The sequence below is a fragment of the Haplochromis burtoni genome, unplaced genomic scaffold, assembly GCF_018398535.1.
Source record: "Haplochromis burtoni strain Fernald_Lab_line unplaced genomic scaffold, NCSU_Asbu1 Contig_43, whole genome shotgun sequence".
In the NCBI taxonomy this organism is placed as follows: Eukaryota; Metazoa; Chordata; class Actinopteri; order Cichliformes; family Cichlidae; genus Haplochromis; species Haplochromis burtoni.
The window spans coordinates 23,477-94,092 of record NW_024582404.1 but is presented as its reverse complement, the minus strand read 5'-3'; the positions used below and the strand labels follow the sequence as shown (position 1 = coordinate 94,092).

General features: G+C 41.0%; 4 protein-coding genes and 3 non-coding genes across 13 annotated transcripts in view; 5 read left to right on the top strand and 2 right to left on the bottom strand.

Annotated features, from left to right (window-relative positions):
* The window catches only part of LOC102295753 (ral guanine nucleotide dissociation stimulator), a 59,045-nt gene extending 47,405 nt beyond the window's left edge, over positions 1-11,640 (top strand). For all 6 annotated transcript variants that reach the window (XM_014329809.2, XM_014329807.2, XM_014329808.2 and 3 more), the window contains exons 9-18: positions 2,671-2,748; positions 3,122-3,208; positions 3,317-3,349; positions 3,453-3,574; positions 4,164-4,259; positions 4,344-4,548; positions 5,440-5,514; positions 5,888-6,154; positions 6,274-6,388; positions 6,725-11,640. In XM_014329809.2, coding sequence (XP_014185295.1) covers positions 2,671-2,748; positions 3,122-3,208; positions 3,317-3,349; positions 3,453-3,574; positions 4,164-4,259; positions 4,344-4,548; positions 5,440-5,514; positions 5,888-6,154; positions 6,274-6,388; positions 6,725-6,900 — 1,254 coding nt within the window. In that variant the 3' untranslated portion in view covers positions 6,901-11,640. The remainder of the gene's footprint in view (positions 1-2,670; positions 2,749-3,121; positions 3,209-3,316; positions 3,350-3,452; positions 3,575-4,163; positions 4,260-4,343; positions 4,549-5,439; positions 5,515-5,887; positions 6,155-6,273; positions 6,389-6,724) is intronic.
* A 2,163-nt stretch (positions 11,641-13,803) lies between these two features.
* Positions 13,804-21,358, top strand: smarcb1a (SWI/SNF related, matrix associated, actin dependent regulator of chromatin, subfamily b, member 1a). The gene is made up of 9 exons (XM_005948947.3): positions 13,804-13,957; positions 15,779-15,890; positions 16,374-16,503; positions 17,242-17,379; positions 18,027-18,154; positions 18,240-18,406; positions 18,490-18,680; positions 20,258-20,389; positions 20,963-21,358. The coding sequence occupies exons 1-9, from the start codon at positions 13,874-13,876 to the stop codon at positions 21,000-21,002; spliced, it is 1,122 nt and encodes a 373-aa protein (XP_005949009.1). The 5' UTR covers positions 13,804-13,873; the 3' UTR covers positions 21,003-21,358.
* A 1,516-nt stretch (positions 21,359-22,874) lies between these two features.
* LOC102297895 (derlin-3) lies at positions 22,875-29,389 on the bottom strand. The gene is made up of 7 exons (XM_005948948.3): positions 29,007-29,389; positions 26,999-27,064; positions 26,837-26,910; positions 26,644-26,737; positions 25,638-25,833; positions 25,374-25,464; positions 22,875-23,907 (listed from the first exon to the last, which is right to left on the bottom strand). Exons 1-7 carry the CDS (start codon positions 29,133-29,135, stop codon positions 23,805-23,807), a joined length of 753 nt encoding a protein of 250 aa, XP_005949010.1. The 5' UTR covers positions 29,136-29,389; the 3' UTR covers positions 22,875-23,804.
* A 767-nt stretch (positions 29,390-30,156) lies between these two features.
* LOC102298207 (stromelysin-3) lies at positions 30,157-65,313 on the bottom strand. 2 transcript variants are annotated; one of them, XR_006054308.1, is made up of 9 exons: positions 65,035-65,313; positions 50,263-50,483; positions 41,395-41,538; positions 39,014-39,147; positions 37,019-37,314; positions 34,527-34,731; positions 33,569-33,826; positions 32,761-32,967; positions 30,157-32,724 (listed from the first exon to the last, which is right to left on the bottom strand). XR_006054308.1 is itself a non-coding variant. In XM_005948949.3 (8 exons), the coding sequence occupies exons 1-8, from the start codon at positions 65,149-65,151 to the stop codon at positions 32,843-32,845; spliced, it is 1,500 nt and encodes a 499-aa protein (XP_005949011.1). In that variant the 5' UTR covers positions 65,152-65,313; the 3' UTR covers positions 30,157-32,842. The 2 variants fall into 2 exon arrangements, 1 of the variants encoding a protein (XP_005949011.1); XM_005948949.3 differs by having other exon boundaries at positions 30,157-32,967.
* Positions 40,894-40,965, top strand: trnac-gca. Its single transcript has one exon. It is a non-coding gene; the product is annotated as a tRNA-Cys (tRNA).
* Positions 47,111-47,182, top strand: trnac-gca. The gene has a single exon. It is a non-coding gene; the product is annotated as a tRNA-Cys (tRNA).
* Positions 48,822-48,893, top strand: trnac-gca. The gene has a single exon. It is a non-coding gene; the product is annotated as a tRNA-Cys (tRNA).
* Positions 65,314-70,616: the final 5,303 nt, after the last annotated feature.

Genomic DNA, 70,616 nt, shown 5'->3' with positions numbered 1-70,616 from the left:
CTGCAGCCAAGCTTCCTGCACATCAGAGCACCTTGTTCTGTTACTTTTGGACAACAGGATCCATATACGATGTCCAGGGTGGGCTCTGTGCAGCTGACAGGTTGCTGTCATCATTAGTGCGATATAGTGGGTTTAATGCAGAGACCTGTTGACACCGTCAGGGTGTTTTGCTCGTATTGACGCATTCAGTGGAAGGTCAGCAGGAGCTGATTCATTAATTCAAGATATTTGAGTGAGCAGGAAATGAGATGACAGATCAACAGGCTGCACATGCTTTCCGCTGCTCGTCTTTACTCTTTGACTTTACTACACAAGCTTTGCATGATTCACAGGTCAAAATAATGATTATTTTTCTTGCACTGGGGCTTTGCATTCGTCCTCTGTCTGAAACAAGCTGTTTTAATTCCTCCGCCTTTTACACCAACTCGCTTTTGAGTGGCTGCTGCTTGTAAACAGGTCTGAAGAGCAGTAGGGATGTTTGGCTTTTATCACACAAGAAACTTAGACTGAAACAGGATTTAGTTGCACTTATGCTGCAGCGCTGTCCTTACAATCAACAAGTTTTTAAGTTGTCACATTCTGACATTTGCACGCTCATAAAGACTGCTCAATTTTTAGGAAAAAGCTCGTAATCATTGTAAATAATTGCAGAACTCTTGCCTAATGCACGATATTGAGATTTACTGGATTGAAAAACAACCATGTACTACGATGCAGGACAGTCGGTGTATGTGGGAGATCGTGGTGATGAGGAATATGGTTTGATTTATTTATTTATATTTCAATAGGTGTTGATGAAAATACATCTCTAAGGCGCAGGGGGATATAAAAATATACCTGTCTCAACACATTCACTGATGTTTCTGTGGATTTTGATGACAGTGTTCTTATAATTGAACAAACTAGGTCCTCTTGACCCTTGTGTAAGGTGATCTTTCTTAGTGGTCAGTCTGCTGTGCTTAGTCAGAGTAAAGGTCGAGAGTGAATTATCACCTATTTTTAACCTGAGAAGCTTTCTGATGTAATGCTGAGTTAGTTAACACCCGCGGCGTCCGCTGAGGGAATCCCTGCTGACGTCACAGGGAGGAACCCTTTGGCAGGTGTAGATAACGGCTCCAATATGTGAAAGCAGACCTCAGGGCGTCGCCTCTGTCTATCTGCTCGGGACAGGCCGCGTTGACTCTGAGGAATGCGCAAGGAACGCCAAGGAGGTGGATTTTCTCCCAGTTTTTACTTTGAGGTCGTGCAGATGTTTTATTTTTTATTTCAGAACAGGTTTTAAAGATCTAATCTGCTGTAACACATAAACGAAGTATATGAAGTTTAAAAAGCTTTTGGAGAAAAACATCCTTGAAGGGAGGTTCCTGGTTAAAAATTGCCCAGCCGGCCCGTCTCTGACCTCCAGGCCAGCTGGATGCATTAGACATGCTTTAAATCACCAAACGGCACATGTGTTTTCTGTGAACCGTAACGTCATCATATTTTGAGCCAATGGAAACAGTTGTGTGACACATTCTGTGGTTCGATTCGATTTGACCACAAAATATCGTGTTGGAAAGCCAAAGACAAAAATGTCTAAAACTTTATTAGCTGTATATAAACTACAGGTATCTTCAGTCATATAAAGATCATTATATGTTCTGCTACAGCTTCATGCCATGGTATCTGTATATTAACATTTTATCATGAATGTTGCTTGATATTTTTGAAGAAGAGATAAAGAAATTAATCAGAGGTATTTAATTACACAGGAATCAACAGGAAAATGCTTAATTTAAAACACCCAGAAGGACGACAGGCTGTGTGAATTATGTGGATTAGAAGAAGTTGGGAATGAAATACACTTTCTTTTATAGCATCCTTATTATGATGAGTGAAGAGCATGTACATTTATTGAGAAAAATCCAGAAATGTTTGAGTGCTAATGACAGGAATGAAATAGTTATAGTGTTTCTAAAGCTTGGAGAATGTGTCAGGTTGGAGTTGAGTTGAGTTAGCTTGTAAGATGTGCGTCATTTCTCATTCCTGGATTGCACGTCCTCGACTCCTCTCCCTGGTCTCAGTTCCTCCCACGAGAGATACGAGCGGAGGAGGCGAAGACGAGGCATGAGGAAGAAGGAGTCGAGGCGGAATGAGACGTCCTCGCTTCAGAGCCTCATTTTAAAGCGATGTCACTGAAGACCACATTTGAAACACCTGCATCTTAAATGTTATAGCTCGACTACAGCTTTGTTCAAAGTTGCCTAACATTATATTTTAGAAAAGACCAAAACTGAGCATTTTGATCTGGGTCAGTCAGAATGATTATTTTTCTTTCAGTTTATATATGTTTTATTGTTTAGTGTGTTATCTGTCATTTTGTGGTTTTGGGAAACGCACAACAAAAATTAATCTAACTGTATTACAGGAGAAATGTGTGTATTCAGAAGTCGTTTAAAGGAAGACAATATGGGATAAACTGTGTCTGATGTTGAATTATGTAGCACAGGGATGTTTGTTGTGGGGATGTGACGTTTGTGAGTGAGCAAAACTCACTTATTGCGCCTTGGTGAAAGGAGGGTTGGGTATTTTTAGTGTTTGGCCTGTATTTTGCACATTTGTGATTTTTTTTTTTTTTTCTTTTTTTTTTTAGCATCAAGAAAAACTTATCATGTGTTGTTTATTCTGCAGGAGGGCACCTCCAAGTTTGCAACTTTAGAAATCAACCCTAAACGCGCTCAGAGGAGACACCAGCAGCAGAGAGACCTGGTGAGACCACATGCTATCTGCTTGATGCTTTTCCACCAAAGCACTGCTTCAGGCGCTGAGTCAGCCTCCATTTACTTATTTTTCTTATGCTAACAGGCACATCTGCTGCAACCAGTACTCTATATCAAATCCACTTAAGGAGTACAATCCCATTTTGAATGGGGGATTGCCAGCTGCTCTTCAAATTTAGCTTTCTGGAAGTTTTCTTACAAATTTCAACAAGCAGTGATTAGCCTAAACTCCTGCAGATTGCAGGACCACTTACTGATGAAAATCAAATTTTTCCTGCAGCACTGGTTTAAATAACATTGTTCTAGGGAAATGGTTACTTGCACTCTAAATGCATGTTCATCTCCACGTGTTCTGTAAACAGGGAGTGATGCAGGGGACGATCCCTTACCTGGGGACTTTCTTGACGGACCTGGTGATGATGGACACTGCCATGAAGGATTACACTGAGGTCAGATGGGAGTCGTTACTGTGATGATTTTTGGATTTTAAACCCTCTTCCTGGGTTTGTATTTTTTATTTTCTATCACTGCTAATAATTTCTTTTCTTCTTTTTCAGGGTGGTCTGATTAACTTCGAGAAGAGAAGAAAGGTGAATTATTTCTTTTTGTTTGTTTGAAATCATCATCAAAAATAATCTGCCGGTCCAAATCCCAAAGTCAAACCCTTTTTTCGGCTCTGCCCTCTTGTTGCAGGAGTTTGAGGTGATCGCTCAGATCAAACTGCTCCAGCTGGCCTCCAACAACTACAATTTCACTCAGGACAGCCACTTCAGGGAGTGGTTCGCCGGCGTGGACAAATACAGCGAGGCAGAGAGGTCAGTCATGAGAGAGGCTCCTCCCTCTGTCTCTGACCTCGGAGGAAAGCAGGAAATCTGGCTGTTGTTTTGATGGTGGTTGGATATCTGCAGTCATCCTTTAATTCTGACATTGAAAAGGGGAATTTAACAAAACTTGGTGCCGTGCTTTAAAAACAACTAATATATATATTTATATATATATAAAAACCCTCAAGTTTTGGCAGGAACACATGAAATGTTCACATGTTCCAAGATTTTTAGGAGTTTATGAAATGATTCACAGCACTGGCTGCCAGCATGAAGCGTGGGTTATTCAGTTTGTCCTCAGTTTTGCCGTCAGGATTAAAATATCTGCGTTTTGATGAAAATGGTGAAAATATCATTTCAGAGGAGGCGGTGAGGGGTTTAAAATAATACAAAACCATTAAAAATGACAGAATTATTCATGGAAGTAGTGGTGAAACCCACCAAATTTACACATCTGCAGGTGTAATGACCCAGCTCAGTGTTATCGGTGCTAACCGTGTTATCCTATCTCATCCTTGAGTTTATGTCTTTGAATTCCTATTTTCTCTCTTGCCGTCCTGACTCCCTCCTGTTCCCGCAGCTACAATCTGTCCTGTGAGATCGAGCCTCTGTCAGAGTCGGCGAGCAACACGCTCCGAGGCAAGAAGAACGGAGGAATCATGAAGCGCTGGAGCGAGTAAGTCGCAGCGTTAATACCATTGTTTTAAACTTGACCACCAGTCTTATTTTCATAACCCTCCTGTTACGGTGTCATCTGCAGCCGACAGTTGACGGAGGCCGGTTGCAGCAGTGCCGCAGGCTCTCACTCCAAGTCCTTCGACCACTCGCACTACAGGCCGTACCAAGGAGGAGGGGGGGACAGCGGCGACGCTCTCAGCGTCACCTCTGTCAGCTCGAGCGGATCAGACCTGGAGGATGTGAACGCCAGCTTCCTGTCAGACTCACCGGAGGGACACGAGAGAAAGGTAGAAAAAGCTGCACATAGTATTTTCTGCCACAATGTAAAACATGTGACAGCCACTTTTAAGCAGCTGTTTGTGAGGAGGGAAAAAACAACAGTGGATCTGCTGGAAACGTTTCCTCATGTTTGAAGTCTTTACTTTGAGGATAAAACTCGAAAGAAGGACTCAAATGGAGGACAGGGAACCAGGCTGAATACAAAAGGGCGAGCCTTTATTGGACAATGTTAACTGCTACAAACTACAAGAAAACTTCAGCGGGGAAAACAAAACCGAAATTCAAAACAGGGCAGAAGGAGCGTCAGATAATGAAGGGCAAACACACACAAAACAAAAGTAAATAAAGACAAGGAAACACTTTAGACAATGGAAAAATGTAAACACAAGAAAGAAAATCTGTAAAATCAAAAAAGGGACCCAAACACACCGAAACTGAACAGAAAACCAGGCCTGGGTGGGACCTGTAGTCATTTGTACTGAAATCGTGTGACATTGTGACTACACCAAGGTTTAGCCTTCAAAATCAAGACGATATGAACTCTAGGAATTATAAACATGTAGTTTAACGCTGGGTTTGACTTCGCTGCTGAAATTCTACAAACATGAGTAAGAGTAGCCCACGCTGCCCCCTGGTGATCACTCACAGTTACAACAAACAGACGTGAGTTCCACAGTGTTATACTTAGAAAAACTCCCAGCGCACAGCCACACTGGGAGCTTAAGTCCTTAAGTCACAGGGATTATTCACAGAGCACATTTGTTCCCACCTAAAGTTCAGTTTATTTGAGCGTGATCTAGGTGTCCTGTGTGGAGAAAAATAATGGCTGTCATCGTGTCAGAGTGGTCTGGGGCCGCGCGATGACTGGTTCTGTTTTGTTTTCCTTTGTCCTCCTCCAGACGTCGACTCCTTCGGTGAAACTAACTGTCTCAGCACTGGGAAGAGAAGCTCCAGCTGCAGATACAACCTCAACGGTAACGGCTGCTATGTTTTTCTGTTCATTTCACACTGAAAACCTGAAATGGCTTGGATGACTGTCTGCAAACCAGACAGGGTGGGGTGGGGTACTCGATTTAGAAAGCTGCAAACCTGCTCAGTAATAATTGTCCAATAATAATTCCCCTTATTATTAAGAAGAAAATTAGCTACAGATACCAGAATCGCTTACTGTAGCTGTAAACATGTTCATGTAAAGTTGGAAACTTTAACATGAAGCATTGATGGGGACTGACTTGCTTTTGGAGCCTCAAGTGGTCTTTAGAGGAACTGCATGAGGTTTTTATTTCTTCAGTATTGGCTTCATTTTTCAGCCTCTCCCACCAACCTCTCCCTCTGATAACCTTTCAGTTCTGGGAATGTACGTCTCTGTCGTCTCTGGACACGTCCGGGATGGGCTCGAGCTCTGGTTCAGCCTCCGGCTCCAGCAGCGCCTCCTCCTCCTCCGTCTCCTCCTCCACCCCGTTGTCGGCCTCGCGCTCACACAAACGCTCGGTGTCGGCTGTGTCGAACTACTCGACTCTGTCGCTGCCGTTGTACAACCAGCAGGTGGACGACTGCTGCATCATCAGGGTCAGCCTGGACGTGGAGAACGGGAACATGTATAAGAGCATCCTGGTGAGGGCAGAAAAACAGCTTTCAGGCTTTTTAAGAGGCAGTGAAGTCAGAGTTTTCTCTGTGTGTAAAGTGATGGTTAATAGTTAGGAACAGATGTTGATGTTCTGTCTGCGATTCAGGTGACGAGTCAGGACAAGACTCCGGCGGTGATCAGGAAGGCCATGATCAAACACAATCTGGAGCGAGAGAAGACCGAGGACTACGAACTGATGCAGAAAATCTCTGAGGACAAAGGTGATCATTTCTTTGTTTCATGTATTCATTATTGGTTTTTAACAATGAATTTAATATTACGCTGCTTTTATGATACAAGTTCCTGATGCACAGTGAAAACTTCCATAAAAATCTGAGCGAGTAATTAATAGTACACATGTAACTGTATGTGTTTTGTCTTAATTGTTGTTATTTTAAAATGAATTTAATGGCCGATGTGTTGACTTGCATATATTTACAGTTTCTCATGTGGTGAAAGATAAAGAATTGATTTTCTTTCATGTCCCCCGAGAATAACACTGCTTGAACTCGTTAATCACCACTTGTTGCTTCTCTCTTTCTGACCTCGTCCTGCAGAGCTCCGGATCCCGGACAACGCCAACGTCTTCTACGCCATGAACTCCACTGCCAACTATGACTTTGTGCTGAAAAAGCGCGGCTTGGCACGGCCCATGCGGGCCAAGAACGTGACCAGTTCGACGCTGCCTCGCATGAAACAGAAGGGACTGAAAATCGCCAAAGGGATTTTCTGAGGAGACTTCCTCTCTCCTCCTCCTCCTCCTCCTCCACTCACCCTCTTCCTCCTCCTCGATCACCTTCTCTGGCCTCCACTCGTCAGCTTCTGCTCAGGTGCTTGAGTTTTTGTTCAGACAAAAACTGGACACGCAAGAGGAGGAACGACCAAGCGCACTTTGGGAAGCAGAGGAGCACCTTAACACTTAACTGTCGCGTCGTCGGGACCCTGAGAGGACGTTAAAAGGCTGAAGGACACGCTTGTGGGGGGAACAAACGAGGCGTGTTGGCTGCTTCAGCCGGCTCATGGAAAAGCATCAGATCTCCCGGTCCTTTTACGTTTCGTTTACAGCTGTTTACATCTTAACATCAGTTGGTCAGATCAGTCGTTTCTGCACCTTCGACAAAAACACTTTTTTTTCCTGCTTTTTTTAAAACCATGTTGCAGAGCCTCGTCCCTGTGTGATCACTCTGTGGTCTTCATGCTCGCACCCTCCTGCGTGGAGCAAACACTAACGGACAGAAAGGTGTCTGAATGTGATTCTACTTTTTCAGGGAGCTTTTGTTTCAAGCGCACCGCCGCCACCGCTTTTGCCCCGGTGGTCCCTGATGTCGACAGTGCCTGCAGGACTGCAGCACTTGAAGGTTTCGCTCTCTGCCGCCTCAGCATTTTAACACCAGCGACGCTGACGCGAGCGTGGAGAGATCTGGACTCTATAAACTCCTGAACGCTGCCATGTTACACATACACAAAAATAAAAGGTCACGTGGCCTGAAACAGAGACGTGGTGTCAAAACCAGTGGGCGCAGCCATGAATCACATGCCACTGTTTTCTTTTTATTATTATTATTATTATTATTAATTAATGAATCGTAACCACTACATGGAGAAGGATGCCACAGAGTGGGACAGAAACATGAGCTGAGAACAAGACACAAAAAAACTGAGTGTATATATCGATTAACACCATCTGTGCAGTATATTCTTTTCAAACGGACCACGAGATTTTGTTAACAGACTCGACGCTTTGTTCTTTTCTCTTTGTACATTTGTTTGCATCTCTCTCTTTGATATGGTGCTGCTACTTATCTTTCTGAAGACGTCATAATGAGCTGCACCTCACGTTTTTGTTTTTTCTCTTCCTCCTGACCGCCAGCCGCCATGTAGGAACACAGAAACGTCTGAGGGACACGAGGCATTACAGTAATAATAATTAAAAAGGGCCGCTCTGCCCGGAACAGTCGATACTCTCTGTTTTAGCTGTGCTTCCAACATGGCGGCTTGGCTTTCATAACCATCAGTTTCCAAATGTGCCATGACGGGCCAGGTGAGCGCTGCGGTATCATCTATGGTTTTTACGTGTCTGTGATGGCAGCAGAGTCTTTCCTCTCTGGGCTCTAACTAACAGCACCTGTGGGGGGGGAAAGTAGCTTTGGGTGATTTTTAGGTTCTCTGTTCCTGTTAGCGTACAGAAGAGCTCCTGAATGTTTCGTGCGTAGGCGCCCAGGCGAAGGACGGTGACGCTGCCAGACTGAACACAGGGGAACAAACTCTTCTCTTTATGCTCTCTGTTTCTTTAAAGGTAAAAATTCAACCTTAAACACACTCAGCGCTGGTTATTTAACAAGCAATTTTTGGTGACTTGCTTCAAATATTTGTGGTTGGTATTTCCTTCATTTCCGCAGGTGCTAAATGACAAAACTGAGTTGTTTCTTACAGCAGAAACACATCTGATCACAGCTAAACCGATGCCAGACTAATGTGGCTTAACCAAGAACATTTGCCAGATCTAATAAAAAGCGGTGCAGAGGTGATAAACATAAACTGTATACTAAAGATGGACATACCCACTGTAACGAGCCATCAGTAGCAGGGGGTGAATCAGCTGAGCGACTAAGAGACACCGTCATAGGCTAGGGAATGACAACCACCTCTAATGGGGACCATGGTTTCCAAAGACTTACACAATATTATATTCACTAATACTTGAATCTAACAATTGAGACCATAAACTTAAGAGGAAACTGTTTCCTGAGGTCATAGGTCATGTGAGTAGTGTGGTCATTTTCTGTAATAGAAGTCTATTTGCAGCTGCAGGCGTCGCCCACTGCTGGCCATTAGATGCAATAAATGACACCAGAGTATGTCTGTCTTCTTTCACACTGGTGAAAAGAAAACATCAAAATCTGTTGCAAAGCATTCTGGGAATTGGAGGAAATGGGAAATTAAAAAAAAAAGATAAGTCATCGGAAACGCACTAAAATCTGAGGTTGGACTTTTTCCTGATGTGTTATTAATATCGCCACAACAACAAATCATCTGGCCTGTGCTGCGACCATGTTTTGCCTTTTTTGTTTGTTTTTTCATCTGCATGAAGGTCACGTACAAACGATCAAATGAATGAAACGCCTGTTAAAAAAGAAAAGAGTGATAGCAGTATGGTGATGATGAGCTGGAGGCACGGCGTCCGGCTGTCGTGGGTGTTGTTTGTTACCGCTGTGGCGTGAAATCCTTCGCTGTTGAACACTGTGACCTTCGACCCTTTCACTCTGCCCTCTCTGCCTGTTGATCGGCGCGTCCTGTCGAGCACTGTGAACCCAAACGTCTCATTCCCTTCTAATGATGTCGTAGTGAACATCCGCCCTTTGCTCATCGCTCAGGCGAGCAGCAAAGGCGGCAGGCTTGACCCTACATGTGCCAAAAAAAACAAAACAAAACATGTAAAGACAGAAAAAGGTTGAACAGACGGGTCCTCTGCCTTTTCACAGTTTGTTTGTTTACTGTTGTTTTCTAGAAGGAAAAAAAGGGGAGAACACTATGGAAAAAAAAAATGTGTTGACCCATTTCCCTGTGGAGACTGTTGTCCGAGAAACTTGAAGCAGACGTGTTTGTCAGGCGCTGACGTAAAAACTGCACTTTCATGAAAATGTTTTTCATGTTTTAAAATCTTTGTTTGGCGTGTCTGAATCTTTTATTCCAACCAAACATCACAGGCTGGATTACACGACGTGTCACACCAGACTTTGAGATCTTATGACCAATTTCTAGTAATGAAAACAGCTACAAAACTGGCATTTCTATGCGGGTGAAATTGGGTCAGCCCCAAGTGGCCAATAAAGGAACTGCAGTTTTGCCACTTTTGGAATAAGTTTAACTTTTTCTTTAATCTAAGCAGTTTGTAACTTGCAGAGGACCCGCTTACACTTTATTAGTGAGCTGACCTGACCTCAAGTTTGAAGTCTTACCCTCTTTAGCCTCAACTTCCTAGAGGAAAATAGTACACACAGCTTCTTCTAAAACCAAAACTAGCAACATATATTTGAATATTTCACTCGTAGACTGCGTCTGATGGCATTTTCATGTGTTCCATGGCCTCAACTCAGCATAGTCACAGCAGCATCTGTTCTTTTTTACCTCATGCTGTTGGGATTTTTATCCATTCTTTTCTGGTTATCTATCAGGGTCGCTGGAGCCTATCGCAGCTAACATAGAGGGGGAGACGGGGTACACCCTGGGCTGGTCGCCAGTTTGTCGGCTAACAGATGGATAATCATTGACGCTCACAGTTGCACCTGCAGCCAATTTAGAGACACCAATTAACTGAACATGCAAACAGTGGGAGGAAGCCAGAGTACCCGTAGAGAGCCCACGAAGGCACAGGGTCTGGCCGGTCAGTGGATTCAAACCCAGGACCTTGTTGCTGTGAGGCAATGGTGCTAACCAACATATTGTTGTGATATCATCCAAGCCAATCAGTGCAGCATGCAGCCTTTTCTCTTCCTCTTTACACAACAGGACCTTGAAAATTTCACGCTATTTCTGTGAAAAATAGTTTTATTGTCTCCTACATGTCAGTAATTGATTACATAAATATAAATGAGAGAACAAATCTGACAAAAACAATCATTTTTATAAACCATAAGGCTGTGTTATAATCACTATTTGTCTTACTGTCAACATCTATCACTGAAAAGATCAAAACCTCCAAGCATTAGTCTGCTTCTGAACCATTTCCCCCTTCACATAAATCCACATTCGGCTGACAATAAGCAAAACAGAACATCCCCAGCCTTAGAGTTTCACTTTTCCAAACGTGACCTGAATGCAGCATCAGTTCCTTCTCTGTACTGTTTGGTTGGAACGAAACTTTCACACTTTGAGTCCTGTTTTTTCTGGATGTTTGGAGTAATCGGAAAGCAGGTTTTCTGCAGCAGCTCCATCTCTTTGTGTAAGTGCGCGGACCTTTGTGTCAAATTTCCTGACCCTGCGAGCATTTCTGTGCTGGTGAGGTTGACGTGATGGACCAGTCTGTGTTTCGTTGTAGCTCGTGCTGACAGTGACATACCTTTTTGTGATTTGACCTGATTCTGTGCGAGTTTGAACAAAAAAAAGAAAAAAGGCTGCGTTTACAAGGAGAAAAAATACAACAAACTGGAAACCAGCTGGTGTGTGTGTGCGTGTGTGTGCGTGTGCGTGTGTGTGTATTTTAATTTTTTTATTCTGTTCCCTGAACTGTGCTCGGGTGCCATTTCCCATTTTAACAAAAAGATTTCAGAACTTTTTCTAACTGCTTCTTTGTTTTACTTTCCCCAAGAACACAAAACCTGTGTAGAAAACAGAAACTGTCCTTGATTGTCTTTGTTTATTTATTAATTTGTATATAAAGATTTTGTTTTGCATTGTACATTCTCTCCTTTCTTGGTTATAGATTAATATATTCATGTATATATGAATAAACATTAAGTTTATAAAAGTAAAAGGACTTTCTGTGTCTCTTTTGTGCTTATTTTTAAGGAGAACCTCTATAAACTTTCATGATTTCTTTGGTTTGTTTTTTTAAAACAGTACATCCTTGGTCGATTTTTAGGTATCGGAACATAAAACTGATCTGGCCCTTACTGGGTATTAAACTTGAGGTAAACAGAGCTTTTGATGACCAACATATTACATCATGTCAAATTCTATTTAACAATAATGAAGCCAAAATCTAGAAGCACTGTGTGGAAAAACTTCAGTAACTTGTAGAACCACCTGTAGCAGCGATAACTTTAAGAGCTTATCTCCTAAATGACTATCCATCTCTCACATTGTGAAGGAATTTTGGCCCGCTCTTTTTTTATAACTTTCTTAAGTTCCCACCACAGCATTTCAGTCAGGTTGAGGTGTGGCCTGAGCCATTGCCACCCCTTGATTCTTTCCTTTTTCAGCCATTGTGTTGTAGATTTGCTGCTGTGCAAAGATGGCATTTCATACAGAGGAGTTAATGGTTGACTCAAAGACTGTAAGGGGCCCTGGGCCCGTGGTAGCAAAACTAGCCTAAGTCATTAGCCCTCCACCACCATGCTGACAGCTAGTATGAGGTGTTTGTGTCCTCTTTGATGAGACGCACCTGAGTGCTTTCTACATGTGTCACCTCAAACTGGAAATCATGGACTGATGTCATCATTCAATTCAATTCAATTCAATTTCTTTATTGTCCCACAAGGGGAAATTAGTTTAGCAGCAGGAGGATAAAAACAAACAGAACAATACTATAAAACAATAATAACAATAATAATGATAGAAAATTCAAGGACAATTATTTGCCATTAAGGAGACAAGACGCAGTAGGGATAAAAGAGACCTGGAGTCTTTTAGTCCTCCTCGGAGGTACTCTAAAACGGCGGCCGGAAGGCAACAACTCAAACTCACTGTGAAGTGGATGGTTCACACAATTAATAATAGAATGAGCCTTTCTAAGCACATTTCTATTGTAAATGGCCAAAAGTCCATCTTGCCAGCGCCCTGAAATTTTGCTAGCAGTTTTTACCAGAAGTCCCAACCGATTCTTATTCTTCACCGTCAGGTTACCAAACCAGGCAGCGATACAAAAAGACATCACAGATTCGATAAAACTTCTATAAAACAAGGACAACATCTCAGATGAGACGTTAAAAGATCTCATTTTCCTTAAAAAGAACAGTCTTTGTTGAACTTTTTTAGTAGTGGCATCAGCATGAGATTCAAAACACAGTTTATGGTCAAGTACCACACCTAGATATTTATAACTCTCAACGATCCCAATATCGGCAGTTTTAATGATAGTGGGTGATGAGCTATAAGAGGACTTCCTAAAATCAATAATCATGTCTTTAGTTTTTGACACATTAAGTGAGAGGAAGGACTCATCACACCAATTCACAAAATCATCTACAACCTGTCCATGGCCTGACTCGTCCCCCACTAGAAGACTGACGATCACTGTGTCGTCAGCAAACTTCAGGATGTGTCTGTTTGTGAAATTGCTGCGACACTCATTTGTGTACAGAATGAACAGAAGGGGAGAGAGGCAACAACCCTGGGGTGATCCAGTAGAGGAGGAGAGCACATCAGAAAAGACATGATTACCCTCACACATTGTGACCTATTAGTCAGAAAGTCTGTCACCCAGCCGACCAGACTAGTGTCAAGCTTGAAATGATTGTAGAGCCTGTCAGCAAGTAAGAGGGGTTGAATTATATTAAATGCAGATGAAAAGTCAGCAAATAATAATCTTGCATGGGTGTGGGGGGCCTCAAGATGCTTATACAAGAGATGCAGGAGTGTGACAGCAGCATCCTCCACACCTCTCCCTGCTCTATAGGCAAACTGGAAGGGGTCAAGATGGTGTTCATCATAAAGCTGTTTAACACACTCAAAAATGCTAAACATGAACTCCTGTGTAAGATACAGGAGGTATGATTATTACCATGGTCATATTTAGGGTCTTCTTTTGTAAAATGTAGCATTTTCATAGCATGTCAATGGAAAATTATTATTTCATTTATTTTTGTGTTTTTGGGATGATTTGCGATGCGGTGACACCTAAACAGAGCTGTTTAAATTGTCTCACTAAACATAAAAAAAATTCAAATAGGCTGCTCGACGCGTATGTTCTACGTCATCTAACTGGGACAGAACGAGCTCGTCGTCACGTACGCCTGCGCAGTGGCACAGAGCTTTGTTATTTCAGTATGGCGCTGAGCAAAACGTTTGGACAAAAACCGGTAAAATTTCAGCTCGAGGAGGATGGAGACTATTACATGATCGGATCGGAGGTCAGTATTTAACGTATTCGACAGTCTGTTGTTGTAAATTTTTATGTGTTTGAACGGATAATGCCTCGTTTAATCTGGTGACCAATCCGTTAGCTTAGCTTAGCCTAGCATAGTTTAGCTAACGACGCCAGTAGCGCTGAAGCTCATTCATTGATTTCAGATCTGTTGCTAAATAATTTTAGAACCTTACCACCGGGGAAGAAAGTCCACCTATGTTCTGGTGTTTCAGATTGACATTTAACTTGAAAACTTGCACCCGGATGTTTGCTCGGTTTCTGCTCCCGAACTGCTAGTAATCAGCTGGGTAGTTAGCGGTGTTTAATATAACAAAAGAGATAATTTTACTCGATTTGTGTCGTTTCTGGGTCTGTAATTCAAGATGGTGTATCACCTGACACTTCAGTGTTCTTACGGGTTTGTTGGTCTGTTCGGAGTTACGTAGCTTAAATGAACGTTGCACCGTTGTAAAATTGTAGGGCTCATTGTTGGCAGGGCAGGTGTTTTCCAGTACTTTTCCTACATCCTACCTTTCCAGCTTTTAGCTAGAAACATCTTCATGAACAGTTGCAAGTTTGTTCTGGAAGCTTAAGATTTTTCTGCATTCATGAAACAAGGCCTTTAAAAACGTGTCTTTAACATGCACATTGTAGGCTGAAAAAAAGCAGCTGTTGATAATGCATATTTGTTTTCCTGGCACAAATGGAGGGCAGAAATGACAAAAAAATATCCAGAGAAATGGTGTAACTACTAATTGTCAGTCAATCAATAGTCCTGATTGAATTTAATATTTACATATTTAGGGATCATGACAGTTTGGTGACTAAAATGACAGAATGGGGCTGTCATTTCATTTAATGATTGCATTTCACAATGAGAATCAGAGACTTTATTGATCCCAGAGGGAAATTGAGTTGTCCATATGTCTGTTAGAAGCAGGAAGGAATGACCTCCTGTAGTGTTCCCTCAGACAGCGAGGTTGAAGGAATCTGTTGCTGAGAAAAAATTGTGTTTATCAAACGAATACGGTCTCTGTTATGTCTCAAAAGGTTGATTCTGTTCATCTGGACGTAGTGTTTTTAGTTGGAGAAATGTTTTGTCACTCATCCAAGTGACTTCTTCAGTCTCAACTGACTGCAGGTTTCCCCAAACGTATAAACAGCACATTTGCACACTAACTAAAATCAGCCCACTGAATGACCGTGCTGTGAGGTGAGTGACGAAATGTTTCTCCCACTGAAAACGCTACGTCCAGTTGAACAGAATCAACCTTTTGGGATTTACTGGATGATTTAGCATGCATCAAGACAGTCTCTGTTATCTATTCCTTTGTTAGCCATTAACCAACATATTGTTGGTTAATTTAACAATGGTTTTAAATTATTTGAATGCAAAACGTGTATTAGTTGTCAATATCTTATATCACCATATTGCTGTTGTAGTAGGAAGCATGCCATTACAAATCCCAATAACATACATATACACCCCAGTGTTATGCAGAGTGAGAGAGCATCATTATTTCTACCTGTGGTTTCTGGTTGGAGAATAAATCGAAACAGGCCATTTCCTGCTGCTATATTTACTTTTGCACTGTTCAGCAATAATGAGACCTGAATCTCTTTTGGTTTGGCTTTACTCTGGCATATGAACAACCCGATATAAGGGCAGGGCATAATATATACCCCATAAAAAGTATAAAATATACAAAATACACTACAATACAAAAAAACTTCTTTTTTTTTATAGTAAGAAATTACCTAAATGTGAAAACTTGTTATTGAGATTCTCTTCATGATCGCCTTGTCCATGTCTTTGTTTGTCCAGGTGGGAAACTACCTTCGCATGTTTAGAGGCTCCTTGTATAAAAGGTACCCGTCATTATGGAGAAAACTGGCGTCGGTAGAAGAACGAAAGAAAATCGTGGAGTCATCACACGGTCAGTAGAGAAAAGCTCGGTTTCCTCTGAGGGTCTCTCCAGATTTATGCAGAAATTGCTTGCAGTCCAGCAGGGGGCACTGAAGAGGTAGAACACAAAGAGTCTGAGTCAACCAAGCTGAACTTCTGCTTACATTTTATTTTTTTCTCACAGCACTCATAATTTGTCTAAACTGAAATAAAGTGACACTTATGTCATTTAATCTTTCTTGCATTGAATGTGATTTTGCCCACAAAAGGATTTATGACAGGACCAGTACCTTGATGGTGACAGTTTTCCAACAATAACTCATTTAAATGTCAGAAGTGTTCATGTTCATCTGTTTGCTTTTGCAGAATTACAGATTTTAATCTTTTTTTTATTTACAGATGTGGTGACGGTTATGTAATCTGACACTGTTTTATTTGTTCCGCTCAATCTCACCTTCAGTTCATTGGCTGCTGCTTCTTTGTTGATTTGAACAACCTCTTTCTTCTCATTCAGACCATGGCTACACTCAGCTGGCCACCAGCGTGACCCTGCTGAAGGCTTCTGAGGTCGAGGAGATTCTTGAAGGAAATGACGAAAAGTACAAAGCAGTTTCTATCAGCACCGAGCCCCCCGCCTACCTCAGGTACCCCCATTACTTATAAAATTTACAAAACAGGACAACATCCCCTACTGTGTGTCATTATAATTTTAATTATTTGTTAGAGATGAGAGATCTGTTTTCAGTCACGTAGATGATAACACAAAAATATAGATTATGTTTTGGGTGAATCGTGTGGACATAAATACATAAATGTGTAAATAACACCTTAATATCTATTAAGGAAACAACAAACAATTGCATTAAAAGAGGAGAGGAGAGCGGTCCAGTTCAGAGACTACCCTTACAAACAGGAGGAGAAACTATCCGGAGAGACCGAGAACACTGGCTGTAAACATGCTAGCTTATTCTTTTAACATGATAATCCTTTGACTGACTCACTTTTGAAGCCATCCTAAAGTGGCTGTTAGAGGAAGTGCTGGCACTTCTGTCATATTAGCTTTTTCACTGGTTTTTGCTTTTTATAAAGACGTGCTGCACCAGGTATGCTGATCCACTTGTGAAGCTGTGCTCTTACAGAGTTTCATACACCTCCTCCTGCCTCAACCCTGCAGATAAGAAAATGTAGTCAACAAGGAGCTAGAGCTGTCATTTGTTTTGTCTGCTAAAAGGCCTCAAGGACAGTCGAGTCCTAAAGCTCCATTTAGGCTAACCCTTTCCAGGCCTCCCGGATAGGAGTCAATTCCAGAGACTCCATTAAATACATAACATCGCACTTTATTTACTTTAGATCCTAATCTCTCTGTGTTTGTCTCCCGCCAGGGAACAGAAGGCAAAGAGGAACAGTCAGTGGGTTCCCACGCTGCCCAACAGTTCCCATCATCTGGACGCCGTGCCCTGCTCCACCACCATCAACCGCAGCCGACTAGGCCGGGACAAGAAGAGGACCTTCCCCCTGTGGTGAGCATCGAGCTGTTGGAGAGACTGAAGAGCATTTAGTATTGGAGTGCACGAAAGTCAACACACATTCTCTCCAGTAGAAGATGTTATACTGTGGATCTCTGGCTAAAGTTTTTACGTTTTAATAATAATAATAATGGGATTCCTTCTTTGATTGTATCTGTCAAATACAGGTCATTTAAAAAGGAACATAAATAAACACAAATAATTGTGAGACAGATTAAAACAGATTTTAAATAATATTTCCAATAATGTGAAAACACGCATTTCTTTTTATTTTTGGTACATTTGACTTGTGCCGATTGATGAAAAGAGCAACACATCTTCTCTTTTAGCAAGGATAAGAAGAGTGATTTTTCTGTTTAAAGTTTTGTTATATTTAATGAAAAAGTTTTATTTTAATATCTGTTATGAATAATTTCTAATAATATTGAATTTGCATCTTCAGTGCTTGATGTCGTTGCACACAGAAGCAGATCTAACGAACTAAATTTTAGAGCAAAGACTAACTTACAGATAAAAGTTTTATGTTTAAAAATAAAATAAATTCTATCATTTATATCTTTCAGACCATCCGGATATTTAACTGTTGATTTTTATTTTTTTTTGGTTATAATTTCTTATTTCTTGGGGTGGTTCTTTCCCAGCTTTGATGACCACGATCCAGCAGTGATCCATGAAAATGCCACTCAGTCCGAAGTCCTCGTTCCAATCCGCCTGGACATGGAGATTGAGGGGCAGAAGCTCAGGGATGCGTTCACCTGGAATATGAACGGTAACGTCACCACATCCTCTCAGCTTGGAAATTTAGTAAGTCAGCACGAGACTATAAACTTGTTCTCCTTTCCTGGAATTTACAGAGAAGCTCATTTCACCCGAGATGTTCGCTGAGATCCTGTGTGACGACTTGGACCTCAACCCGCTGGCTTTCGTCCCCGCCATCGCCTCCGCCATCCGACAGCAGATCGAGTCTTATCCGACAGACAGCCTCCTAGAGGACCAGACGGACCAGAGGGTGATCATCAAGGTGATGCTCACTCCACGTAAACGGACATGTTCATACCTGTAGCACAGAAAAGTTTACCCAGTCTTCTTCTCTTCTTGTTCCAGCTTAACATCCACGTTGGGAACATCTCTCTGGTGGACCAGTTTGAGTGGGACATGTCTGAGAGGGAGAACTCTCCAGAGAAGTTTGCCCTGAAGCTTTGCTCTGAGCTCGGCCTCGGCGGGGAGTTTGTCACTACCATCGCCTACAGCATCCGCGGTCAGCTGAGCTGGCACCAGAGGACGTACGCCTTCAGGTACGGGATCACAGAGGCAGTCTAAGCAAGGCGAGAAAGCAACAGAAGATTTGTTGGAGAAATAATTAGTTTTGGTATTTAATAAATATCTGTCTAATAGTTTGATAAAATGATTTTATTCTGCTGAACATTACGCATCCATGAGCTAAGGATGTGCGGCGTTTCATCACAGAGCCTTCATTGAAAGCTAAATGTTGTAAACGCCAATTCACCCGACTTGGATTTAAAGATGATTTCAATCCAGTTCAGGAGATAAGGATATGCCTTTCTTTACTTATTAATTACTTACAGAACCCTGAGGTATGTATAAGTATCCCCTGTGAGGCTTCAGACTGAGTCAGTATGTTACTCATGCAAAGCTGCTGTAGTTAAGTCAAAGGATAAAAAATATAGAGGTGGAAATGTGCAGAAAACACAATATAAAGCTGAAAAGACTATAGTGAGCTGATAAAACGGCACCTTTCCTTCAAAATGTAATTGGTATGTTATTTAATACAATTTATGGGAAAAACAATAACATGATGTTATAGGCTGTAGTGTCATTTTATGACCTCCTGACAGTTTCCTTAAATCCAGAGGAGCAGTGAACAAAATTCCCCAAACACTGACACGTGAAATTGAGGACTTCCTTAATGTGGTATCCAGGCTGCCTGCAGCTCGTGGTCAAAATGTATGCGTACCCTTTCAACAGTGTTATTTCGTGCAGTTGAATGCTAGGAACCCTGCACAGCAACGATGTGCACTTACTGGATGAGTTTGGGTGATTTCATGAGTTGTCATCTTTACAAGTATTACATTTATTTTCTGATATTTGAAAGTCTTTCGTTAAACTCTGAGCTTGCAGAAACCCAGAGCAGCAGATAGTGTTGACATTTTTGGGTGTGTGTTTGCTGTTGGTGCAGTGGCCATCTGGCTGCGACCTTTGACCGGTCAGAAGTGGAAGGGTTTTGGATTCGGGTCTCTTTGGGTGGGTGCGTTTTATCTGCCCTCGGTTGAAATGTCGCCGACTGTCTGCTGCCGTCAGACGAGAAGTGATGAAATGTTTGAAACCCAGACGGCAGCGCTGATCTCTGTCACAGCTGGACTTCAGCTTTAGGACCGTTTGTTTTGCTGCTTCTTTCATGGCAACGAAGAGTGATTGATGAAGTGTTTTCACTGCAAACAGTGCAAAGAAGAGTCACACTGAACAGAGTTCAGCATCGGGGAGTGTGGTAACGAGCTGCTTCTGCCAGCGTTTGCTCACGACGGCGGTCAACAGTTACAAAAACATGAGTTCAGGCCGTTTCGGTGCCTCATCTTCTGCTTGTTTCTACATCAGTTTTCGACTTCTTGTGATGTTTTTAAAATATCTGCAAAGTCAGGAATGTTATTTGTTTCATGATCAAAAACATGACGAACATCGTAGCTGCAGAAAACTGTATTTAGTTGGTGTAACGGAAACTGTGTCCGGTACTCGTCTTTGAACCTCATGACTGGAAAACATTTAAACTCAATGACATCACAGTGTGAGCTGCAGTAGGAAGCGGTCGTTGTAGTAACGGAAACTGAATTAAAGTCTGTTGGTTTTTCTTTTGCAGTGAAAACCCTCTGCCCACAGTGGAGATAGCAATCAGAAACACAGGTGATGCTGACCAGTGGTGCCCCCTGCTGGAGACGCTGACAGACGCAGAGATGGAGAAGAAGATCAGAGACCAGGACAGAAACACAAGGTGGGTGTGGCCTGTTATTTTAAATCATTATTTGATTAGCTGGAGAGAGGAAAAAAACGAGTCGGCTGATGAACTGAATCAAATAAACTCCAGAACGTGGATGAATGATCCAACCTCATCAACTGAAAACGAGACATCACTACATCCGATAGTTTGGATTCTGTCCCTGTTATCATGCAGGCTGACGTTGGCCAGCATCAGCCTGAAAAAAACACCAAATGATCCAGAGAGGAATCAGAAGTCCTGATGTTGAGCGTAGTTTTTCCATTAAAACTTAGCAAAGGTTAAATGCTAGTATTTATTTTTTACATTTTAACTTGTTAAGAATATCTTGCAGCCGTTAACGGTCCCAGCTTTTAATGGTGGTTTCTTACATGAATACAAGGTCGCTTTAACCCTCAGGTTTGTCTTTGAGTGTCTTGCTTGAAAAACTTTTCACCGATGGTTAAATTTCAGCCAAATTATTCTAAATGTGAATATTTTATTTCTCTGTTTTGAGAAAAAGAAGTGTGGATTAAACAAAAAACCTTTTTGGATGCCTCTACTGATGCTCTGTTCTTCTTTGCTGCACAGGCGAATGAGGCGACTCGCGAACACGGCTCCTGCGTGGTAAACAAAGCAGCACTGGTGCCCCCTACTGGAACAGCGCTCATACCATCGCAGTATGACATCATCTCGGTTTGCAACATCGGCCGTGAAGAAGCTCCTCCGTCACAGGATGGAGGGTTTTCCTGCTCTGCCCGGACCTCCGTCAGCTGTTCCCCATGTTGTTGTTATTTTTTTATGATTAATATTGATATTCTGTTCAGTTTGGCAAAGACCCTGGTAGGAAATTCGCCTCCTTTGTGTTTCCCTTTGACACTCAGCGTGGAGAAGCTGCTCTCTCACTTTGATCACTGACTGTCTTTACCTGACCACAGAGGGAGGGAAACACACACACCAGTCTCAGATAATATATTATGTTGTGTTTGTCGTCTTTTTTTGTACATTTTAATAATTCTTAAAAAATAGTAATAAAAAAGACAAAAAACAATAAAGCACTTGGTATTCTGTTTAGTTTATCAGTGAGTTTGCTGCTGTTATTGCTATTAAATCTCTTAAATTGCTATTAAAGTTATTTTGTTGTAGGTTTATATAGCTGAAATTACCCAGGCATCAGCTTTAATTGAGTCTCCTTAAAAAGATGGAGCGAGCGATCATTTAAAGGATCATTACAGCTTGTTTAAAAAGTCAACATGCTTCTCATTTATGTCTTTATTGTGGCTCTGTGGGTCCTGCATGCTCTCTGATGGAGTTTCAGGGGTAAAAGGAGCCAAATGGTGCCAGTCTCTCCCCCCCAAAAAAAGAATTCCTAAAAAATTCCCTATCAATCAGTTCAAATTGACTGTAGCTTAAATGTTTTCCAGTCATGGTTTTAAGGCCTCTCCTGGAGGCCTCCTAGATGGTCGTGGTCTTGTCCAGCCAGGACGGCTGCATAACATAGATTATCTATGTAACACTTAATGTTTGGAGTTTCTATCCATAAATCCCCCATAAAATTCAATTAAAAAAAAATAATTTGGAGATTTCTGAATTATTCCCCAAATGTCCTTTCATGTGGAAACAAACCAAAAAACAGTCTGACCCCTGACTTGATGCTTACGAGCAGCACTGTTGCACAAGATGATGAAGTGCTTGTTTTGTTGTCGGGGTCCCACTGAGGCTGGTTGCTGTGTTGTTGTGCTAAGCAGTTTCCATTTTGTTCCCAGTGTTTGAGTCACAAAGGCGGTGGGTGAAAGTGCAGCGTGTGCAGGCGGCTTTCAGGCTGTCGGCAGTTCAGTCAGGCAGCAGCAGAAAAGCAGAGAGCAGAGTTACGGGTCAGTCCTGCTCCTTTCACTTCGTCCTCACCTGAGATTACACATCTGCTTAATAAAACGAAAGCAGGAGGTCAAAATCAAGATGCTTCACAGTTCAAATTACAGATTTGACAGGGGCCAGAACCAGCCTGCTAAAGGGGTGTCAAACATAAGGACTGGGGAACAGAATCTAACTGTCAAAGACGCCAATCCGGCCCACTGAGCGGCTTTGGAAAATATGAAAGAGTGCATAGATTTTTAACTTCTGGCTTTATTTAAAGTTTTACAGCTTTTCCTCGTATGCATTTGTTTTACCTGGCCTTAAAAAGGAATGAGGCTGTATGTGGCCTAAATGCGTGCGACACCCCTGATCTAGATCGTTTTTCTCTTGATCAACAGTGTTTTCATTTTTGTTTAGCTCAAAAGATTATTTAACAATTCTCGACCATCCATTTTCTCCTCCTAGAAATCAGCTCAGGTAATGTTTAGAACATTAAGCTTGCATGTAGGCACCAATGCAAGTTTTGTTTTGGAGCCTTTTTGTCAATACAGACTGGACATCGGTAAGAGATGTTGTCATTAAACGTGTTTGCGGAGTACGCTGGACTCAAAATCAGCTTTCCCAACTATAAAAAGAATAAAACCAAGATCAGAAATTCACTGAATTGGTATTTATTGGTAAAATAACAAAAACAAACTTTAAAAAGAATTATTGCCATTCTCCTAATTTATTTGCAGTATTGTAACAGAGTTTTTCCTGCTTTTTTAAATTTTATTTATATAATCGGTTCCATGTGTTTGTCTGTTAGCAGTCTCGTGTTCATCATATAATTTTCAAATTTTGTGTGATGGTAGATACCAATAACAATGCGAGCTGAGAAGAAACCATATCGAGTAATACATCATATATCATATCGTATGAAAGGGCACGGAGAGAGCTGTGCAACAGGCTTTTTATTTTTTCAACATGACGCTTGCAACGTCACAACGATGCTACAACAGGCTGATGCCATGATACTGTAAGAAAAACAGGCTGACATCAGCATGTTGGAATAAAAACTTCATGAAACAATGTTTCAGTATATCCCTCGCCCTTCAGGGGGAGCTGCACTCTGGGTGCTCTTGTTTTATATTTGTGCTCATTTCTCCTTTTCCTGCATCACGTGTAGAGCAGACTGAGGTGAAATATTAACTGATGACAACGCGGTATGTTGCCATCAGTGTAAGAAAAATCCCAAACAATCGTGGCATCAAACCAATGTCTCCTTACTGTTGACCTTATTACAGCGTCCCTCTGACTGAGCTCGTCATCCACATCATCTCACTCAACCAGTTTGCTGTGAAGTATAAAACCTGCACATGTACAGAGTAAAGCTGTTGGTGTAGCAAACTGTGGACCCTCCATGTCCATCCATAGTGAAAAGTTTTCAGCTTGTTCTTCCATTTCTGGTCCTTTTTTCTTGTTAAGGCAAATGAAAGCTCTGTGGTTACAATACGCTGAACAAAGCTAAATATTCAGTCTATACAGCTTTACAGTCCTGTGGCGGTCTGTGTCTGACTTTTCACAGCTCTCTGGGCTCTCAGTTGTGTTGCTCCCCATTCGGCTGCAGGGCTCCACCCTGCTGCTGCTCCTCCAGGAGGGGACGGTAGTCTGGGTCCTCTGGCCGATCAAACATGGCCCGTCTGTTAGGAGAGAACAAAACGACGCTTGTGTTCATTTTCACCTCATACCGTACCGTGCAAAACTCTTGAGTCACCTCACATTTCTTCATATTTGGATTCCAAGGAGTCAGACTTTTTTTTATTGTGCCTTATCTTAAAGTGCTGTTGTCTAGTCCTTGTACCTGACCATTTTAAGGTTTCTCTTTGGTTTGCTAAGTAACTTAACAAAGACGTGCTGAATTGTTTAAGCATAAAAAAAGCACAAAACTTAAGACACCAATGTTGTGTGTACATATAACCCACAACTTAGCAAAGAACCAATTGTAAATGTTATCTTTAGGTATTTTGTTACTAGCAGTCTGTTACAAAAACACATAATTTGTTCACATCTCTTTGACTGAAAATGTTGCAGTTTTGGAGGCATAAAACAGAGTTCACTAACAAGATGATTCCCAAAGAGCTGAAAACACATCTCAGCATGGTGTGCAGTATGTCCATAAAAAAAGAAAAGAAAATCTGAGGACACTGAACAAGTGAACAGTACCTAAAAGTCATGTATTTAAGGAATTGGAAAAAATACAGCAAAGACCTGACACGGGACGTGAGAGATCTGATCCTTCAGTTGATCATTTACTGTTCACCGAAGCCTCATCGGAAAAGCAATTCTTAAGAATAGGAAACAGGAAGGAAAGTCTGAGGTATGCCGAACTACACAAGAACTCTGTGTGTGTGTGTGTGTGTGTGTGTGTGTGTGTGTGTGTGTGTGTGTGTGTGTGTACATCCATCTGTAAAACATGGTGGAGGCTCTGTCAGGGCTTGGGCTGCATTTCAGCCAGTGGTGTTGGGAATTTTGTCAATAGTTATGGAATTATGAATTCAGAAGTAAGATGTTGATCCACCATGCAATACCATCTGAAAATGCATGTGATTGGCAGCCTCATTTTTCAGTATGGCAATGAACCCAAACACACAGCCAGTGCAGTATAAGCATCCCTGGACATAAAAAACAAAAAAAACAAACACATAATGGAGCACTGCTAGTCTTGGTTTGGCCTCCCGAGAACCCAAACCTCAACACTGAAGCAGTGTGGGATCATTTTGACAGAGAACAACAGAAGGGAGAGATTTGGATGTCCTTCAACAAGCCTGGGAAACTATTCCTGAAGACTACTGAAAGAAATTAAGAGAGAGCTGCCCCACAGAGTTCAGACTGTCATAGAATAAATGCGGTCATTCCAAATACTGCCTTTCAAGCTTGTTATAATTGTACAAACACTTTTGGCTTATATGCTGTATTTCCATGTATATTTGCACGTTTCAATAAATTGCTGCACCAGTTTCCCATTTTCCTAGCAAAATATAAAAAGGTGTATAGGTGGTATAACCAGTATTGAGACAGAGTTTTCAGACTGTGCCTCGACTGGTCATCTCTCTAAGAAAAGAGTTTCCACATGTTGGACTTCAGCTGAATAAACACTGGTTCTTACAGAAGTTCTGGAGTCATCAGCAGCTTCCTTCCTCCCGGCTGGTTTGGAAACACATCTTCAAGGAAATAGTACATGTGACCGACACTGATACCTGAGGAGAGAATAAAGTCAGACACCCAAATTTCAAATAAACTATTGGATCGGATAAGGGGAAGAATTAGTTAGCCGGTTGAGTCAGCTGGTCTTTTCCTAAAAAGCGCCTTTTGCCAACCATTCATGTTAACTGGTGTTAAATGAATGAGCAGAATTCGAGTCGTCTCATACCAAGCAGGTCGACCACGATGGAGTTCCCGAGCAGCAATGAAAATCCCATGAGCACCCAGGGAAGAAACGGGGCCTGAAAGTTCAGGAGGCCGAAGAAGTTCATACGTATGAGCGGATGTCTTCTACTCCACACATACACCAGCATGATGATAAAGGCCTGACCCAGGAAGAAGATGTTGGCGAACAGACCGAACAGCTGCGGGACTTCAGGTTAAATAAAAACATTCACCTATTCATCAAGAGTCAAAGTTTAAGAGGACAAACTAACCTGAACTGTTGGAGCTTTAGTTTAAGAGAGAAAGCTATTTATTTGAAGAAACAGGGTTTTATACATCTGTTAGTCAGACAGAACTGGAATATAACCCCACAGTAGCTGATTAAACTAAACAAAAAGAAGAAACAAGTTTTTCCATCTCATCTCTGCACGTAGAGACAATGAATGCTAAACCCTCCACAATAAAAGCCAAACTATGACATTCCCGTCATTCCAGCCAACCATGTTACATGTTTATAGCAGAATTAATCCTGCAGTTCAAACTCCCCATGAAACACAGCATGACTGCATAAACCTGCACAATAACTGTTTAACAACCACCCAGAGACACGTCTGTGGTAAACCCACTCACAACAGCATCATTAACCTGGAATCTGAGCAAACTGCTGCGCATCATCAAAAAGAGGTGCACTCTATGTACAGCGACTGACTTTACACGCTTGGAGCCTGCAGACGTCTGCGGAAGTCTCTGACTGACATTTCTGATCAAAGTGGAAATAAGTCTTAAATTATCTGTGGAAAATCTGGGAACAGGATTTCACAACTAGTTTGGATGCCGCGCAATCCAGGCAAATTACACAAGTCGACATACAGTGAGACTTTCAGTGACAGAGAAGAGAGCTTGTGTTAAAGTCAAAGGATCTTATTCCAGATTTTCTTCATCTTATGCCATCCCATAGCTGTGGTTGTTTACCCATCACTCATCCTTCGCCTAAACACGTTAAAGGATACAGTGATCACGATCCCTCCAAACAGGAACATGAAAACAAAGTCCGCCGTCCTGCCCCGAAAACAGCCTTCCTCCAGCATCCGACAGTATCGATAGCTTACTTTCAGTTAAGGTCTGCTCAGCTCTGCTGCAGATTTCACCATAATGTGAGCTTCAATTCGGTAAACTTTCATATTAAGATACAGAAAAAGATACAGAAAGATGATGTTGAACACGAAACTAAATCCGAGAGAGCCGAAGAACAGGAAGCTGGTTATCAGGCGCCATATCTGAGAAAGAGAGGGAAGAGGAGTGTAACAGTGACGATATGACACATAATTAACTCAAAGTTTCAGTTAAATAGTTGGTAAATGGTACCTGGTATCTCCTGATGATGAGCTCTGGGTTAAAGTAGAGCTGAAATGGGCTGATGAACTCAAGTTGCTAAAAAGTAAAATACAGCCTAAAATTAATTTATTCTGGGTAGCTTTTATGATTATTCGCTATAACTAACTGGAAGTTCACTTAAAAAGTCCTTGTTATCATTACCCTCTGCAAAACCTTCACCACCACCAGGGGGCAGCATTTTACCAGCAGGTGTGTGTTGAAATGTTTTTAGATGTTTGCTGCTCTTCTTTTACCTTTTGATAATTGTTCTATACCTGGTCTTTCAGCTGCTCCTTTTAGGGGTTGCCCCAACCAATCATCTTCCTCCATCCTATCCTAGCCGTAGCATCTGCTTCTGTCACGCTTACCCTCACATGTCCCACTTCACAAAACCCATGGATCATTCATTACTGTAGTGCCTCAGTTTTCCTGGCAGCTCCATCTTCATCTTCATATCCACTCTCCCTGCTCTGCACATGTCCAGCTTTGCCACCTGTCTTTTGGTCAGTGCCACTGTCTCCAAACCATATATCGTATCAAATCAGGTCTCACTATCATCTTGTAAACCTTCCCTTTCACTCTTGCTGCTATCCTTCTTTCACAAATCACCCCTCACACTTGTTTTCACCCACTCCACCCTGTCTCCACTCTCTTCTTAACCTCTTTTGTGCACCATCCGTTGACCCCAGGTATTTAAACTCATCTACCTTCGCTACCTCTACTCCTTGCAGCTTCACTGTTACACCTGTCTTCCTCTCATCCACACACATGTATTCTGTCTTGCTTCTGATGACCTATTGTCTTACTTATTTTTTCATTGATTGGACTTATTTGTATTTCCTTCTGATATCTGTACCTGAGCTGAGGTAACGCAAAAAATTTCCCCATCGTGGGATCAATAAAGTCTTATCTTATCTTCTCAACACTGCTCCATAAAAAACTCTTGACGCAAACATTACATCTGTAATGTTCTTTGTCAGCCTGTAGCCATACTACTACTCGCTGATTGTCACCGCTCTCCTTAGCCTAGCTTCTCTCTCCTTCCCATATATTCACAGTGTGGCTCATCAGCTTTATCCCTCATAGTACTACAGCTCTGCAGATCACCTTTGCTCTTGAAAATCAGTAACAGTAAACTTCTTCTACATTTCTGGTCAAAAAGTCCACTTCCTTTTCCCCTAGACACCCTCTCTTTACCTGCACAGGTATGTCATCTGGACCAAATGAAAGCAATAAAACTGTCATTTGAAAAGAAGTGCCACGCAGGTGTTCGGTGTATCCTCTAGACAGAGGATCCTCTTACTCACTCCTTACTAATCCTCTACTTAGTTCATTCATCAGCTCCCCAGAGTGCCCCCTCCATCTTCTCATCACACTCCTTTCTTCACTCACATCCTAACCTGCTGCACATCCTTTCCAGCTCGATCTCTCTGCCTGGCCAATCAGTACAAGTCCTTCTCTCCTTCCTTAGTATCCAGTGTCACACACACATCACTGTAACTAACTTTTTCCTTTGAATATTTTCCCCTTTCCTCTGTCTAGAGGAAACACCAAACGCCTGCGTGGAACCTCTTTTCAAATGACAGTTTTATTGCTTTCACTTTGAAATTATTTACCAAGTTCAGTGGTAACACATCAACTGATACTACAGGTACTTTCTATTACACGGGACTTGCTGTCACTTCATATCATATTAAATAATAAAGTACTTCAGATATAACCACGATCTCACTGACACTTTCTACATGAGGAGGCTACAATTAGATTCAACACTTGTGTGCTAAAAGGTGCCTAACTTTACCACTCAAGTGTTTCCATAACTTTTACTTAAAGTGTAGCAAGTGCTTAGATCTCCTGACTAAGACTCACAATCTCACAGTTAAAATGTTGTAAGAGTCCAAGAATAACAAAAGGCAACATCTCTAATTTGCACAGTTTGAGGACAAAACAGGTTTCCCCTCTGACCGGCAGATTGTAAGTTGAAGCATTTGTTTCTTACCACAGCAGCAGTGGTGAGGACACAGGCGGTCGTGTACGCTCGGGTCACTACAGGGATCTGAAAATACTCCTGAGTGAAACTGTGAGCCATCCCTGCTGCTGCTGCTGCTGCTGCTTCACTGTCAGCCATGATTTACTCCCTGAGTGAACAGCACAGGCCACGCCCCCTCCCACCACCTGACAATCGCATCCACTCATCAATTAACACCATCCACCCCAACAACACAGCAAACCGTTAGCGCAAAGTCTTCGCTTTGAAGACCAAAAATGCATTTAAAATTTTTTTATACAATTATTATTATTTATTTTGTTAGTTAAAGTTTATGTTAACAGCTATACACATTCCTGTAATATTATTGTAATATTAACAAGAGAATAATGTGGGACTGTTATCTAAACCGAAAGTGTGACGGGCAGTTTTTTTTATAATGACAATAATATCTCTCTAAAGATTTCCACAAAGCACATTTTCCAGTTTTACAATTAAAAAACTAAAGCTAAAGAGTTTAAACAGGTCTGCAATATTATAATACGATTCAGTAATATTTCTGGTTTTATCTACAGTATATTTTAATATTGTAGATAAAAACTTTTTTATCTATTTTTATTCTTAAATAAGTGTTACATAATCCATAACTTTACCTGGAAATGTCGAGCTCTGGTCTTTAACTTTAAATAACTTTATATAAAAGCATACATGACCAGCAGGGAAAGCTCAAGTGAACAAATTAATGCAATTCTATGTTGTGCAACAAACTTGCACTGGACACAGAGGTCTGCAATCCACATCATGCTTTATTCCTGGCAAACACACAGTATTAGAGTTTGGCTTCCCTACCCTGCCAGCATAATTTCTAATGTTTGTTGTACTTTTGGTCGGTCTTTCCCAGACGGAGTTTCACTGGAGTGATGTAAGATCCCTGACTTGTAGAGGAGAAGGCGCGTTAGCCCGCCGCTTCAAACAAACTCCAGCAATATTATTTAAAATCCTTGTGAGGAGTTTTTAAGGCTTGCATAAGCACAAAAATGTCAGGCTGAGTTACGGGTTAAAACTGTAATTACTTTTACAGAAATATATCTTATAGAATGTGAGTTTCTGTTTTAAAGTGTCTGCATCAGTTTCTGAGCTTGAATCTTCCCAGAGCCAGACGGATAAAAAGGTTATGAATTTATTTCAGTAACTTAGAAAAAACAGAAAACAATACGCAGGTCATACATTTCAATGAACAGGGTAAAGGCTACAAAAGATTAAAAACAATATTAAAGACATGTATATACAGGAACATTTTCCTAAGCTGTTTGTGTATAAATATGTTTGAAAGCAGAGTTCACGGGTTGCAGAAATGATTCAAACAACAATGAGAGCTGTTAAAACTCGCCAGTGTCCTGCACTGAGCCTTCAAGCGCTGCATCAGGATGCAGCAAAGGAAATGATGGCGCAATGGTTCTCAACCTGGGGGGCGCTGACCTACAGAGGAGTCGCAACCAGAGTTTTTCATGTCCTTGAATTGCTTTTACTTTCCGGCATTGATGGAAAGAATTTTCTTTACAGTTTTATGTTAAATATTGTAAATTTTGACCTCAGGCTGATCCTCGAACACTTTTGTATATTTAATATTTCAGATTGCATCAATATAGTATTTGAAAATGACTCTGGTGCAGACGAAACCAAATGTAACTTTCTTATTGCTGCAACAAAATTTTCAGCTCAAATTTAGTTTTAAATCCTATTTTAAAAAAAAAATGTTTTATTACCAGGTTGATCTCCACAGCCGCTGCTATTCCCAAACCTCTTACTAATGAAACAGAAAAGAGCACCATGTGACAGATGGTGACGCAATGACTTCAAAGATGGCACAAAGAGTGACCACGGTCTCTGAGGTGGTTGACAGTGTTGCACTCTAGATGGCGCCCTGCAGCTTTTCCTGCAACAGGTGCCTGCACGCTGAGAAAGTGAGAACTTTACACCATCATGCTGGAAGAGTGACATCAAAACATGATGTACAGCAATGGCATTCGCTTTTCTTCTGCCTTTTTTAAAGACCCTGCACTGTATAAAACATAAAATATTTACTAATGCCAGGAAGAAAAGTATCTGAAAAACTCTTGTTCAAATATAAAAAGTAAAGGCAAAACCTCCTCGTCTCAAACAGCAGGGGAGCGGACACTGATGAAACGTTGCTGGTGTTACATGTTCTGACCCAGAGGAGAGGCTGGGTTTCTTATATTTATTCAGTGACTCACACCTGAGTTAGCTTAAGACCTCTGAGCAAACTTTAAAGAAGAACATACACGTTATTTATGGCAACTATTACTGGCTGAAAGTGACCAACTATCTGTCACATCATGGCTACCTTTGGTTGTGGCTAGCTTCACCTCTAGCAAGGCTAACATGAAAAAAGCTGTAGGAGGTGTATCGGTATGTGGTTTCTATCTGTCAAAGCAACTCGAGTGGTTACAGTGTTAATTTTTGATTCTTCATTGTTTGGCTTTTTGTTTCATTCACTTTTGTGTATCTAATTTTATCAAAACTTTCTATTGGTGTATGGAAAAGAATTGAAATAGGAGCTTGAAACATTAGAAACTTAGAATGCTATAATCTTGGAAGTTTCTGGTTTTCGTACGGATAAAAATTTAAATTAGATAAAGTGCAAAGGAAACGTGGCATAAATCATCATGACTCAGGTGTCTGAAAACATCAGTTCTGAAAGGACTCACTGAATAATGCATGAATAATATTATGGTAATGCTATCTGCACTATATTTTTGGTATCTAACAGCAATGAATGTTTGGCACAGATGTTCTTTGGTCCAGCAGTGATGGTGAATCTGGCCAGATGTTGCTCAAACCAAATCTGTGTCCTATCTGAGACACATCTGGCCCACACTACATTTGCCATAACTGCCAAATGTCTCTCACATCTGGGTGTGTTTTGATCGTAGGCTGTATATAAGAGATGCACATAAAGCTAGATCAAATATAATTTTAACCTAATGAGTTTATGGCCACATTTGCCAAATTAAAGCCATACAGAATACAACATGGGGTATAAATGATACCTTTCCCTGCAGTCATAGAGGACGATCAATGTTCACGCTTGTGAGATTGTGTAACATTGCGTTCTTTTGAGAAATGCTCAGCTCGAGGCATCAGAATGGGACTACCTGGTGGGCTGTCCATCTTTTTATAGATTTGGTGGTTTTGAATTATGGTTAATGGGACTCAGGTTGGCAGGAAAATCCACTACATGTGCAATCATGTCTGCAAAAAAGGGAAGCATAGCTGAAATTGTTGCTCGCTGACATTCCTGCTGAGTGGCTCCTGGGTTTCATCGTTCAAACAAAACTCTGATCGCCACCTACAGCAGCTCATGTACAAAGTTTGATGTCGCTCTTCAGACCCTCATAGGGTTAGCAGAAGTCCGTCCATGATGAAAACACACAACTGCTGGAATGGAAAACACAGACTAAGGAGGACAGTCTGCGGACCAAAATCTCACTTTTCGGCTCAGAGAAAGGAGGTGAGAAGTGTGCAGTTCACAGCACACATCGTTAGACAAGGGCCCAGAACTCAGCCTTACTGTGACAAAAATGTGCAAAATAAATATGAGTATAGCTGCACAGGAGGTGCCAAGTCTGAGGGAATACAACTTGGTTTTCCTGAGAAGAAGGTGTACTTGATCTGTGTATCAATAAATGAAAGATAAACAGATTCAAAGGAGACGCTTTCGTCTCCTTTGAATCTTTCTCCAAAGATAAAAATGTCTTTGCTCCAAAAAACCAAACAGACAAAAAAAGAGACTACTCCATTGCAAAAAAACAAAAAGATCCTCAGATTCAGAATCGCCCGTTTCTGCAGCCGAAGAAATCCACGCCGACGTAGCGAGGGTAGCCCTCCAAAGAGTTCATGTTAACAGGGTCAAATTTCCAGTACTGCCGTCCTCGGATGAAGTGAGCGTAGCCTGAAACACAGAGAGCACAAACAAAACATTTTTTATCAGCACCACTGCGAATGTGCCCGCGTTGGCCCAACAGCTGCTCGCTCTTGGCCAGATGTCAGATAAGCAAGTGAAAACCTGAAGCAGCAGAACAAGGAAAACAAGCAGCGTGCAGAGCAAAACATCCACAGGAACACATGCAGCAGCTTTTATGATAACTGGGTCATTCATAAATGACATGTTGAAGATAAAATTATCCTTGTTGTGTTGTGTGTACAGTTACACTTACAGCCTCTCTTACTCTCTCCATGCATTTGTGTTTTTAGTTTGATTTGCTTGAAATCAAAAGGAATCGTTATAAACTGATAGCGCTCGTGTAAAACATGAAACCCGACTGCGGCGTGATTCTGAATCAGATTATCTTAATGCTGAAAATCATTGTTTGTTGCAAAGCTGAAAAGCTGTTAAAACCACTGCTGAGTTATTTTTAAAACTTACCAAGCTTGTAAAGTATTTTAAACTGTTTATTGTCATATTTATAGCATGGTAACGTTCCTGCGTCTTAATTCAACAATCACATGTAGCGCTCCAAATGTCATTTTATTTCAGAGACACGCGCACGTACCGTAGATGTCTCGGAAAGCGGCGTCCACGATGCTGGGGATGCCGATCCAGTCCTGCATGCTGCGCGGGCCAGACTCGACTCGGTTGTCCTGGGGGCTGAACCTCCAGTAGCTGCCTGACTTGAAGAAGTAGATGTTGTAGTTGGGGTCCTGGCCCCAGCGCAGTGCTGCCTGGATCCCAGACTCGTACAGGCCCAAATTCCTGATGGACTCCGGCCCCCTGATCCGCCTCTCAGCATCAAACACCCAGTAGTTTGCACCTGCACAGACGGTGGGCTCCAATTAATATTATTTTTATATAATAAGATGACTTGTAATTAATGTACGTTAATTTTTTTGGTATAATGTATTTTCTAGCTACAAAAATGAATCGGTTAAGTATGACGTGAATTCTGAACGCTGTATGCTGAGCCATGTGTCAAGTTGACGAAGATGCTTCGCCATCTTGTGGTCCAGTGTGGTATTACACGAGAGTACTGCCTGGCCTTATTTCAACCTCATTTGAGATTTCTTAAACGCATCTTGATGGTGACTTCAGACCTGTTGTTTCTTCCACTGACAGGTTAAGTTAACTTTAGTAGACATTAAATGTTTTTAAAAAAAGGATGTCAGAAGACTTTTTGACTGGTCCGTCCATAAAACAGATGCTGATCAAGCAGCTGACGTTTGTCAAGATAAGAGCAACAGTTATTTTATTTAGCTATACGTAGCTATACGTATAATTACTTCACTTAAAAACAGCTTTTACAGTGTTTCTGGGAGTCTATGGTGGTTTGGTACACTCGACTGCAGCAACATCACAGACCCATGTTAATTAACATTTTTACATCTATTTAAACATGCCCATACATGGGCAGAATGCTTTACTTCTGTGTTTCTGTACAATTATCGCTCCCCTGAACTGCGCTTACATAAAACCATAAACCACTTAAGAGCAGCTCAAATGTCTTTACTGCTCACCTTGAAAGAACCAAATATTCCCTGACTTGTCTTCAAAGGCGGCATCGATGTTGTTGGGAATCCCCCGCCAGTGACGGGACGCCAGTGCCGGGTAACCGCTTTCCAGATGCCCGTCCCTGATCCTCCAAACGTAGCCCGACTTAAAGAAGAACAGCTCTCCTCGGATCATAGATACGGCATCAAACTCTGTCCTGCAGGCATCGGGCTGGAAAAAAGACAGATCGAATGTTCATTTCCACATGCAATCATCTGCTTACATGTAAAGTTTGAGAGATTTATGCTGCACGTAATGAAGTGTTAAAGAGCCGTTTTATTGTCTGAAAAGACAAGTAAAGTGGGTCTTTGTGCTTCGTAAGGCTGAAGACTACTTTTATTCCCACAAATGATCACAGGGAATTTCAGGGATTTTCAGTATAAGTGAAAATCCTCTCAGTTACAAATTTTACACAAAGAAGTGATGTGAAGTGGAAACAATTCCCGGTCTTCGCCTGAGAGAAACTCTCACGAGACTAAAAGATTACTTTTGTGTTTGACCCCCATTTATCTTGTATGGTTGATGAAAGAAAACACTCATGTCTAATGTGGTATAGTTTCAAAGACACGCACTGTCAGACTGGCATGCAGCCTTGAAATATATTTTGCAACATAAGCGTCTCCTGACCGCACAAATCGATGCCATTCACAGGATGAGGCTTGTTGAAAAATCCCATAAAACTCAACCGAGCTCCATTGTTTTCCCAAAACAAGCCATATGTCCCATTAAAAACACACATGTAGGTTATCCGCTGGAGCTCCCTAATGCAGACTGAGCCCCTAAATATACAGTATGTCTAAAAATAAAAAAGCACAACAATGTGATTGGTTAGTGGTTGATTAGGTGGTCGTGGAACAACAGTAATTATACTGTTGTTGGAGCAATACCAACACAAAGAAATCAGGTATGCTCTTTAAATAGTCAAGAGGTGCCACTGTGTATATACCCCAAATAGTTCACTGGTTGATACACTGATTATTTTGTCCATATAGTGATAATTTATCAGACATCTACAGCTTAGCAAGCTAATACATTTTATTAAGAAGCTAATTAATCAGTGGCAATAAGAAAAAGTTTTAACAAAGCATGCATGAACATAAGTCTCAGTTATACACTGTCATGATGTGACGATCGTTTGCTGTTTTGTTGTTTGGCAGCTTTCCATCCTTTGTAACTTGATCAGACTCACCTGTGTTCTATTAGTCACTTTCTACTTTATTTTGAAATCTCTATTTGTCTTAAACTATACCTTTGTTCTTCTTGGGCCACACCTGTGTTCAATTAGTCAATTGCCCTCCTCAGTATATGAACCTATGTTTCCCTCCCAACTGGCCAAATCATTTCATCGTCTTTGCAGTGCTGCTTGCGTCTGTTCATTCTTCCTTCCATTCATAGTCGTTTTCTTGTGTGTGACCTCTGGATTGGTTCATGCTTTTCGACTGGAAACACTGACTCTGAGTTTTAAAACAACAAAAATCACCTTTGACTTTGGTGAAGACGGGAAGACTGAGAATAGGACAGTTGACTGAAGCTCCTCAACCTGTGTTTAACAGTAAAACTGTGACTCTGCGTCAAAGCCGACCTGGCCCAGTGTTGAGTTCTGACCGGGCCTCCCTCAGCGTAACGAATAATTCAATATGACTCAATTCATTCGTTTTATCCATATAGCACCAAATTACAGCAGCAGTCACCTCAGGGCGCTTTAAAGTCTCTCCTGACACAGAGAAGGTTAAACTCCCTTTAATCACCAATCAGTAACTGATTGATATTTACTGTGCCACATGCATAAATGAGCGTGACTCTCTCACTTTTGGATTCATACGCTATGAAAGTGCAGGCATTTAATAAACAGCTGGAAACAACACGTCAGCTCCAGCTTAAGTCTTATCAAAGCAGGATCAGCTGCGTTTACTGAGGAATCTGATTAATAAGCTCTTACAGTCAGATTGTCAGACATGTAAAGCTTGTTTGTTTTTTTGCATTCTCCTATGTTTAAGCTCATGTTTAAGGTGTAAGGTTTGTTTGGGCAGTGTGAGCATGAATGCAAAAGTGTGTTTCATAAACCAGAAACGTGACTATCAGCAACCCTGATGATCTTGAAAACAATAATATGTTTAGGCTATCGTGATCCTGTTTAGGTAAACTTTAACTTGTTTAGGCTAACGTTGTCCTGTTTAGAAAAACCATTATCTTGTTATGGTTCTTGTTTTGGAAACTATTCAACTGTTTATTAAATTGAATGACAACTAATTTGAGTCGTACAGCAGAAATATAGTAGAGTCAAGATATAGTATATTCAGATATAACATATGCAAATAATGAAATCCTAGCAAAAGTTTTATCCTCTGGGTACCACGAATGCCTGCATAAAGCTTCAGGGTAAAGGTTTACTTCACACCTCTTGTGTAGATTTAGGTCATTTTCATGACTCTGTGATTGTTGCATCAGTTTCACTTACTCCAGTAGGGAAGATCTCGTTGCTCTCAGTAGTAGTAGTAGTGGTGGTGGTGCTGGTGGTGGTGGTAGCGGTAGTTGTGGTAGTGGTTGTGGTGGCGGTTGTGGTTTGGGGTTCGGGGGCTCGAACTCTCCGAGATCCGTACAGGTGTTGGATGCCCCACTTGTCGTCATTGCTTATTCTGGGTGGAAAGTCGGCGAAGAAGTAGTGTGGGGACATGATGGCTCCCTTCGTACGGGTGTGCTGCAGGCCCAGGACGTGCCCGAACTCATGGGCGGCAACCTGGAGAAGGTCCATGCCTGCAGGGTGGAAGGATGGAGGGGCACACCTGGTTCAAACAAAGTCTGAAGATAGTTTTGTTTGTTTTGACCTGCTTGCACGGTGGGGATTTTGCTACCTAAGCCCATCCAGTGCCAACGTTCCTGAACGAGTCATAAAAAGTACCTCTCCCTGCTGACTCATATCTACTCTCAGCCACACATTTCACCGACACACAGACGTTATCAGTGCTGCAGCAGTGCACGGTAATAAGGGATTCGATTTGAATCTGGAGTTTCTGCACGCCTGCACGAGTTTCTTTTGGGTACTCTGGACGATTCAGCGACATACTTCTTACTGGCAATATTAAATTAGCTGCAAGGTGTGACAAGCACTCTATGAATGTATGACCTCAAGAAAACATGATTGAAAAAGTGACGTTGTCTCCCCAGCCAAAGCTGGTCACAACAAGACAGCAAAAACATCTGAGAGTCTAAAACAATACACAGATGTTGTTGATCATGTTTCCAGTACAAACACATTTATGTCATTTACGTGGCTGTTTTACTGCCTCATTTGTGGTACAGTGAACTTATTTTCTGGAATGTGACAAACATTGCGTTTAAGAAACTGAGAGCAACATGGACTATTTTTGTCAGTTTCGTACTTTTCTCATATAAAAGTATGCCTTGCTTTGTTTTGGTCTTAGCGATAACACTATTATCTAAAAAAAACTGCAGCATGAAAGTTTAGATATACGTCAGTTCAGCCCATATATTAAAGTAATGTACCTGACAACTATGGAAGCTCCTGGAAACTACTTTATAATTTGATTAAACAAGCAAAAAAAATGTCCGTTAGTCCAGAAGTCATCCATCCATCCATCCATCCATCCATCCTCAGCTGCTTATCTTATCTTAGTGTCACAGGGAACTTCCCTCCCCTGGGCATGTCATCCAGCTCTTCTGAAAGGAGGCTACACGCTACCTCATGCAGCACGTAGCAGATGCCCTCATTTGCTCGTTCCTGCTGCTATCTGCAAACTCATTCCCTCTGTCACAACCCAAAGTGAGGCCAGGAACTTAAATCAACCATAAAGTTACAATTCTACTTTCATGTTCATCTGTCTTTACCGTTAGACCATCTGCATCATTGTAAATGTTGCACAACCCTCTCCATCGATCTCTTCCACTCGTTCTTGCCCTCTTGGGACACTTCTTCCAAAGATCTCTACCCAGAGTACATACCCCATCCTTTTCATGCTGAGAACCACACGGCTTCACACTTTAACCAAATTCCCAATCAAGGTTCTTAACACCTGACTTCAAGCTGCCCAACAGAACCACATCATCTGGATAAAGCAACGACAAAATCCTCTAACCACTGACCCCCTCTGTCCCTTTGCTGTGCCCAATAATTCTGCCAGTAAAAATTATGAACTAAATCATCAGTATGAATTATTGCTAGCAATGAAAACCAAGCTCCTGTTATGGTATACGGGGATCGAAAACCCATAACAATAGGCTGGATATTACTGAGAGCCACAGATGAATGCCTTCTGCAACTCCACAAAACATGGCAGCTATTTACTGAAACAAAGGTTCTGCTGGGAAACAAGTGACAGCGACAGCAGCAGACAATGGAGATATTCAGACAGTAATCACAACTGTAATTCTATTCATTTCACAGTTTTTATGCACAGCTTCCAGCAATAAAAAATAAAGTCAGCCATACACTCACCCATGTGGTTTCCGAGTGTCCATGACTCATCAGCGTCAAAATGAATTTCACCTTGTCGGTGTGTTTTAGGGAAGAAAGCGTGAGCAAGAATGCCACCCCGGCCATCAAAGGGAAGGTTGTCTCCATGCCATAAACTGCAGGTTTTTATAAAACAAACACTCCGATGAGCAATAAAGGCACTGAGCAGAAACCTTTTAACAGCTTTACAGACAAAAGATTCTAAACATTCATCTGTCAGCTTCAGCTTTAAGGGAGGATTCAACACTAGCAGAAAGAATAAGCACATTTGGATAAATTAACAATGTACTGCTCGTCTCTTCTTTTGCTTGTTGTCCCTCAGTGTTGTGTGTTCCCCCACTCCTAGATCCCTGTAGTTCCCTATATCCTTTAATGTGTGCATTCTAGTGGTGCAACGGATCATTATTGATCCGTGATCTGAACAGTTCCCACTCCACGGTTCGGCACGCACGTGATCCGAAGATTCGAAAAAGAAAAAAAAAATGTGTGTATGGTGCGCGTGGTCAGTCTGTCAAGCGATAGTTATGGCCAGTGCTAGCGGTTCAAGTGGAGGAGCAGAGGAGTTTGCGGCATTTAAGCAGCCCTTTGCTGCCCAATCCGACCGGGCTAAAGCTATTAAAAAAGGTGTTTATGGCTGCAGACATGAGGCCATATTCCGTTGTGCAAAACAAGGGGTTTAAACATATGATGAACTTGCTTGAGCCACGCTATGACATCCCGTTGCGTGTCCACTTCGGTAACAAGATCGTTCCAAGCATGTATGAGCAGGAAAAGTCTAACGTTATGGCTGAACTGCCCCAGGCATCACTAACAGGGATCACTAAACGATTTGCTGATTATATATATTTGAGGAAAATGAACCGTATGTTTTGGTCTTTGTAGTCATAAATGAACAACAATGGGACATCTTGGATTAATGTGTGACCTCACTCTCCATCACTACTAACGCAAGAAAAAAATAAGAGAATATATTTGGGAAGAAAGGTAATCAAGCCTCCAGATGTGCTCATAGACCTGAATAATCGAGCACCTGGTGGCCGTAAAGGTTACTGGGCCATTTAATGCTGGTTTTTCCTTTATCTTATCATTCATCTGTAGTTGGTTCTGTAAGAGTGGATAAAAGCAATTCAAAAGCAAAAACACAACCTGATTCAAAAGAGGAAAAACATAAAAATTGCTCCACTGATAACCAATCAAAGCTTCACAAAAGAATTTACGTAATTCCAAGGATGACACAGATTCCCCACAAAAGTCCAGTTTTATATCTCAGGTATAATCTCCTCGTCTTTTCTTGCTCTGTAATCTCGTGTTTTCATCTTTGTGATTCTGGAAATCCCTCTGTAGCAAAGATCTTTGTCTTTAGTTCAAAATGATCTATGCTGGATCTAACTCACAACTACAACTCTAAAAATGTAAATGTAATCTCATTTTATTCACAATAGAACTCAGAAAATGTTTAAACTGAGACAGCATTATCTTATTTTGATTTTGATGGCACCAACGTGTCTCGAAAAGTTGGGACGGCGGCAATAAAAGGTGGCAAAAGTAAGTGCTAAAGCAAGAAAAATGGAGGAACAGTTTACAACTAATTAGGTTAACTGGCAACATTATCGGTCAATATTAGGTATTTACCGATATGTTGAGAAATTGTTTTCATTCATCAACCAATAAATGAAAGCACGAGAACATAATTCATGAAATAAACATCTTGTATTAACCTGAACTAGTGTAGAGTGTTTACTGCAATTACAAAGCAAAGGTTTTATCATGGACTTCTATACTATCTTTTTGCATACAGAGGTGACCTGCTGGACTTTACAAAGAAAGCAGATATAAGTCAGTTCTGCAAAGGACTGGCATGTGGGGGTATAGCTCAGTGGTAGAGCATTTGACTGCAGATCAAGAGGTCTCTGGTTCAAGTCCAGGTGCCCCCTGACTTTGAAGATAGCACAACTTGGCTGCTGTTCCTGCACAATGATTAGTTGGGTCTTCGTGCATTTTTGGGCAGCAAGAAAAAAAACTCTTCTTTACCAAATTACACAGTTTCAATTCCTCTGCTTCTCTTTTTTTGTGTGGAGGAGGCGAGGAAAAAACACAAGGAGAGGGAATCAAGGCAACAGATATTAAAGAAAAAGGAGACAATGTGTCCTTTGAGTGCCATTTTAAAGCAATGTCTATTAACCATGATTTGTGGCATAACCGCATCATAAACTGTATTATTCTAGCTCAAATGCAGCTGTATTTCTCAGGTGTAACGATGCTCACGTTTTATATTTAGGCCTAATTAAATATAATTCACAACATGGTGTAATTTGACATTTGCTCCTGATCTTTTTAATATTTTTTTCAGCAATTCTTCCCACCTTCTGAAGTCGATGCGAATGTCAGCGTGTCCGTTACGGACCTCGGTAAAGGTGAGCGGAGTGACGTCACTCCAGATCTTTGCTGCATCCCGAAAGACACCTCGAACCCTTTCCTCTCCAAACTGCCAAGGAAATCCATCAATCCTGCAGGAAATGAATAGAGGTGTTACATACACACATATGCACACACATGTGCACACACATACGCACACACAGGATGTACAGTAGCAAAGTGAGACCACCAGCCTTGCATCCCCCTTTTAATCAGATATCTTCAGTTGTCTCTTTAGCGGGGAGGTGTTCTTCTACCCTCAGGCTTGCTAACAAAACACTGCGGTAAAATCTCCTCCCTTTCCTTTTAGATAAAACCACCCAGTGTGATAACCCACAAAATAAAACCAAAAACCCCCAAAATATCACGCTTTACCAAGAAGACTGAAACGCTTCATAAATCATATGGGCCAACACTGGCTTTGCATCAAATCTCAATGTTGCTTCTGCGGTAAATGAGATTACTGTGACATATTATGGAAATGCACAGCTGTCTGGGGTTGGTATGAAGCAACAGCCTCTGGCAAGCAAAGCTTTGGACGTCTTCTGAATGCAGCAACATTTCCAACCACACCGACCAGAAAAACTGTAGCATCACCTCCAACTACACACAGTAACTACTGACACGAAACTGACCACTGAAACTAAAGAAACTGCAGCAATTAAACCAACTAGCAAACTACAGAAACATCTGTCAATAACCTACCCACTGCGATTACACAACTATACACAGTAATTACTCTGACTAACCCAATCACTGAAACTTTCTTTCGGATGCGTTCTTATATCCCGAGAGGTCACTATAGCAATGTTTGCCCTGGCACAGATTTTACACCGGATGCTCCTCCTGACGCAACCCTCGCAATTATCCATGGGAGCGGCCCTGGGAGCTCACTGAGTACCCCATGAGGCTGGCGCTGTGTCTCCTCCCAGGGAGGAGCCAGGAAGCGTTAATGTGTAAGGCAAATGTGCTAACCACTGCACCACTGCACCTACAGCAATTAAACCAACTAGTAAACTACCAGGAAACATCTGCCACTAAACTGCCCATTGCAGCTACAGAAATATCTGCACCTAAATATAGCAACGTCATCACCTTCAACTAAATACATGAACCCTCTTCATGCAAACAGAGCAACATCTGCAACTAAAATACCTACTGCGACTACTGCAAGATGCACAACTATAAATGGCAAAAGCAACAGGTAAAGCAACCACTGCGAAAACAGAAACATCTGCAACCACACACTTAAACATCTCCAGCTTAAGTACCCACTGGACTACAGCAACATCTGCAGAGAGGCATAACTGCTGAAAACAAGCAGCAAGCTGGCCTGACTGTCCAATCATCACAGAATCTGCCGCGCAGCGCTAACAGTGCAGAAGTGTTAAACACCTGAATTTGGTTGTTACCATGGGTGTAAAAAGGAGATTACACCCTATTAACTGGAAGTACTCTAAAAGAAGACACAAATGTGTGTCCATGTGTTGCTACACTTTGTACGGTGCTAAGTGGGGAACTTTAACAGGAATGGTACTTGAATTCTGTAAAGTATGATCTAGACTTACATGAGGTTTTCAATTACATGAGTAAAGTTTTTTAGAACTCTGTGAATACACAGAGAAGATTGCTCAGAGCTGTCAGGACGTGCTTAGCTTGTATGTAGCGCTCCTGGCTATATAACATTTTTTGGCACAGTGGCACCAGACCGCGCAACCTGACTGTTCATAATGAATAGCTTCACTGTAAAGAGTCCTCTCAAGCCACAAACTATGGTTTTAAACTTCCTATTGTGTAAAGACATTAAAATCTAAAATGTTCATTAATGTGACATATGAGTGGATGAAACCAGGCTAACTCTTCCATTGTTTAAGCTAAGCTGTCTTCTTCCACTTCTCTTGTCTACGGTGTGCCACAAGGTTCTGGTTTGGGGCCTTTTGTTGTTTCTGTTGTTTCCACTCCCTCTTTAGTACATTTCAAGCACTTTTATTTCCTATCAGTGCTGTGCAGATGATGCTGAATCTATTAAAAGTTGGATGGCAGATAATTTTATCCAACTTAATGATGAGGAACTCTAGGCCTCCTACCACATTTGAAAAATCTTATATCAGGAACCTTGGTGTAACTTTTATTATTCTTTCTTTTATTTTTCAATACCAAACTGTCATAAAACACATAGGTACATATAGAAGTAATAATCTTTTCCTTTTTTATAACATACAAAAAAACCCATAAATGGGATGAGTACCTGAATACCCCCCACTCCCTCCCAGTAATGTAAAAATGAATATGTTATAGAGAAAATGAATTGACCCATAGAAAACAAAACAAAGTAAAAAAACAAAAAACAAAACAAAAAACAAGAAAAGAAATCAACAATAAGATAGTAGTACGTATCCTTATAGTTTAATATTAACATTAACATCTGCTAGCCTCAAAAAACAAGGTCTTAACATTAATCAATATTGATATAAATCTTAACCAATAGTAACAATATTAATATTAATATTAATGATTACTTGCTCCTCGGTCGAAACAAACTAATAATGCTGGAATATCTTTAAATAGAGTATTCTTATAAGGTAGAACAGCCACTGCTGGGAATAGCAGAAAAATTCGTACACTGTCATATGGTGGACTACAGAGAGATTTCTCGTGCTGGTAACTTTTCTAAGTATTTAAGTAAAAAATCTATCCGATGAGCCTCTGATGGAGAATTTTATCTTCTCCAATTGTAAGAGTCCTAAGATATCCTGTAGCCAGACTTTAATAATGGTGGCTGAGATGATTTCCACAACAACAAAATTCTTTTTCTAGCGATGAGAGATCTTGATGTAACTTTTGACTCAGCCTTCCTTTTGGATGCTCACATTAAGTCTCTGGCTCACTCTGGCTTTCATCAGTTGAGAAATATTACCAAGCTGAATTCCACTGTGTCACCTTCTGAATTGGAGATTCATTTATTCATGCCTTTATTTCATCACGTCTGGGTTTTTGCAATTCATTGTTCACGTCTTAACAAAACCTCCCTGGAACACGTGCAGGTTGTTCAGATTGCCGCTGTGAGACTTCTGGATAAGCTCCCCATTGCCTTTAGAGTCCACTTTAAGATTTTGACTTTCAGAGTTCTGCATGGACAAGCGCCAGTGTGGATCAGAGAAATCTTTCATCCATACGTCCCCAGCAAGTCCCTGAGGTCATGTGATCAGGGCCTGCTGGATGTGCAGCACAACAGACCGAGAGGCAAAGGAGACAGAACTTTTGCAACAGACCTCTCTCGCTCTGAGCATGACATCTGTGCACTTGTTTTTGGGCAACTTTTTCTTACCCAAAGACTACAAAACTACAGTTGCTGTTAATTGTTGTAAAACTACAGCAACTAATACTGAAGCTACACCAATATTACATTTAAACTACAAAAAAAATTAAACTAACCACTAAAATTCAAGCGACTGTGAAATATGGCAACTACAGCAGCTAAGCCAAATGCTGCAACCACAGTAACGCCTTCAACTGAACACGGCAATGGCTGCAACTAAAACCAGCAGAAAAGCAACATCTGAAACTAACCATTGCAACCATTTGTACCAAACAAATCAAAGCAACTACAGCAACTTAAAACCGAGCACGTTAACGGCTGACAAAGCCCATCACTAAGAATTTAGTGCACTGCTTCAAGGAACTAATCGAGAAGACAGGACACGTTTCCATAATTTACAGTGGTCGTTATCAGCTCCTGTTCTTTGGGGGTTTTATGGAAAATATGGTCTTAATTTGGAGACACACAAGCAGTAAAAACTCCAGACATTCATCCCAATAACTGCCTTTTTAGTTTGCCCTCCAAATAGCGTAAAAAAAAATCTTAAACCTCGATGTGTGGGAAAAGAAATACCCACAGAGTGTTTACTGAAAAATGAAAAGTGTGATTCTGAATTTAGAGTGTATTTTTACAAATACAAAGTGTACAGGTATTGATCTGTTAAGAGACATCTACCTGTATGGCTCAAATATTTTATACATTAGAAGATATATATAAATAAATCTAAATACGACCTAGGTACTTAGGTACTTACTAAATAATAAATTATTCCCTTTAAAATACATATTTCAGTCTTTTGGACTGTCAGTGCGCCCCAGTGTGACTGTGGCTACAATGTAGCTGCCATCACCAGTGTGTGACTGTGTGTGTGAATGGGTGGATGACTGGATGTGTAAAGCGCTTTGGGGTCCTTAGGGACTAGTGAAGCTATACAAATACAGGCCATTTACCATTTTGGAGCACTTTAAAAGAAGCAGGTGAAACTATCACAGCCCATGCTCTCAGACTTGGTGGAGAGCAGTGCAAAAAGAGAGAACTTTAGACTGCGTCGATCTGTTTCCAAATGAATGGTGTTGCTCTGTAACAGCTGGATAAATTGCTGTTTAATACCATAAACTGTATAAACATGGATGCAGCTTCTGGGTTAAAAGCCAAAGATATACCTGAAGTGACTTAAACCAGCATTCTTCCTAAAGGGACGACTTCTTGTTTCCTTAGAAGTCCTGAAGTGAAGCAGTGACCACAGGAAACACTTTCCCTGTGGGTTTTATGATGTTTTTCTGTCTCCTTTACAGTCAAAAAGCAGCAGGGTTTGGTTTACTGTATGACTGACAAGTCATTACTCCATGTGTGTGCAGCGTTTGTCACTGCAGACCAGTTTAAGCGAACCTTTTACAACTTATTTTGCTTCCTTGCAGTAGACAAAATGTTTATAACATAAGAAAGTTAAAGAATGAAGTCTAACATATATAAAAAAAAGCAAACTCGTGGAATCTATCTCCCTTAACGCAGCCCTGCCATCCTTTAACCTTTTGCAGCCACCTGAGACCTCCTTTTCAGTTTATCTAAAAACCATTCAAGCGGTTACAACAACAGCGCTCTCAGCTGAGCCAGCTTGACTTCGGTGTCATGCCAGAGCTTGCCTCACAAGCTCAAAACGCTGGCTGGTTCTGAATAAAAAATAAACACAGGGCCTCATTAGCATGGCTCCACTCTCATATCAGACTCATTTACAACGGCTGGGGAGGAACGAGGGCCTTATTATGGTCATAACAGTGAGAGTTTGACGTAGTTGGGTGTTGCCTTGATCCTGGTAAACCACATCACTCCGTCAGGTGTCACCATGAGCTGGTCCTGTGAAGCAGAATCTAATTAGATTGTGGCCAGCGCTGCTATTAAAATCACCCTCCTACCTCTTGCTTTCGCTCTGCCTGTCTTCGTATAGTGTTAGGTTGAAGAATGAGTACAATGAAAGGGACACCGGGTGAGCCAGACAGAGAGGCAGCAGCCAGACCGCCAGACGCTCGATGGTGCCACGGCTTTAGATTAAAGAAAAGCACCACCCCTTTTTCTGAAGGTCAAGTTGACGACTGAAAGTGCTCTGTAGGTTGTGTAATCTTTGATTATTTTTCTTATGTCCTTAATCCAGTCTGTCTCAAGAGCAGGAACAAGATGTGAACACAGAGTGATGTTCATATGTTGAATGTGTATTTTCTCTCTTCTAGCTCTGCTGTTACTCTCTGCTAATGCTTAGATGACAAATTAAAGGAAAACAATCAAGACCACAATCAAAATGCTGCACCGTCTTTTATATACAGTCTATGACAGGCAGCAAATAAGGACATGGGGGTATAGCTCAGTGGTAGAGCATTTGACTGCAGATCAAGAGGTCTCCGGTTCAAATCCGGGTGCCCCCTCTTTGAATAAGGACTAATTTAGTTATTTAATTGCTTAAGTTGAAAACAACCTTTCCAAGCTGGACCATTCGGCAGTTATGCCCAATATGGCCATATTGGGTGGTGCGAATTGGGCAGGGGTCAGCCAATCAGAAGAAAGTTCCCTTAAATGAGAAGCCTAAGATAATGTCACAGACAGTGGATAAAATGCAGCCTATCTGACTGAAAAACCAATGGATACTGGTTAATCGAAAGATAGCAATCCTCTAAACCAGGGGTGGGGAACTCCAGACCTGCAGGCTTTAGATGTGTCCTTGATCCAAAACAGCTGATTTAAATGGCTAAATGACCTCCTCAACATGTCTGGAAGTTCTCCAGAGGTCTGGTAAAGAACTAATCATTTGATTCCGGTGTACTGACCCAGGGTGAGATCTAAAACCTGCAGGACACCGGCCCTTGGGACCTGGAGTTCCCAACTCCTTCCCTAAACCATATGCTTGTGCCTTTTTGTGTATCATTTTTTAAACTTTAACTGGGAGCCTCTCCCATTATCAATACCCAAATTGCACATGCTCAACTCCTCGTCTCCCAGTGGAGATGGGAACAAGGAAGAGACATGAGGAAGTGAGTCAACACACATTTAAGTAGAAGAGACGTGACTTTAAATTGATGTCCATTAATTAACTTAAAGTGATGTCACTTGATATGAGAACTTGGTTATTTTCTCAAAATCCTCTATGTAACTCTGGAGCCGGACCTCACAAAGAATGCAGCTTTAAAGCACATTCACATCACCTTCACTTTTAAAGACCATATGTCCATCTTCTGTATACAGTCAATAGCGCTAACAGAATGTGGGGGTATAGCTCAGTGGGAGAGCATTTGACTGCAGATCAAGAGGTCTCTGGTTCAAATCCAGGTGCCCCCTTCTTTGTGTAAGAGCTGTTTTTCATTTCATTTATTTGCTTAAGTTGAAAAAAAAAAAAAAAACTTTCCAAGCTGCACTATATGGCAACCACCAAATATGGCCATAATGGGTGGTGCGAATTGGGCGTAACCTTTTGTTTGGTTGGGGTCAGCCAATCAGAAGAAAGTTCTCTTAAAGGAGAAGCCTAAGACAATGTTGCAGACAGTGGATAAAACAAGGGCTGGCACAAAGTATAAGATACATGAGGATTATTTTACTTTAGTAAATTCCTATTTAAATGCTACCTATCTGACTAAAAAATCAATGGACAATGGTTGATTGAAAAAGGGGCCATGCCCTATACCAGGGGTGGGGAACTCCAGGCCTCAAGCGCCAGTGTTCCCAACTCCTCCCTTAAACCATACTCTTGTGCTTTTTTGTGTATATTTTTTTAACTTTAACTGGGAGTCTCTCCCATTATCATTTCCCAAATTGCACATGCTCAACTCCTCATCTCCCAGTGGAGATGGGAACACGGAAGAGACATGAGGAAGTGAGTCAACACACATTTAAGTAGAAGAGACGTGACTTTAAAGTGATGTCACTTGATATGAGAACTAGGTTCATTTTCTGAAAAACCTCTATACAACTGGTCATTACAAAGAATGCAGCTTTAAAGCACAGCCACATCACCTTCACTTTTAAAGACTGGACCCTATGTCCATCTTCTGCAAACAGTCAAGACCATTCTGTGGGGGTATAGCTCAGTGGTAGAGCATTTGACTGCAGATCAAGAGGTCTCTGGTTCAAATCCGGATGCCCCCTGTTTAAAAAAGAACTATATGTTTAAATAAGGACTGTTCCTTGGAGCACCCCAAGGCTCACTGGGCCTTGTGTTCCCAACCTCTCCCCTAAACCATATGCTTGTGCCTTACTGTGTATATTACTTTAACTGGGAGACTCTCCCATTATCGTTTCCCAAATTGCACATGCTCAACTCCTCGTCTCCCAGTGGAGATGGGAACGAGGAAGTGAGTCAACACGAATTTAAGTAGACAAGACATCACTTTAAATTGATGTCCATTAATTAACTTAAAGTGATGACACTTGAAATGAGAACTAGGTTATTTTCTCAAAAACTTCTATATAACTCTGGAGCTGCTCATTTCAAAGAATGCAGCTGTAAGGCACAGCAACATCACCTTCACTTTCCAAGACTGGAACCTATGTCTAGCTTCTGCATAAGGTGACTGGCTGAGGGGGTGTAGCTCAGTGGTAGAGCATTTGAGTGCAGATCAAGAGGTCTCTGGTTCAAATCCAGGTGCCCCCTCTTTCCCAATTTACATGGGAGGTGTTGATGAATTCATTGCATTTTGTTTGCATGTAATTAGTCCTTTGGGTGTACAAGTAAGAGGGAGTAGGTTTCATTTGAAAGATCAGTGAAGTTCCTGTTTTTGAATGCTTTGCAACCAAAAAGTTGGGGTCCTGAGGTTTTTAAAAAATGAGCTAAAGGTACACAAGACATGAACTGTATAACGGTATAATGACACACAGTACTTTAACTTGAAAACAGGTTAATGTGTCATCACTTAAAAGCTGATGGAGGAAAACGTCACTGCAATGCATTTCTTAGTGATCACATTTATCCAGTGATGAAGTATTTTTATGCTGATGAAAGTGGACATCACCCACATCCATACAGTCATAGCTTTCTACTCCTTCACCACTTGAATGAATATCTTTTGGAAGAATGATGTTTCGAGATTTGGAGGATCAATACCAGGCTGCACTGAAGTGTTGTGATCATTGTCCAAACACTTTACTAAGACGCTACAATTCCTTTACTTTCTCAGTCTCTATATTTGGCTCATTGTTCCTAAATACTCCACCATACTCACCATCTAATCTCTAACTGCGTCCATCTGCTGTTCGGGTTTGAGAAAACAGTTTTTTTTCTCGTCTGAAAAAGCCGCCTGCTGAAGCAGAAAAACAATCGTATGTTCGTGCACCAAATGGTAACACTGCAGGACGCTTTTTCAGCTGCACATTTCGGATGAATCCCGTGGCTTACATCAGCACGGAGTTCTCTCGGGACTGTAGAAGTTCACGTTTTATTATTGTAAGCTTTATTTAGCTTTATTTATGATCAAACACAGCATATAGTTACAACACAGCTAAGGGCCCCAGTGTGTACCTATAGGTGAGGTCCGTCTTGTCCCAGCGTTGTCCATACAGGGTGTAGCGTCTCTGGCGGTATCGCCCCCGGTGCCGCCACTCTTCCTTGGTGGGGTAGTCCGGTACGCCACAGCGGGGATGGTTCAACGTGCTGTTTGTCAATGAGTATGGCTCTTCAACCAGTTCCTGAGTTTGAGGTGCTTTTGCTCTCTTCTTCAGCTCCTGAAAGTTTTCAGAGACCTGAAACAACAACGTGGTTTATTTAGACAATGTAATGCTTTCATAGGCAGGGACAACTCGGCATGTCTGTACGTGACCTTGTGGGTCAGTACTTAGTAGTTTGCTGTAGGCAGGGTTGGATCAGATTACTTTGAACATGTCAGTGAATACAAATTACTTGGCAGCTTTTTGTAAGTAGTAACTTAACCCACTGAACTAAAAGCAATCTGACACAATTACTTACCTAATCTGATTACATAGGCCTCACGGCAATATAGAGTTTGCATGAGCCCCAGTTTCTCCTGCAATTGATATCACAGCCCAACATACAAAATTGACCTTTAAGCTTATGTTTATTTTAGTTAAATGGAGCAATGCATATTAATTAACAGGGAGACTGAAGTCTGTCATGTAATTGCATCCAATTTGGCAATTATTTAGAATTGATGCATTAATAAGAGGCACAATTACACGAATAACAATATTTGATTGTTTCCAAACTACTGTTTCATATATCTGAAGAAAGAATTATCGGATGTTTGTTTAGTATGTGCTGCTTGATAACAGAAGACTGACTGCCCAGAAACACCAGAAACTTCCTCCAGATGTTATCAAAGACAAAAAAAGAAAAAAAATCTTGGCAACTAAAGTATAATGTCATTGCACTTCTAAAAATGTTGTGGTTGCAATAAACTTCAATTCAGTTTCACGACAAAATCAGCCACAGGGCAGGTTTTACTTTAACGTAAAGGCCAGTGCGGAAGTGAAAAAGATCTGCTTTGTTTTAACAGGAAGAGACCTTCAGCAGAACAAGGCCTCACTGAGATGACGGCAGCGGGAGGCCAGTTGTTAAGATGGTGCCTTTCCGATGACCCACTAGATAAGCCCGTATTTTTACAATTGCTGTTTTGTTTGCAGCTGTTTGTGAGATTAGTGAAGCCAGATATGATGTCATGGCGTTAGATGGAAATGCAGAAACATGACAGCTTAGATTAAGTGTGCTGTAGCTATGTGGTGGTCCCACACTGTGCTGCCCATGCTTGAACCAATCATTTTTAGCACGTGAAAGAACTGGTGACTTTTCAAACCTGACTCTTTAATCAGTGGAAAACCTACTCTACCTCCTGACCCACAGCTGCCCCCCTTTTAGGTTTCCATTTCTACTCAGTATTTAGTCAAAGAAGTATTTGCAAATCCCATTTGCGCAGTTCTCAAGTGCATGCAGGCAAACTCTCCCTGTGGAGAGCAACAGAGGCATGTGCTGAGATGCAATCTCAAAACCAGATTTTTAGAAATGCTCTGCATATATAGTCTTAAATTAAACTCTGATGGACGCACAGAAGAGGAAGTGTTGCTTTATTCTGATATCTACTGGCTTTATCAGAAGCCTTACAACATTTTTCATTGCCTCTGCAGGCAATCGCTAATGTTTCAGTCTGAATGACCTAAAGTTTGCTGTTAGAGGGTGAATGCTTGGCTCTGCACACACAGTTGTTGCTATAATATGTGCATCTTATCAGTTGTGAAGTTGCTACAAATTCACCAAAAGTTGTTATGATTCGTGGTGCAGGGAATGTGAATGTGTGAGGCTAACTGAGTGATAATCCAACTATAAGTTGACTATGATGACTTGGGACATAAAGTTAAAAAGAACAAAGAAGAAAAGAAGAAACAAGACAAAGAAAATAAGTAATAAGAAGGGAGAGAAGTAAAAACAAACTGCAGAAAGCCCTGAGGCAGAGGTCAATGTTCTCTGGATTTGAATCATCATCATTTTGAACCCCGAGGTTAATGACAGCATAACCTCATAATCAGGTCACTGAGTCATGTATTTTTCCTCAGTTTAAGAGCCAGTTGGTCTCAGAATGTCCCATTATCATTAATACCACCCTCCCCCCTGTTAGATCAAGAGGAAATGCCTCTGCTTATTTCCACAGAAGCAAATTACAGAGCGGATCTATCCCATCTGCACCTCCTCATCTCACTCTGTCCTCAGCCTAAAGCAAAACTGCATCTGCAGCTCTGCAGTTGCAGGGAACAGTTGGGTGTACTCATCCTATCACAAAATGATGTGCATTTCCTTTTCCGGTGCCACTCAGAAAAACCTGTGGGAAAAGACACTATCGATATACGTGCAGATGAAACAAATTACCTCCATTATCAGTGCCCGTGAATCTTCCCACAGGCCAGTGCAGCTCCGACATTTGCGGATATTGTCCTTTTATGAAATAATGAAGCATGCATGGATGGATGCATCTTCCCTTTGAGCACTAGTTCTCCTTGGCATTTAGGAATTAGCATTTGGTTATCAGTTTACATGCTTGTGGGATGTTTCAAGATGAGACTTTTGCTGCACAATTTATATAAAAAGTGGGAGATCTGTAGGTTTTTAAGACTCATTGTTAGTTTAAAAACAGTTTAAAATATGTGTTACGTTTGTTGGTGCTCAGACTAAACATGGCCCAAATTCAAAATGATAAGGTCAATTTAACACAAGACTCAGATTGCCCTAAATCTTCAGTTTCATGCAGTTTTTTCTACTCTTTGATCTGAATTATGTCACAGGAAAGGGATATTGCTAATATAGTCATCTCTGCCACAATGGCTCCACCTACCTGCTGTTTATTAAACTTTATGCTTTAGGCAGCCAATCAGAAGACCCAGAACCTGCGGCAGGTGGAGACCAGGCTTAAGTGTTGCTATGCTAAGCTCACTGAGTCTGCAAAAGAGAACAAGGGCCAAACTGCAGTTAAAGCAGTGGAGTTTGAATATGTCTTCAGGAAGAGAAACTCAATGAAGAGACAGCAATCTGTGTGAGGCTACCCGTACTCCTGTCTCAGAAAGTGGAACTGCTATGCTTTGCTCCTAGACTCACTGCACTTGGTTGCACATCTTCACTCTTAACCTGCTGTTTGGACCTTGGTTTTTTGATCTGCTCTGGTTCCTTTGCGGTCTTTCCAGCTTTGCTGTTTTAATTCTTCTTCTCATTGGTGTCCTTCTGAGGGTTTCTGGTTCCTGCCTCCTCTAATGCTGTTGTCCTCTTTCACGGCCGTGAGAATGTGCAACCCAGCAGAGCACTGCACTGAGGTAACCTTGACCTCAAACACAGATAGACTTCAGCTGGGTGTGTTGGTGGTTACTGTCACCATTCATGGCTATGTTTTTTGGGAATTTGTGGCTTAAAGGAAGGGCGAGAGGAGCTAACAAACGCCATTTTGAGACTGGGGATGAACTGAGGGGTGAACCAAGATAAATATAATAATAATACACGTTCTGACAATTGGGCCATGTTCATTAATATGACAATAAACCATTTTATATGACAGAAAAGACAGAAAGGAAAAGCATAAAAAAGTTCTCCTTAAGAGTTTTCACCACTGACAGAGGAAATAAATCAAACATGAAGCATTAAACCTGCTTAAATTAAATGCTTCATTATGACTGAGGATTTTGCAGTTATAGCCACAGAAAGAAGACGCTAATTATTTACACTTAAGGTGCAGGATAATGAAACAAAGCTATCCAGTGAATGGGTTCTGCAAAACTTTATGTCACCTGATTGCAAAATTAAAAGGCCAAAATGTATTTCAACCCGTCGTGCATCATTACTTTGACGTTACAGAGGTTTTGCAGTGCTGACAGAAAGCCAGGTCTAACCTTTACTATATCAAAAGCCCAACATGAATTCCCATTAAAGCCACACAACCTGTAAAAGCAAAATAATTAAACGAAGAATGCTTATCTGAGTACGGTCACAGTGGTGCATGTGCTGTGCTTAAATGAGCCTGACTCGCTCGGCTCTGCAGGACTCTACTGTGTCGCTGTTAGGTAGGTTATGGGGAACAAAACCCAGCAGGATTTGTGGAATGTGCTCCAGACTGCAGAAACGCAGTGACTGATGGATCTGGATTGCAGAATAAACACTACGCATACACGGCCCTCCACCTCCCGGGTTTCACTTTGTTTAAAGGAGATTTCAGCTGCTTGTTTTGTTGCAGAAAGCCCTTATTCGTGTTCGGGGGAATGTTTCTACTCATGTCCTGCAGCTTTTCTTTAAATGGCTTGTTAGTGTTGTTACGACTGAACAAAAAGGCCTTTTAAACAGAGTCCCCCCCCCCATGAGATTTCGAAGGCAGCCTTGGAAAGCTTACACCTTGTTCGGCTTCTTTCTGCTCTTCCTTGAGCACCAGTCTGATGCGAGCTTTCTGTCTCTGCGCTATTATCTGCCTTCCTGCAGTTCATACTGACAACAAAAACTTCAGATAAACAACAAAACCCTTATCACGATACGATGTGTTCTGAAACTTATCTATCTAATGGCTGCTGATCTTAAACTGGAGGAAAACATTACAAGCACAGAACATATCTTACTTGGCAAAGCCTGTGAGTTCATGTTCATTTAGTTCAATTACAGATTATGCAAAATGTATCACATATTTTTTTTATCATGGCTTTGAGGTTTTGTTTTCATTTTTTTGGTCATTCTGTTGCACTTTTGATGTTTCACTTCCTCTCTGCCAGTTCGCCTCAAGCAGAAACAGTAAAACAGTACAGCTGGTAAGTGCCAAAAAGTGCAGTTCCTCTAACGGCCACTTGAGGCTGTCTCCACAAGTGAGTCAATCGCCACAGATTCCCATGTTAACATGTCCAACTTTTATCTGTGCAAGTGATAATTACAAGCACAATGCAGCAACGCAGACAGATAAAAACTCAATTTAAAAACACCTTTTCATCATCATAAGAGGTCATGGCCTGTTCTAACCTTTAGGCAGCACTGGGGCAATGTCTTCTGTGCAAACCATCCCCAAGCCTCACATAGGCTAACTTAAAAACCCCCCAAAAAACTTTAAAGGTATTTTGTGATATAAGTTACAATCTTTGCCTGGTTGTTTTTCCACCCCTGGTCGTTATCATCTCAGGTGTTTGAACATAATAACTATAGCTGTTTTGCTGACAGGACAACACGAAGCCTCTGTGGTTTGTGTTGATGACGGGGATTTGAACTGTGAATCACCTGGACACCAGCCAACCCCGGGCTCTAAACGAGACAGTTTAGACTGAAGCTGCCCCCCACCTGATCCCAATCACATCAGTGCTGAGGTGAGCGAGTGTCGGCTTTCAGGGTCGTAAAACTATACCTGGCGCTGGGTACACGGGGTTGGGGTGTGGGGGGCACTGCTTGGTCATTTCAAAGAAATCCTGTTGAAGACTAAGCCTCCCCAGCTGTGTGTCAAATGGACTGTTTGACCCGCGTGACCCCGCAGTCATAAATGTGCCTGATTCCTAACAGGTTCACTGACGTTCAAGGTTAAACCCAAGAACAGGGATTATCTTCACCTAAATGTGTTTTAGTTTGTACTCGAGATAATATCTTAGCCGATGTCGTTGATGAAATGCAGTGAAACAGAATCTGAGGTATTATTTTTCCCAGTTAGAAAACAAGCTGATGGATTTTTAATCTTCAGCAGATAAAAAGTTAATTTCAGACTCCGAGTGCAGCTCCAAACAGCATATATTTAACCTAAAAGAAGAATCTTTGGAAAACAATGAGTTTTTTGGGGGTATATTTTAGGATAAACGTGTTCTGTCTTACCAACATTTTAGGTTGAGCTCAGTTATATGAAAGACCGCTTTGTTTGATGCCACCTCCACAACTTTGCTGATGAGACTTGGATGTTGCAGGTGTGCACACACAGACAATGGAAATCCTGTCAGGAGAGTGTGTGATGATGTTTGAGAAAGAAATGAAAAACTACCTTCAGGACAATTAATCTGTCACTTTCTGCTGAGAATGCAAGTTAGCGATGAGACACGAAATCTCCAAAAAGCCCGAAGGTGCTCACTCACGCTGAGAGCATGTGGAGGGGGTGTGCGATGGTGGCGGCGAAGGGGGTCATCCGTTACATGCACGGACACATCTAGCTTCTGGTTACAGTGTTGACAAGTTCTGCAAGAAGCAGTGCAGGAGATCTGCGAGTGGTATTTAGAGAGCACAGAGAGACAAGTCTGGGCACGGTGCGTCTGAAGAGCGTCTCCAGTCTGACAACAAATCCACCACAACCCCCCGCCGGGTCACTGATGTGACAGAGAACCTCCAGGGAGATGGTTTCCACTCGTTTGAAGAAGAAAAACACTTTCATCCACAGCACATCTTCACACGAGCAGAGAGGTCCCTCAGTTAATATGTTACAGACATTTGGGAAAGCTGTTAGTGAAAGCACATGCAACTACTTCTGGAGTAGTTATTCCAACTTCACATTTTTTAACTGAAGAAGGAAATCACCAGAGGAATGTACCTGTGATGACTTTAGTTTATATGTTTATACTTCAGCTTTTTGTGAATGTTTAATGACTGGTTTAACTTAAAATTTTAAAGCCAGGTTTCTGCTGGGCCACTGACATTCCTTAGTGTCCTTTTGTATAGTCTTTGACAGACACAGAGCATAGACACTGATCGAAGGAGAGTTCCTATTATAAATTTAACTCTTTTGTTCAATTTCATACTATTTATATAATTATTTCACCATCACAGCAGACAAAACCTTTCAAACGCTAACAAACACAGCTGGAGTCAAGAAATGCACCTCTAAAATACTGAATAAAAGTCTAACACAGTAAAAATGTTACAATTACCAACCAAAAAAGCACAAACGTAGATACTCACTCACTTTTCTCTGCATCTGAACCACACTCCATAATACCATGAAAAATATACTATTTTATGCCTAATTTAATTGTGTTATCGCTGGCATTTTTCAGATTCAGCTAAAGAAATGGGGGGAAATGTGTTCTTGTGTTGAGTTGTTATAACAAAGTGCTAAAAGATACTATTTGAAATTGTTACTTTGCTCAGTCGTCTGTTATTGGAAGACACAACATTATTTCATCACTTAAATTCGGTGTCTTTTTATGCTTCGATGATTTATAGTCAGAGTTTAGGACAGCCAGTCTCCTTGGAAGCAAAATATAAAGAAATAAGGAGTGGCTCAAGATTTACTGTATATATTTGCCAGATTTGTTAACTGTAGTTTTAGGATAGACATTGTTTTTATTAAAAAATGCATCTGGGGGAGATTCTTCTGAAAAAGTCACATTTTTATAGACCCTTTGCTTCAGTACAGCAGAGTGAATTACGTCCACACAACATGTGTTTTGAATAAGGACCGTAGAAAATCTATAACTGCAGCTTAAGTATAAAGGAAATTGGCTACATAAAACAAGGAAATTATAAAATTTGATATGAAAACATCTTCTTGAAACTCAGAGAGTAGCACAGACTGGTGAAAAAGGAAAAAGGACCCCAGGGTGAAAAAAAAAAGTTTCAAAGAGGCGACAGGTGATGCTGCCAGTGCTTCAAACAATGGTCTTTTTTATGGCAGAAAAACAAGAAGTGTAAAGATTTTTTCATCAACATGATATCTGAGTATCCAAAAGAAACGGTCTAAACCTAATCCGGATAACAGGAAGTAAGTCATAAGTGAGTGTTTACTTGAGGAGACAGATAAGGATTCAATTTGAAGGGTGTGCTCTTACTGAAACAACGGGGAAAAGGATTGCTTACAGTAGGAGAACATTTATTGTACTAGATGGGGGGTGGGGGTGCGGATGGTGGGAGTATAACAATTTTTCATCAAGAAATACTTTGTTGTCTTCCTTCTTACTTCGTTAATCCAATTTATCTTCTGATGATCAGAAACACCCGGCAGTTGAAGGTGATACAAACCATCTGGGCATCTGCTTGAATCTCTTATCTTTCCTGTCAAGAAAAAAACCCAAAAGGCTTCCTCATATGACCTCAGACTCGCAGATCTCCTGTTCACCTGGCCGCAGGATGATTTCACTGCTGATTGTGATTATTAATTAGAGAAAAACCCCAGGAGAGCCAACTACCAGGAAAATCAGCTGGCTTTTCTTTAAGGTTACTGTGGTGTGATTTGCTATTCGGCTTTTAGAGAAAAGTAAACGACACAAGCAAGACGTGCCAGAGTTAAAGTGAGGACATCAGGTACAAGGCTTCAACATCTGGACTATAGTTTGAACAGGATTTCTTTCCAGAGAAGGGAAAAATCCTGCAGCAAGGCACCAAACTTCCTGTTTAAAGGGGGTTCTTCTGCCCCGCTGTTGCCAAGTGCATGCACACTGGCTGTTGCTGATCTTGCTCTGATACTGTTTCTAACTTTTGTTGTGTAAATAAATTTTAACTGAGCATTGCTGTAAGCTACAGAAACACCTCACACGTACGGCAAAGCAGGGCCAAACACAACATGTGTGCAGTCTAACTGAACTTAAACGATAACATTAAAGAGTCCTGGATGTCCAATAAGCAGTGGCCTTTTCAGTAGCTATGCTGTGCTACCTGAATTCGTTTCCTTACCTGTTTCTGAGCTGCTGTGGGTTAAAAATCTTTAAAATCTTTGTTATGCCTTTCAGCCTTCAATCTTCTCCCCCTCTTTTCTAGCTAGATGCTACTACTACTGCTCTTCAAGCTTCTATAATTTGGCTCATAGACAGTAGAAAAGATGCACGTAGCCTACAGACCTGAAAAGTGAAGCCAATAGGGAAGGGCATGACAACTTTTTTACCAGCCAGCGGGGGGCATCACCTTTCATTGAGACATGACTCCAGCTCATGTGATCCATGAGCTCTGTAAACTCTTCCCTGACGACTGTGGTCACTTTTTTTGCCATTTCACAAATCACAAATTATTAGCCAATGAGCACATGCAGTGCCCTGTTTCTCGCCCCTCGCTCATCACATCTGGTTTCAAAACACCAAGATGGCGACTGCAAAAATGCTGTGCTCAAGGCTTCACAATTACAGAACTTCACCACCGACTGATGTTCAGCCTGCATCAGTCACGACTACTTGGTGTACAGAACAAACAGCAAATCTGGCACCAGAAGGTGTTTAACTCTTGAGAAGAACGTATGCGCTGTGTCTAACAGATGTGATTGATTGGTCACGTTCCTACCACAGATTAATCAGGCTCAAGTTTTATTGGGGACTGGACCAGTAAAATCCAAATATTGTTCAACAGATTTGTTTTTACAGTAACGCAGTTTGAGCTTTAGCACCAACCTGAAACGCTGCATGCCAATACTAACAAGTGGGTGACATCACTATATACAGTCGCTATATATACTTTTATATGTAGCCTATGCACTCATAACCTTTTTGGGTGCATGAGCAGTGCTGCTTGAACTGTGTAAATTGAGTTTTCAGTTGTTCTTTATTTAGTTTAAGACAACAAAACAGGTGAGACCTGCTCCTAAAACACCCGAGACAGAAATCCATAAATCCATCTTAGAGTCTTAAAGACTTTATTATGAATACTTTATAAGTGAGAATCAACAGATTTTTCCCACATTACAATATTATTGCAACGCTTCCCTCTATTATTGCGATTTTTAATATATTCTCACATGCTGAGTGCATTATGGTGAATTACTGCTTAATCACATTTTTTCAACTGCAAATTATGTCCTCAAAGTAAAACTTTGTCTTTATCTGTTTTATCTAATAAGATAAAGTTATCAGATTTCAGTTATTTTTTTCACTAACGCCTAAAGACTAAAGATGGAGTCTGTCTGAAATCAGTCTGTGATTACATTATGTTTTGATGCCTCGCTGAATTTGTAGATTTCCTCACTTAGAAACAAATAAATAATCTCTAATTTCATTTAGTTCTAGTTTATTTTGAACCAAGACGAACAAAATATCAACCAAAAATCCATAAATAACACATTATATAAAAGTTCTGAACTGATTTGGGTGTCATTTTGTGACATACGTATTTGATGCCCTAGAATTCAGCCAGAACTCCGACTCCCAGAATTCTGTGTTGGAGGTTTTTCCGTTGAGCCGATTTAATGTAGATTTGCTAACATTAACTCATAAATTTGATGAATGAAATGAACCCTCTTATTCATAGTAATCCCAGAATATTTTAATAAAATAATGATAATTGGTGTTCCTGTATTGCCACTCAAAATATCACGATACCATTGCTATATCGATTTTTTCCCCCAACCCTTTCCATAAAATGTTTGCCTCGAGGCATGCTGGTTAGGTTACAGCCTCGATGTCATCCAGCTTTCTTGCATCTACACTTGCATCTAACCAGAAACTGCTGCAGGTGAGCAACTGGTTCATGTGCCGCTATGACGAGCTCACCAAGGATGCAAAGTGAAACTACCTCCTGCAGCAACAGTCCAAGAGTATGGAGTCAGACCTTGCGTGTGCACACCTACTGCCCCACTACAGACACAAATACAGTGTAATTCTCTGGGAGACATTGCATTCAGTCAGTAGAGTAACCTGAACTGGAAATATAAAGGTCTGATACCCTCCACCTCCTCTCACCTTATCAGTAAAGGATTCAGAATGAGGCTCCTCCTCTTAAATAACAAGTTTTTAAGTGTATCCCCGTCCTGTGGTGTCTCATTCGACAATTTCAGCCCGCTGCAGCTGTGACCCAGATCCGCTTGATGGGAACCTAGGCTGGCTCTGATGTCACCATTGCTCTCACGGTTCCCCGGCCAATCCCTTTGCTTGAATGGCATCAACGTGATGGAAAAAAACAGACCGGGAAAACCAAGGGGCACTCTGGTTTTACTGACAAAAGCGAAATGCAAACAGTTAGCTCTTACGGCCCCCTTACCCCAGAGAAAACAGGCGCTATGTATCCCACTGCCCTGAATGCCACAGACACACGGGCCTGCCCGGGCTTGTGTGATCGCTCACTCTGTTGTCAAAAAACAGAGAAAGAGAGAAAAAAGTGACAACACTGCAGATTACAGTTTCCGGTGAAATGACCAGGAGTCATAAAAGCATTTTCGCCACAGGTGCAACATAGTTCTGACAATGTGTTGCTAGTATAGCAATATTTCTTCACACCGTGACAATGTGTCATAACAACACTGCAGTGATCTGATGTCTGATTACTTTAAATTAAAAAAGAGGAAAGAAGTGAAAGAATGTGGAAAACAATATGTGAAATTATTCAAAACAACGGAAGCACAACAGCAGGTTAACATGTCAGGCTGTGATCAGCTGACCAATGCTGCTAGCTCAATATTCACTGCTCTTTGTGGATTTAGCCAGCTATACTTTACTCTGCCTACCACCAGTGGGCAACGGGTGAAGTGTTTTGCCCAAGCACAATGTCCGAGCTTGTCCAAGCCAGGGCTTGAACCGGCAACCTTCTGATTACAAGGCGAACTCCCAACTCTTGAGCCACGATCGCCCTGGTATTGTGTCAGTGATAAGTTTCAGCAGATATCCAAAGCCTATGAATCATGTTGAACCTGAAAAAGTCTGACTGGTACGTGGTATCACTAAATTAAGGATTATTTTGAACTGTCAATCATGCTAAGCTACTCTACAAACAGTCTAAAAAATATAAAAAAATATACAGACCTGGAAATAAGTAAAGTATGTTCCTGTCTTTGCAAACTGGGGTCAGACAAATGCACCGTGTTACAGACCCTAGTCTCCACCATTGATTATTCTTCACGTAAATCATCACCGGAGTTAAAATGTGTGACAAAGCATAAAAAAACAAAAAGAAAAAATGAAAACAAATTCCGAGCAGCGAGACTTCTTTATAGGATGTTGTCACCTCAATGCTGAATCATCTCTCGTCTTATAATTTGACACGGCATTGAGGGTCAAACAAGCTACACAAAGCCCCGCATCTGTGATAGTCACAGAAGCATCTAGAGAAGTATTTCATAGCAAAACATGTTCATTTTCAACTTTGTGTTATCAAACAAACCATAGAGTGCTTTGAAGAATCAGATTCTATAATGGAAGAAAATACAATGCTTTATAGCACTGACTGATTAGGAATGGGGCTTGGATAGCAAGTTAGCAGTAACACGCAGTCAGTAACAAAGATATGCATAACCCAGACCCAGACCCCACACTTTGAGCTGTAATCAGGTCCTGCTGAACCGTCCTCTTTACATCATCCTAAATGTCTCCTGTAATTCAGTGGGAGAAAAGTGTGGCTAAAGAACTTGCCTCTACCAGTGAGAGGAAGTTACCATAAAGTAGAGCAGACATCAGATCATGGATACCAGCTCTCCTGTCTTATACAATACTGCTCCACTGCTTAAATAAAAAAAATCTTGTTTACTATTAAGAAAACTAGAAAAGAAATACTGGGTATCTTCTATTATTGTAAGCAGATTCATGTTATCTTAATTTTTCACTTGAATTCTTGATTTTTACTGCACCCTAAACAGCCATTAGAAAGTTACTTCTTGCTTTAACTTAAAATATTGAATGTTGAAAATGCTTAAAGATTATATGATTATATGTTTAGACTAGTTTCCAGTTGTGTAGCAATGAACGTATTCTGTCTGCTTGTTGCAAAAAGTACTCAGATTGTATAGAAATCGATGAAGAATTGGACCCTACTCTTTACTTGCTGATGGTATTTGCTGATATCGCTGTTAGTATTTGTGACAGCTGAAAATGGAAAGTTTTATGTAAAAAAAAAGAGCCGGGAGAAACACCATTCAAACATATAATGAGCTGATGTTGCATAGTTTGTCCACCAGAGGGCACTCTGCAACTTCCCTGTGTTTGGACTGGCACAAACACAGTAACCAGCTGCCCTGAGCCGAGTCAGGCAGAGTGTTAATGGGTAATCTTGTTGTAAAAATAAAACATTATTTTTAAGCTGCATTGTCATACAATTTCATTTATTTAATTCTTAAATAACTACACATAACAGATATGAGTGAAATCTGTTTATGTTGTGCGTGCCTGAAAAATATCACTTCCTGGTAATAAATAAAAGGCCCTCATTCTAAGGATAAATATTAGGGAGAGGACGTGCTACCAGTGTAGTTATCAAGAGCTCAGTCGGAGTTACAGGCAATTGGAAACCAATGACAACATATTTATAAATGCTGTATTCCAACCATACCAGTAAATCATGCCAGGGCAGCAGTCACTGGCACGCGTCCTGAAGACTCGTACAACAAAGTGTATGAACCTGCTACCAAACTAGCTTGCTGTTATGGTAGACCAGTCCTGGCATGTTCTCACCTGATCAAGGACCTGGTGTTAGCTTGGATTAAGACCTTTACAGGAATAGCTTTCCCTGCTTTAAAGTTCAAAACTCGCCATTGCATTTCTCATGAAACAATTGGTTGTTATTTCCCAGCTGACAGATACACTTGCCTTAAAGTATTCTTATTTCTCTGGAAATCTCTTGTCAGGAAATCTTTACATCTTGTGCTGTGCAACTTTTGTCCAAATTGCACTGTGTGTAAAACATAATGCACATTATTTACTCTACACATCAGTATCTGAAAATAGGTTAAAAAATTCTTGTTAACTTGTAATCAGAAGAATGTAATCATTATTCCGGGTAAGGATTACGTTCTTCTCTGTAACTGCATATGCTAGCTGCCAGATTGTTTTGATAAAATGCGTTTTTGCTGTATACCTATAAACAGGACATTCCTTAGAACAAGCATCCGTGTTAAACAGGCCTTCACTGAGTAAATAACAGTTAAATAATCTAGAAAGGAGTCACGTGATGCAGGAGGAGCCGTGTAAGCAAAAACACAGATTAAAGGAGTAGTAAACATAGCTGAATCTTAAATTACAATGCTAGAATAAATAGTTACATTAAACAACACTGCAGCATGTGGTCAAGTCCCCCATAATGGCAACAGACCAAACAACTGCTAAATTAGAAAAGCCACCACAGCACATGACAATGACAGAAAGACGCCATCATGCCGGGGCCATATGGAGGACCCCTCACTTTTATGGTGTTGTTGACAAAATGCCTTTAAGAGCTGTTATTACAGCTTCCTGCCCTGCAGACAGACTGCAGGAACCCTGCAACCTTTATTTTCTCTCTCCATCCTCCCAAACCATCAGATCCTCATTACATCCGAGTCAAAACCAAAACACTCTGCTGTCACCCTGCGTGCATGCAATGCAGAAGACGTCAGGTTTGGCTGCAGTCACGCTCGTGGATGCTGCTGCTGAGCAGACAAAAAGTAAACAGTGATGATAGTAATTTCTTCAAAGTAAGAGCAGCTCTCGGGCTAATTACAGTGACAGGTCAACTGCTGTGCGCCCCTAAAATAGCCATTTTCTTAATTACAACACAAAGGTCATTGGTCGTGATGATTGAAAGCCACGCGCGTGCACGTGCGAGCACTTTTGCAGCTGGAGAAACACGTAAGAAAACCTGGAAGTAATTTCAAGTCAAGCCGTTTTTATGCACCAATTAATAGCGTGTTTATTCTGGAGCAGACTCTAAAGTCTGCACGGTAAAGCGGACTATTGTGCACGACTGCGTGCACATGTGTCCGTGTGTGTTTTAGGGGGCGTTGGGGCCGATTGTAGCAGCAGAAAGAATGAAGAAAGCAAACACTGCACAGTCCTTCAAAATGAAAAGCAACAAGTCACGTTTGATACGTGCAACAGTGTCAGAGCTGAACCACTCATTCAAAGTTTACAAACTTCTGCAAAAGCACGGATGCTTCAACTCGGCGACAAGTTACAAAAATGGGGAAAAAACAGGCGTGCTCCAACTCACCGGTGCCTCTTTGTACCTGCTGGACCCCCGCGCTGGAAGACAAAGCATGACCTGTAAGTACTGCAGCGCAAAAACACAGCAGCACACGACCAGAGAAGTCCGCATCATTGCAGCCATCGGAGCCGTGGTGGTGGTGGTGCACAGGAGAGCTGTTTTGCGCAGTGCAGAGCCCGGAGTCACACCGCTGCAGGATCTGGGGCAACTTATATAGACAGATTTCTTTGTTCTCAGTTTTTTTTTTCTCCAGATAGACTTTCTTTTTTTCTTCTTCTTCTTTTTTCTACAGCCCCGGGCTGATAATACCACCCGCTACCATGTGACTCGTAACCCTTTCACTGCCACGCCTGTCAACGCAAAACAGATGATGTTGATGGCTTTGGGATTTTCACCCACCTGTTATTTTTTATTTATTTATTTCAGAGACAAGATTAAGTTTAACCCAGGATTAAGTTTAAGAGGGGAAAGTGCATGAACTATAAACTCAAACACATGTACAGCGGAACTATTCAGTACTTTTAGAAAAAATGCAATGCGATTATTCTGAAAACAAGATGAAATAAGAGTGAGTGGGAGAATTTTTTTAAAAACTTAATTTCCATAATCACGCAGGTAGCATGTAATCGGCTCTGTCTGTCTGTTTGTTTGTTCGCAGTTAACACTTTTCAAGATATCATTTTTAAATTCTGTGTGATGGTAAAAACCAAAAACAGCCAGAGCTGATTTATTCTTCCTGAAAATATGTTCAAGGTCAAAGTCAAAGTGATCTACAGCAAATGTGAAAAATCAATAATCTCACTTTTTAAACATTATCCTCAAACTTCACATCAGTATACTATTGAGTCATATACCATATGGAGAAAACTGTACAGCACACTTTTTATTAAAAAAAAAAAAAAAGACCTACAAGATCACACTGGCGCCATAAAGTTGGCAAATTCACACAATGCATGAATGTATCTCCAAACCTCATTTACGTTACAGCTTATAGAACCAAAGTTTTCAGCCAATTTGGCTCCGACCATATGTGCAAAGATAATAAAATAAAACATTTCAATATGTAATTCTTCAGTGTCACGGGTCAAAGGTCAGGGTCAGGTGAATTAGGAAAAAGCTTTAGTTTCCATTGGATGATGCCCTAAATGTAAAGCAATAGATTATGTTGATGTCATTGAGCGACGTAAGCATTTTCTTTGTTTGAGATCTGGAGAATCTGATTTTTCAACACATAAATGTATGAATTCACAATAACACACAAAGATTGATACACTACTAGATTTCCGTACCAATCCTGACATCAGCATTAATAATCTATAAAAACTGTTGATATCATCGCATTGTAATAAAAAAAAAGGCTGACATCAGCATGTTGTAATAAGAATATCATAAAACGTCAGAGTTTTAAGCTTGTGTTCGGCCTTCTGGTGGAATGTAATGGTATCACATGCAAAGCAGGTGTGATTTAAACTTTTTGTGTTGCCTGACACCAAACCCCCTTTTCTTGGTAACATTATGGGTGATTGTGCCAGCACATTATTGAGTTAGGTTAGGGTAAGCACTTATACAATGACATAATTCTGAGTGTATCATTAAGAAATAAGACTCTGAGTTCATTTCCAATAAGTGTTATTACTAAAGATTTAAAACCTGTAAATCAGGGTGTCCTTACTTTCACCAAATTCCCTTATTGTTGGAAGTGGCTGCAGTGGAACTGCTGCCAATCTCACCTCTGACTGTCATGTCATGGAAACGTTATTACTACATTAGCTACAAACACCTGGAAGGGGTCCGGCCAGAACTCTAGAAGCTTCAGGTGGGTTTAGTGGGTCACTGGTGAGGACTGGACCTCAAAGTTTGTAACATTTAACTAAACAAATGAAAACTTTGTGTCTGTACATGGTTTTTAATACTCTATTAAAGCGTAACATGTCTAAAAGTAGACTTGTAAGTGATAACACTGGACCTATATGACCTTTATAGATGAGTGATGGACCCCAAGGAAGAGAGGTTATCCAGAGATTCCACTGGATTGAGTGTAGAGTCTGTAAACATATATAACTGAGTCATTTTAATTGTAATAAAGCTTAAAGTTGTGTATGAATAAGGACAGGCCTCCTATGATTGACTGGTGTGCCAAAAGATATAACTGATAGATGTCTGCTTTTACACACCTCTGATTATATGAGCTGGTTTTCTGTCCACTGTTTCAAGGTTGTGAACACTGCTGCAGTCTATCCTGGCTGCCATGGGGCAAGAGGCGGGTCACCTGTCTGTCACAGCGCTAACACATTGAGAAAGACAAACATTCCCACCTATGACCAGCTACGAATGGCCAATTAACCCAACATGCATGTAGTTGGACTGGGCGAGTGAACACAGGGAGGAGGTACAAACCCAACCTCTAGACTGCCACGTCGCCCGCTTTGGAGCATTTTAATGCAATTTTGTGACAACTAATATGAAATGATGTGTTTATTGTAATAAGAGCCCTGTTTGTGTGTAATTGAAAAACTTAATAGCCAAATAATATCATATAGGCAGGTCAAAAAACATCAATTTCATTGACTGCAAACTTTATTCCAAAACAGTTTTGTTTCATAAATGCAAACTAATTAAATTCATGCGTGCTTCACTTTAATGTAGCTAGCAGTAAAGCTCTATCTAACCATTTACATAAAAAGCGTGCTTGCATGTGGTTTTCTCTCCTTGTGGTGTCGTAGTTGACCCATCATTAATACATCGTTCATTACTACATTACAGCATTAAATATAACACTGATAGATTAATCCTATTAAATCCATTAATAGAATTTTGTATGAGTAATCTGAATTTGTAAAGTAATTAGTAACTGAAGTTACAGTGACTCCTGTCTAGGGCAGCCCTGTGACACCTGTGACAGCTGTGGCTCCAGCCCCCCTGCAGCCACGAATTGGATAAGCTGTGAATGGATGGATGGAAATCGAAGTATTTTAGTTGCACAATTTAGCTTGTACTTGTTGTACTTTGTTACTTTCCAGTACTGCTAATATTTGCCCAATAGAGTTTGATGAAAGGACACTTAGTATGATAATACTTGACCTCTTAGGGAGGAGTATGAGTGAGGTGAAGTTTTTATAGCAATTCAAGGAGTGTGTGTGTGTGAGTGTGTGTGTTGACGCAAAAATACTCCCTTCGTGAGGAAAACCTCTTTGTGAGCCGGTGTGAGAACACTTCTGTAATTATAACCACTAATAGCGGTAAAGAATTTAGCAGTGCCTTTCTGTGTAATGACTGTCAGGTTTCTGAAGGCTATTTGAACGTGTAAAAGGGTTTCAATAAAATCTGATTGGCTGACAGGGAACTGCAAGCCCTGCACCACATCAGGCCTGTTATCTGCAAGTGTAATGACAGAGAAAAAGGAAAGGCTCTGTAAGAAAGTAACACTACTCATTTCTGGACAGGAGACTGTAATTAATGTTACTGCATGCAGATGAATTACGTAAACAGGCTGATTTAAAGTTTGCACTGGGCTGATGAGAGTATTTATAGAGAGAACCACAGCACGACACGGTTGTTTTTGTCCACGGTGACAAATTAAACTGTAACTGACAGTTTAATTAATTAAACTGTAACATTTATTATGATTAAAAACAAACATTTGCAATTTCAAATCCTATAATAAATAACACCGAAGTCTTTCAATGTAAGAAACCTTTATTCTTTTGAGCATCACAAACTTTCAGGGGACACCCAAAAGTCCAGTTATTTTACTAAATAAATTTGTATTTATGTGTTTATCGCCGGACTCTATGCAGTCCGGCGATAAACATTGTGAATCCCAGGAGTTTGTAGAACCAAGTTCAGCAGTAAAAACTTGAAGTAAATATTTTCTGTATGACTTTATCGTTCTCTCACATCACTGAGGAGGAATTTTGGCCCACTATTCTTTGCTGCTTCAGTTCATTGAAGTCTCCACACATTCATTTATTCACAGCTCTCTTAAGGTCCTGCCAAAACCTTGATTGTGCCTTTGCAACATTTTCTTCTTCTTTTCCTTTTCAGCCATTATGTTGTAGATTTGCTGCTGTGCTTGGGATCATTGCTCTGTTGCATTACCCAGTTTTAGCCAGGCTTTAACTGTCGGACAGCCTCGCATTTGTCTGCAGAACACTTTGGTATCCAGACGAGATTAGACTCAAGCTGTCCGATCCTCACGCCTCCACTACAGCTTGACAGTTGGTATGAGGTGTTTGTGCTTATATGCTGTGTTTGGTCTTCAATAAACAAAGCATATAAGTACTGTAAATTGTGTGCAAATGTAATTGGGACACAGTATGTGGTGCTTTTGGTCCAGATGAACAGAATCAACCTTTTAGGATTTACTTACCTGGATGATTGAGCATGGATCAAGACATTTATTTAGATGCAATTTTGCAAACCTAAGGTGTGCTGCCGTGGTCTGTTTAGTGAGAAGAGCCTTTCTTCTAACAACTCTTCCAAAAAAATCTGTCTTTTTCTTTTTGCACTATCACAAAGTTTAATATTTAACATGCAAACTGAGGCCTGTAGAGTCTGGGATGTAGCTGTTGGGTTTTCTGCAGTTTCTCTGAGTGCGGTCCCATCTTGGGGTGAATTTGCTGGGACGTCCACTTCTGGGAAGATTGTGGTGTTGTTGTAACGTAGACTGGAAAGCTTCAGACAATCAAAAACTGTCTAAATGTTTACTTTTTAGAGGTAGTCAAACTTCAATTAGTCATGTGCATTTGATTAGCTCCAAATGGCTGATACTGTCCTACGTTTTCGTAGGAATGCTTTCCTGTGAAAATTTCTTTCTTCACATGACCGTAAATACCAGCAAAGCATAAAATGCTGGAAATATTTTTGACTCCCAGGCTTTCTAGTAAATAATATAACCACCAGCCTGTCACATGTGCCTGCAAAATGCTTTTCAAAATGACTAAAAACTTGGGGGGAAACATTAAACTGAATAGAAGTAACGAAAGGCTGTGTTGAAACATGAATTTCAAGGGTACAAATTGATGTCTTAGAGTAAGATGGGCTCTTTTCTCCCCACAACCACTTATTTAGAAAAAGTGCTTACGCTGCAAACCGGAGCTCAACTTTTGCTAATACGGTCACATGTTTTTACTCACTGGCACTTCATCAGCATGTGATATAAAGCCATGGTCGGAGATAACAAGCTTTTGACATGGAACTGATAAAATCTGTGGTGCCAAGAAATGCTTTGATAGGCAAAAACTGAAAAATATGTTATCTATTAAGTTCTGCCATCCACAGAAAGATGAAAATTGAAAAGAAAAAGAAAGATGGTTATTAAATTTAGAGTTAAGTGACTAGAATGACGTATGGTTTCCCAGATATAAGCAGTGGATCAGCTTTCCTACTGGCTCATTTTAGCCCAGTAGCCCTTAAACAGGATTCCATGAAGCAAACGACAGAGATGGAGGAAGGTTAAAGAAACCATCATGTCTGCATGGAGAAGAGGATAAGATCTGGACAACTTAAAGCTCCTGTGGTGCTTTTAATATGAAGAACAACTTCACTTCTTGACCGAAACATCCCGATTGAGGCCATAAGCCCAAACA

What these genes read in the sequence shown, in the direction of transcription:
- smarcb1a (XM_005948947.3), top strand. Translation starts at nt 13,874, where the DNA reads ATGGCGCTGAGCAAAACGTTTGGACAAAAACCGGTAAAATTTCAGCTC. An exon ending in GAGCCCCCCGCCTACCTCAG is followed by an intron (nt 16,504 to 17,241) that starts GTACCCCCATTA and finishes GTCTCCCGCCAG; the next exon opens with GGAACAGAAGGCAAAGAGGA. An exon ending in GTTCACCTGGAATATGAACG is followed by an intron (nt 18,155 to 18,239) that starts GTAACGTCACCA and finishes TGGAATTTACAG; the next exon opens with AGAAGCTCATTTCACCCGAG.
- LOC102297895 (XM_005948948.3), bottom strand. Translation starts at nt 29,135, where the DNA reads ATGGCTGACAGTGAAGCAGCAGCAGCAGCAGCAGCAGGGATGGCTCAC. An exon ending in GTGTTCAACATCATCTTTCT is followed by an intron (nt 26,738 to 26,836) that starts GTATCTTTTTCT and finishes ACTGAAAGTAAG; the next exon opens with CTATCGATACTGTCGGATGC. An exon ending in TTGGAGGGATCGTGATCACT is followed by an intron (nt 25,834 to 26,643) that starts GTATCCTTTAAC and finishes GAAGTCCCGCAG; the next exon opens with CTGTTCGGTCTGTTCGCCAA.
- LOC102298207 (XM_005948949.3), bottom strand. Translation starts at nt 65,151, where the DNA reads ATGGCTGCAATGATGCGGACTTCTCTGGTCGTGTGCTGCTGTGTTTTT. An exon ending in ATTCGCATCGACTTCAGAAG is followed by an intron (nt 39,148 to 41,394) that starts GTGGGAAGAATT and finishes AAAAACCTGCAG; the next exon opens with TTTATGGCATGGAGACAACC. An exon ending in ACGAGATCTTCCCTACTGGA is followed by an intron (nt 34,732 to 37,018) that starts GTAAGTGAAACT and finishes TCTTTTTTCCAG; the next exon opens with CCCGATGCCTGCAGGACAGA.